The sequence below is a fragment of the Theobroma cacao genome, chromosome 6 (assembly GCF_000208745.1).
Source record: "Theobroma cacao cultivar B97-61/B2 chromosome 6, Criollo_cocoa_genome_V2, whole genome shotgun sequence".
Classification (NCBI taxonomy): Eukaryota; Viridiplantae; Streptophyta; class Magnoliopsida; order Malvales; family Malvaceae; genus Theobroma; species Theobroma cacao.
Genome location: NC_030855.1, coordinates 20,846,605 through 20,915,596, shown reverse-complemented (window position 1 = coordinate 20,915,596; position 68,992 = coordinate 20,846,605). Strand labels below are relative to the sequence as shown.

The 68,992-nt window shown below is 33.7% G+C and overlaps 10 protein-coding genes across 24 annotated transcripts; 5 read left to right on the top strand and 5 right to left on the bottom strand.

The window, feature by feature from the left end:
• Nucleotides 398–12,156, bottom strand: LOC18596353 (probable LRR receptor-like serine/threonine-protein kinase At1g56130). Of its 2 annotated transcripts, XM_018123074.1 has the most exons (25): nucleotides 11,789–12,156; nucleotides 11,495–11,708; nucleotides 8,970–9,159; nucleotides 8,543–8,614; nucleotides 8,290–8,361; nucleotides 7,691–7,762; nucleotides 6,909–6,980; nucleotides 6,744–6,815; nucleotides 6,555–6,629; nucleotides 6,364–6,435; nucleotides 6,168–6,239; nucleotides 5,958–6,029; nucleotides 5,795–5,866; nucleotides 5,598–5,663; nucleotides 4,818–4,880; nucleotides 4,517–4,561; nucleotides 4,270–4,331; nucleotides 3,770–4,152; nucleotides 3,418–3,613; nucleotides 3,160–3,321; nucleotides 2,284–2,402; nucleotides 1,956–2,166; nucleotides 1,454–1,685; nucleotides 1,202–1,352; nucleotides 398–1,095 (listed from the first exon to the last, which is right to left on the bottom strand). In XM_018123074.1, exons 2-25 carry the CDS (start codon nucleotides 11,604–11,606, stop codon nucleotides 706–708), a joined length of 3,105 nt encoding a protein of 1,034 aa, XP_017978563.1. In that variant the 5' UTR covers nucleotides 11,607–11,708; nucleotides 11,789–12,156; the 3' UTR covers nucleotides 398–705. The 2 variants fall into 2 exon arrangements, with proteins under 2 accessions (XP_017978563.1, XP_017978562.1); XM_018123073.1 differs by having other exon boundaries at nucleotides 11,495–12,156.
• LOC18596352 lies at nucleotides 15,261–19,259 on the bottom strand. 3 transcript variants are annotated; one of them, XR_001928460.1, is made up of 7 exons: nucleotides 19,059–19,244; nucleotides 18,849–18,962; nucleotides 18,692–18,772; nucleotides 18,369–18,466; nucleotides 17,156–17,260; nucleotides 16,807–16,860; nucleotides 15,554–15,750 (listed from the first exon to the last, which is right to left on the bottom strand). XR_001928460.1 is itself a non-coding variant. In XM_007024768.2 (6 exons), the coding sequence occupies exons 1-6, from the start codon at nucleotides 19,059–19,061 to the stop codon at nucleotides 15,517–15,519; spliced, it is 591 nt and encodes a 196-aa protein (XP_007024830.2). In that variant the 5' UTR covers nucleotides 19,062–19,259; the 3' UTR covers nucleotides 15,261–15,516. The 3 variants fall into 3 exon arrangements, 2 of the variants coding, with proteins under 2 accessions (XP_007024830.2, XP_007024831.2); XM_007024768.2 differs by lacking the exon at nucleotides 18,369–18,466 and having other exon boundaries at nucleotides 15,261–15,750; nucleotides 19,059–19,259; XM_007024769.2 differs by lacking the exon at nucleotides 18,369–18,466 and having other exon boundaries at nucleotides 15,261–15,750; nucleotides 18,902–18,962.
• LOC18596350 (auxin-responsive protein SAUR71) lies at nucleotides 25,747–26,410 on the top strand. The gene has a single exon (XM_007024766.2). The coding sequence runs from the start codon at nucleotides 25,878–25,880 to the stop codon at nucleotides 26,226–26,228; it is 351 nt and encodes a 116-aa protein (XP_007024828.2). The 5' UTR covers nucleotides 25,747–25,877; the 3' UTR covers nucleotides 26,229–26,410.
• LOC18596348 lies at nucleotides 33,819–35,293 on the top strand. The gene is made up of 2 exons (XM_007024764.2): nucleotides 33,819–34,173; nucleotides 34,539–35,293. Exons 1-2 carry the CDS (start codon nucleotides 34,015–34,017, stop codon nucleotides 35,013–35,015), a joined length of 636 nt encoding a protein of 211 aa, XP_007024826.2. The 5' UTR covers nucleotides 33,819–34,014; the 3' UTR covers nucleotides 35,016–35,293.
• On the bottom strand, nucleotides 42,203–42,728 carry LOC18596347 (histone H4). The gene has a single exon (XM_007024763.2). The coding sequence runs from the start codon at nucleotides 42,653–42,655 to the stop codon at nucleotides 42,344–42,346; it is 312 nt and encodes a 103-aa protein (XP_007024825.1). The 5' UTR covers nucleotides 42,656–42,728; the 3' UTR covers nucleotides 42,203–42,343.
• Nucleotides 43,076–44,593, top strand: LOC18596346 (60S ribosomal protein L44). The gene is made up of 4 exons (XM_007024762.2): nucleotides 43,076–43,180; nucleotides 43,910–44,089; nucleotides 44,235–44,309; nucleotides 44,406–44,593. The coding sequence occupies exons 1-4, from the start codon at nucleotides 43,178–43,180 to the stop codon at nucleotides 44,463–44,465; spliced, it is 318 nt and encodes a 105-aa protein (XP_007024824.1). The 5' UTR covers nucleotides 43,076–43,177; the 3' UTR covers nucleotides 44,466–44,593.
• On the bottom strand, nucleotides 45,362–45,960 carry LOC18596345. The gene has a single exon (XM_018123132.1). The coding sequence runs from the start codon at nucleotides 45,924–45,926 to the stop codon at nucleotides 45,639–45,641; it is 288 nt and encodes a 95-aa protein (XP_017978621.1). The 5' UTR covers nucleotides 45,927–45,960; the 3' UTR covers nucleotides 45,362–45,638.
• LOC18596344 (probable serine incorporator) lies at nucleotides 48,808–52,526 on the top strand. 2 transcript variants are annotated; one of them, XM_007024758.2, is made up of 7 exons: nucleotides 48,808–48,943; nucleotides 49,140–49,379; nucleotides 50,039–50,278; nucleotides 50,441–50,552; nucleotides 50,628–50,802; nucleotides 51,460–51,700; nucleotides 52,010–52,526. In XM_007024758.2, exons 2-7 carry the CDS (start codon nucleotides 49,196–49,198, stop codon nucleotides 52,297–52,299), a joined length of 1,242 nt encoding a protein of 413 aa, XP_007024820.2. In that variant the 5' UTR covers nucleotides 48,808–48,943; nucleotides 49,140–49,195; the 3' UTR covers nucleotides 52,300–52,526. The 2 variants fall into 2 exon arrangements, with proteins under 2 accessions (XP_007024820.2, XP_017978619.1); XM_018123130.1 differs by having other exon boundaries at nucleotides 48,822–48,943; nucleotides 49,143–49,379.
• On the bottom strand, nucleotides 52,577–56,327 carry LOC18596343 (ubiquitin receptor RAD23b). Its single transcript, XM_018123131.1, has 12 exons — nucleotides 56,024–56,327; nucleotides 55,749–55,910; nucleotides 55,185–55,223; nucleotides 55,014–55,090; nucleotides 54,883–54,927; nucleotides 54,126–54,303; nucleotides 53,896–54,030; nucleotides 53,728–53,793; nucleotides 53,574–53,621; nucleotides 53,385–53,494; nucleotides 53,022–53,100; nucleotides 52,577–52,933 (listed from the first exon to the last, which is right to left on the bottom strand). The coding sequence occupies exons 1-12, from the start codon at nucleotides 56,087–56,089 to the stop codon at nucleotides 52,817–52,819; spliced, it is 1,122 nt and encodes a 373-aa protein (XP_017978620.1). The 5' UTR covers nucleotides 56,090–56,327; the 3' UTR covers nucleotides 52,577–52,816.
• Nucleotides 58,157–67,859, top strand: LOC18596342 (serine/threonine-protein kinase BLUS1). Of its 11 annotated transcripts, none has more exons than XM_007024752.2 (24): nucleotides 58,157–58,249; nucleotides 58,477–58,549; nucleotides 58,718–58,757; nucleotides 58,993–59,173; nucleotides 60,079–60,333; nucleotides 60,656–60,780; nucleotides 61,044–61,088; nucleotides 61,177–61,258; nucleotides 61,352–61,420; nucleotides 61,509–61,679; nucleotides 61,787–61,852; nucleotides 62,383–62,451; nucleotides 62,546–62,665; nucleotides 62,816–62,886; nucleotides 63,152–63,388; nucleotides 64,968–65,077; nucleotides 65,218–65,315; nucleotides 65,392–65,448; nucleotides 66,057–66,182; nucleotides 66,267–66,315; nucleotides 66,409–66,470; nucleotides 67,281–67,342; nucleotides 67,423–67,474; nucleotides 67,557–67,859. In XM_007024752.2, the coding sequence occupies exons 4-24, from the start codon at nucleotides 59,015–59,017 to the stop codon at nucleotides 67,560–67,562; spliced, it is 2,091 nt and encodes a 696-aa protein (XP_007024814.2). In that variant the 5' UTR covers nucleotides 58,157–58,249; nucleotides 58,477–58,549; nucleotides 58,718–58,757; nucleotides 58,993–59,014; the 3' UTR covers nucleotides 67,563–67,859. The 11 variants fall into 11 exon arrangements, 9 of the variants coding, with proteins under 9 accessions (XP_007024814.2, XP_017978617.1, XP_017978613.1 ...); XM_018123124.1 differs by lacking the exon at nucleotides 58,157–58,249 and adding an exon at nucleotides 58,275–58,365; XM_018123128.1 differs by lacking the exon at nucleotides 58,718–58,757.

Below are 68,992 nucleotides of genomic sequence, written 5' to 3'. Positions count from 1 at the left end.
TTTGAATATAAACATATTTACTTTCTATTTTGTGTTAACAATACAAAATTATAACTTATAAAACTATTAATTATGTTTGAGATATTTTTTTATTATTTAAATTTTAATTTTAATATTTGTGTGCTTTTGTTAATTTAACTATTAGTAAATTATATAAAATATGTTAAAAAAATATTATTATATATGGATACAGTTACGGATTCAGATAATTTGGTACTCATGAATAGCATTTTAATATTTTTTTACATAATCAGGTTTTTAAACGAGTTAGGATAATTATAAAGTAATAGGGATGCATTAGGGTTAAGATTAGAATAGTAATTTTCAAAAATATTCAAATAAAGTTAGGGTTTGAATATCTCAAAATAGTAGGTACCTTATTCGTTAACAACCCTAGTGAAGACGAATAAAACCTTAAAGACAGTGCCATTTATACACACCTTGAAACCAAGTTTTACATTTTTCAATTCAATGTCCTAACAATTTATGGTTATACATCAATAATCCAACAACCGCAAGTCTTTGTGGTCTGAAAATCAAAATATTGCCAACGCATAGCATGCGACAATTCACCTTATATATGTGTAGAGAGTACAGTTTCAAGGACTACAAAGTAAGCAGAAGGAAAAACAGCATAGAAGAAAGGTACCAAGTTCTGCTTGTAACATAATGACATGGTGTATTAGCAGCATGGAACAAACAATTCTACCTTCCATCTCCAATAATGTCAGCGAATTCAGTAACATTTGCTGGAGAGAGCACTGGTTCTGTCCCTGACATAGTCTTGCTCTTACCGCTCTTGATGTCACTGTTATCGGATGCAATGGATGTTTGTGTTTCTTCACTCATGAAGGTGCCTGTTATATCCTTAAAATGCCAATCAGTTAAATAACTTGGTTTTGACGTGACACTGCTCACTTCAATATCTCCAGCAAGCATAGCCACAACACGAGACATGGGCGGCCGCATCGCTGGTGATGCCTGAGTGCATAAAAGTGCCACTCCTATCATTCGGAGAGCTTCATTTTCATCAAACTCCACTAAAGATGGATCCACCAGACCCAAGCTTTGGTTATTTTCATGCAGGGTCCATGCCTAGAGACATCGTAGAAACAATATATAATCATGAGTAAGTCCTTTTAATTTTAAAAGGTACTTGAACAAATAGCACTACAAAGGGGGAAATTTTCCTTTTCATTACCCATTCAAGAAGATAAATCCTATCATTTTCTAGGCTATTGTCAGAGTTTGGTCTACCACTGACAATCTCCAAAGCAACAACACCAAAGCCAAAAACATCAGCCTTCTCAGTGAGATGCCCACGCATTGCATACTCCGGCGCCAGGTAACCACTTCAAGATAATTAAATTAAATGGTGAATGTTTATAGAAAATTCCTAAATCTAACCACGCATTATGGAGGGAGTCATGAACAAAAGGTTGAAGGGGCTTACATGGTTCCAGCAACCCGAGTGCTGATGTGCGTTTTCTTGTCATCATAAAGCTTTGCCAATCCAAAATCAGATATTTTTGGGCAGAGCTCTGCATCAAGCAAAATATTACTTGCCTTGACATCTCTATGGACAATCCTTGGCCTAGACTCCTCGTGAAGATAAGCTAGCCCTCTTGCAGTTGACAAGCAGACATTGAAGCGAGTTGGCCAATCAAGATGCAAGTAATTGTCTCCTGCATAATCCAAGAAGTCAGATAAACTTGTTCATTAATCAACTAAGGAATCAATTGGACTGCACATATACTGCATTTTCCTATCCAAAGACTGAACAAGAGAGAATAAATCTTGCACATGATTATCTTGCGATTCCAATCCCATTCTTTTATGTTTTTGTTTGTAAAACAAAAAGTTGTATTATTATAGGTTAGAAATTTTAGAAACTGCAGAGGACATGGGTTCCAAAGGATATGGAGCATTAAATAATTACAGAATGTTCTTCATACCAAAGAGTGCCTGATCAAGACTTTTGTTTTCAAGATACTCGTAAACAAGAAGGCGCCTATTTCCTTCGATGCAGCACCCATATAGTTTGACAAGATTACGATGTTGCACTGCTGATATGGTAGCTATCTCAGTAGCAAATTGATCCTTCCCTTGGTGTGATGCTACTGAAAGTTGCTTCACAGCTACAACTCTCCCATCAGAAAGTGTTCCCTAAAACGTACTAAGATTTAGTAACAATGTAATAAATCATCCTCTATTAATCATTTTCATCATTATACATCAAGCTTTTACCATGGCTACATGCTAAAAATGTAAGACAGAGTTTACCTTGTATACAGGTCCAAATCCCCCTTCTCCTAACTTCCTTGAAGGACTGAAGTCTTCTGTGGCAGCTTTCAACTCAGAATAACTAAATGTGTTTGGTCTTGGGCCAATACCAAGAAATACTGCAGAGTAAGGTAAGGCAATTAGTAGGCTGTAAGTTGTAAGGATGAAATGCAATAAAACTTCTCTACTATTACCAATAACCATTATTAGATATATCTTTGAAAGACTAATGAAATTGGCTAGTGTATGGGAAGCATCCCAATTTTAAAGGCAGAAGGCTTTTCTCTTTCTCTTTTTTTAAAAAAAAAAAGATTTTGGGGTGTTTTCAAATAAATTAATCCCAAAGAATGATATTGAATATAGGAGATCTAAAGGTGAGAACAGCTGCCTTGAACCTTAACCGCACTACAGGGCACAAGACACGTAATGTTTATAAAATTCCAAAACCAAGAAGGCTAAAATTCAAATTATTCAAGCTAATTTTCCAAGATATGCAGAATGCTTTATGTCTCCCCTATTTTCTTATCAGCACATGACAGGGTACTACTTTCTGTCAGTGAGCTTTTGATATCTTCTATCCATGGCAAGTATGTGCCTGTGCTCTCAAGGCCTTTGAAAACTAAGTTTTTTATTTGCAATAAACTAATCACTCCCCATTACTGTCAAGAGAGTGTAGAGGCTTTACTATACACATAGCATCCACTACCTCCCGCCTAGCTGAAAGGTGAAAAGTAACTCCTTCACTTATTCCCTCAAAATCTTGAATGAGATGATTCAATGTTCTAAATCAAGAAATTCAATGAGATGCATCTTTTTTCTGACATAGAATGACTACTATTGCTATATATATGTTTAATGATACACTGATGCTCTTACCTTCCTCATCATCATCTTCTTTTCTTCTCTTAACATAAATAATTGCAAATATAAGTATCAAAGCCACGACTGCAACAGGAACTGCAATACCAACAATCAATGCTGTCTGGTTTTTCTTTTTAGGAGTGCCTGGAGGTATCCCACTGACATTTGGTTTGAAATCTGAGCAACAAAACAACCTTATTAGAAATAGCTAACAGAAGATATGCACATGAAGCACATAATACATGAAGATTCATAAGTTTTAAAGTGTCTTACTTGGAACAACACTAATAGCTGAAATGGATGGACCATAATAACCTTGTTCTGGTTCACAGCAGGTTCCCTTACCAGCCCAAAACAGGTGAATTTCAAGATGGTTCTCCGTTACATTAGCAGTGAAATTCTTAGTTATTGCTCTCTGAACCCCACCTGCCTCCTTTGATATATCAAAATCCCTTAATTGCCGGGTTCCCTGATGAAGCATTGATGAGATATTATAGCAGTAAGATTTCTAAATGTAAAATTAAGTGAAAATAATTGTGATCATAGAAACATCAGAAATAGAGGGCATGAATCATATGATCTACCACTGAGAATGGCATGAATTTCTACTTAAATGAAAAATTACCTGAACATAAACATCGAAAACACGCCTTGCTAGACTCTTCCAAGTCTGCGTGCTTCGGTCTGGGAAACCTGTTTCTGCAAAGAACAAGTTTACAGTATAAAGCCCATTCTGAAGGCCTAGGCCATAGTATCTGAGTGATCCAGGGGATAGCCTTGAAGTCTGATACAGCTCCGGAGTGCCTGTATTTCTCACTTGTGCAAAGGTGTTTTCCACATACTTTTGATTTTGCCTGTCTGCAAACAAGCCAGCATTGCTAACTGCCCATTTCTGTGTACTGGTTACATTAAAAGATGCTGCACCAAAAGTAGTACTGTTCTCAGCCTCAAACACTATCCCATTAGATATCATCTGTGGGCCACCGCACTTGATCGAGAAGTTTGCATCTGCCAATGCCAACATTGAAATATGTTAGCGAAGTACTAAGCATTTGTCATGATTAATCTATATATAATTGAAACCTCAAAAACAAATGCCGGTTCCAAAGTTGCAGCTAAGCTTACATCGTGGAGTGTTTCTATTGCATGGAAAGCTTCTTTGAAGGCATTCTAATCCTTGTAAAAGCCTGTGGAATTTCAAAGCAATTACTGGATTAGGCATTCTAAAATCAATGCATCACATAACAGAGATAGTAGAAAGCATTTGGTTTCATAGATGTACAACAATTCTTTCCAGATAGTTTCACAATTTTACTCATTGGGAAAATATGGAAAGAAGGGAAAAACAGGGTGCCACAGGATGATAACTCACCTTATGTTTGAGCTGTTGGATGTGAAGTTATTGGCCACCAAATTCCTACATAAAATGTCATGAAACAACCTCTTAACAATTTCTTTTAAGTATATGTCCTAAATCTTTTTGACAATGTGTGAACAAAGTACACCATTAAATATTGGCATTGATTTGCAATTGGTTCCTTTTAACATTAAGATATCAATTATAAGAAAGTAAGCTCCATTTGAGCACCAAAAAAGCCTTAAGCTTCAAAGCAAAGTGTTAAAATAAGAAAAGAAAGGTAACTAAAGGAAGTATCATGGTTTAAGGTACATACAGTTGTAAGCTTGAGTTTATCCATGATGGCAAGTTTCCTGATAGAAAATTGTGTGATAAATCTCTGCATAGAGAAGTACATTAGCAAAAAGTGAGTAGGAGTATGAACATACTACCACCAACAGGATTTAACTGCTTTTACTGTTTGATGGTTCTCTAGGTGGAAGATACTGACTGATGGCTTCAATTATGGTTAATACCAGATGGTGGATGTTTAAGAATAACATTCAATGAAAAAGAAACTTCTAAGTGTACTTGCATAGAGGATTTACCCAGCATCTACTTCCCCAATCCTCTTCCATCAGGGAAGAAAAGGGAGATTAAAACATGCAACGTAATGATTACGGAAAATGGTGAGGAACATAAGAAGCTGCTATGGAAAATTCTTTTTGAGAATTTTATTTGTAGCCACTCAAAACCATAAACCAATTTAGCAAATCAAGCAATGCAACCTACAAGAGATTTGTTTTTTGACTAATCTATTTCCTTTTTCTCTCATCCAAGAATTTAGCAAAAATGCATCTTCAGGATGATGCCATTGCAAAATTATAAGTGGTTGCAGTAACAGATGGTTGTCCTTAGTCAACTCATGCCATCCAATGTATGCTACAAGAGATACCAGGCCCTACAACTTCCCAAACCCGCCTTTTCCTCCAAAGGGGAGATGACATTGTTTTATTGGGAGACTAGTTTATGCATCGTGTGAGAATTAACAACATCAGTCAGCAGAATAATGCCAAACTGATGCAATAAAATAAGTTCGTTTGATAGGATGACTTACATAGTCTGAAGAGTATCGCTCTTTTGGGTGGGAAGGGTACCTGACAGACTATTATTTCCAAGAAACCTGGCCAGTTGAATAGAAGAAACAACAGAGGAGAATGATGTTATCTATATAAAACTTACAGCTCACAAAATGTCCAAGATACATAAAATGAGATTTTTAGCAATTGAAGGGATGGTTTTTTTAAAGCTTACAAGTTTTCAAGAGAATTAATATTGAACAAAGCACTTGGAATTTGGCCTGTTAAGTTGTTGAAACTCAAATCCCTGGAAGAAGACAGAAATTAAAAAATAAATAAATAAAGCAGAAGCAAATATGATAAATTACGGAAGCAGTTAATTTGTAAATAAAACTTACAGCTTTTGTAAAGATTGTAATTCCGTGATAAAAGATGGCAAATTACCAGTGAGTAAGACATTTCTTAGAACTCTACAGGAAATAAAAAGAAACAAAAAAAAAAAGCTTAATAAGTCTTTTAGTCGACAAATTTAGATGAAAACATTCATTTTCCTTTCCCAAAATGAAGTAACAGATGAGTACAAGAAGTAAAGAGTATGCTTAACTCACAAGTCAGTCAAGCTCCTTAGATTTCTTACAAAACCAAGAGAAGAGCTTCCATTGTATATACCACCAATTCGCCTACATGATTATATACAAGCATCAAAGACACATTCCTATATACATGCATGCACAACTATGCAGAAAAAGCGAAAGAGCCCCACAGTGTAGGAAAGTGTCAGAAAAAAACAAGATATCTACTCACAAAGACGTCAATGAGGTCAAGTTCGCAAAACTGGATGGTATTGGTCCTGCAAAAGAGTTCCCTTCCAATCTCCTGTATAAACATGTGACAGATCACTAGTCAAACTGATGAAAAATCTAGGCAGAGCTATCCTTAATGCTGATTCAGGGAGAACTAATTTGAAAGATTAACTAAAAAGTTTCATAACATACAATGTTGTAAGCTTTGTCCAGTTATTGCCAATAAAGTTGGGTATGTTGCCTGTGAAAGCAACGTCAGATGCCCACCTGAAATTCAGCAAAGCTCCCTGTTAATAAGGTAACGTAAGGCAATTTGCAGGTCCTGGAGACACAAAAGGCAATAAACATATGGAAGGGTTACAATCGCTAGGTCTTTCTTACACAGTTTCCAGTTTTTCAAGGTTAGCAAATGTTGAGGGAATCTCGCCACCCAATCCACAACTGTTAATGTAACTGTCACATTTATACACCAATGTTGTTATAATTTCACATGGTAAACCTGTTAACAAAATCACCTACAAAGAACTAAAGAAAGTTAGACCTTACATTTGTTGAAGGTTGACTAAATTACCAAGTTCCGGAGGGAGTGTTCCTGAGAAATTATTATGACCAAAAGACCTGCATGACATAGATTCACATAAATACTTTTTGCAGAAATCATATATAAGAACCGATTTGTATTCATACCATACAATGTATATACCTGAATGGATACAAATCATGCAATTTTAACAAAAGAGAGAACAAATCAGAAAACTTTTCAAGAGATTTCACAACTAACCCTTTTGAGGAGTCTCATCGGAAATTGTAATTTAAATAAGGTGTATTAAGAAAGATGTCTGAGTGGCATACCAAATTTTCTGTTGTGAGGTGGTTCTTCTCTATGTTCTGATGTTTTGGTTATACAACAATGATTGTGAATGATTATGATTGCAATCAGTGAAATCTTATGTTTGACTGTAAATAAAGTTGGATAATCTCATAAAGATGAAGTGATTGAATTAAACAGGAAGTGTAAATTACTTATATCCTTAAATTTAATAGAGAAGAACTGATTATATCTAGTTTAGACTTGTGGTATTAAAGCAACAGCACTTTGGCAGAACATGTACAAGGCAACTACATCTACAAGCAGCAGTATCCTTCAAATCAAAAGCTAGAACAATTGTATTCCTTGGCAAGTATGAAAGACAATATCAATTAATTTATTCTTTAAGGCATATGGTAGCATAAAAGAGTAAACATTTGCCTAAAAACCAGAACTAATTGATTCTTTAAGGTGACAAAAGGACCCCGTTTCATTTTTAGAGAGTTTTTTCAAGTCTTACAGCATATTTAGCGCCTTAAGACTTCCAAGCTCCTTTGGAATGGGTCCCGAGAAATCATTGTGGGCAATTGACCTGTACAAATTAAAACAAATAAATAATCTCCAGAATAGTGTCTCCCTGAACATAAGAAGTTTGCAATAAAAATATTTTAAATGAGTAGCATCTTATATTTCAAGTGTGAACAATTACCATCTCAAAAATAAATGAAACATATTGTACCATAAAAAAAAAAGGAAAAATATACACGAAAATCAGGAAAAAGAATGATTTTCTATGCTAGTATAAAAGAGAGAGGAGTTTAACACTTTAGTGGTTCATCTTCGTTACAAAAGCCACGCTTCTATGTATGACAGGGAATGAGAGTAAATTTATGAGTTCCACTAGTTATTAGTTGAAGGTAATCCCATAGTTGAAACCTACAACTGAATTAGGCTTGGAAGTGGCCTTTTTTTCCTCCTTTCTTTATTATGTTGATAATCCTTAACTACTGTTATTGGAAACTTGTTGTTAAGGCCTGAAAACCATCACAGAGCTAGATAGATTTTGCAAATTTCAGAGATAATGTTGTACCAAAAAGGAGACCAGCCTTCAGCACTTACAATAACTCTAGTCTAGACATGTTTCCAATAAAGGCTGGCAAGGGACCACTAAAGAAGTTTTGATCAATCTTCCTGCATCATCAAACAAGGAATAATTGTTAGTTACTCTCCCATTATGATGAATACAATTAGCTATTTACCATGATTAAAAGACATCCTTACAGTTACTGATATGGTAAATACTATAAAATCTGTATTCATTTGGAAATCTTAAAAATCGAGGAGAAACAGAGAGGGAAAAGAACATTCTTACAAGAATGTCAGAAAAGGAAAATCCAAAAGCTCCTCTGGTATCACTCCTCGTCTATCCAGAGCGTATACCCTCCTGACAAAAGTGTATAAACATGTAAACCATTCCACAAGGCTATTGATTCAAGTCACCATAAGGTGAATTCATTTGGTATGCGGCAGGATTACTTGCAACACAATGTGATTCAAAAAGATTTCTAATTAAACTAGAATACATGAAAACCTTATGCTTAAATCTTTCCGGAAGATCCATTTCAATATTACTAGTCAATATGGACTAGTTGGAGCTGGACCTTGGCCTTATTTTAACTGGTACTACAATTTTTATTTTTATTTTTTAAATTAACTGGTACTTCAATATTAATGACTTAATATTTATGTAGTATATGGCAAAAGAGGAAATGGAGAAGAGAGTGAGAGTGCAAGCATACAGTCTAGTGATGTGGCAGACAGTGTTGCTGTTGAAAGAACAATCACATCTGATAGCTGGGTTATTATCACGATCTTCAAGCACAGAATCACTTAGACTAAGTGCAAGCCCACTGCATGGCTCTCCACTGATGTTCCATGATGCCACAGCTTGTGTATCCCATTTTTGAAAGATTGTGTTCAATGCCCTCACTGTTTCCCATTAATAATAATCCAAGAAAAATTAAAACATGTTAGGACATTACCAACATAATTAATTATGGCTAAGAATACAGAATTCTATCAGAAATAATAATTACTATTAACATTTCTACCTGATATTTTAAAACTTAGCTTGAAGATTCTAATACTAAAATGATTGTCAGAAAAGGGGAAACTTTTCCATTTTATATTAATATATCATACTAATTATCATTCTATACTATAATATATTTAGTCAAATCCGTAATTGAGTTGATCAAACATAATTTTAATTACTATAGTTTTTTTTTTTTGCCTATAATTAATTACTTTGTTCATATTCTCTTAAACTAAAGTCAAATATAGTATTAATATTTAGTCGTGGAAGAACACTTGGTCAAAAGTGCATATTTTTCTCTATCTAAAGGCAATAAAGCATACAGTGAAATATGAGACCATTTAGAAGCAAAACTGAACTTTGATCAAACTTCTTCTTTGTTTTTTTTCAAAGGTCAATGACACATGTAAACATGCTAAACCCATATTTCCCCCTTTTTCCATTTTACAAATTGTTCAAGAGCTTCTTAATTAACTGGAAATAGTTAAGGAAAAAGATAATTGGCTTGCAGCCTCAAAACAGAAGGTTTTAATTAACCTACTAATATATATATTTATTTCACTTGTATTAAAATTTAAGTCCAAAATTCAATTCTCAGGGAACTTATTAGTAGAAACTAGCGATGAATTTCTTCATGTGCAGCTAAATTGTGAATCATGACAGAAATAAAAGAGCTATTAATTACGTTTGTGTACGTAGCTGATACCAAGAATTTAGCCTATGTGTAACCCTTAAGCAGAATTATCAAGGCTAAAGATTGTTCAAAGATGGAAAAATATTTCTGTTGACAATAACAACCAATTATAATCAACGTTCATAAAGCAAAAGCGAAAGGTCAAAGGATTCACATTTGGTCAATGAAAACGACAGTTCTAAATTGTACAACCTGGCTGGGTGCATGCGGCAAGGACAAGATACAAATTAGAATCTTTTCTCAGCATAATCAAATCAAACACAATACGAAAATGACAATACTGTTAAAAAAGTTTTATATATTGTGGTTATTAACTTTAGGAGAATTAACAGTAAGCAGTAACGGTCAACAATTTCTAATTAAATGTTTGACAAAGAGATGAAGGAGATAACTTGTATGTTGGCAATGGGACCAAATTCTTTGATGATAAATTTTTTTTTTTTTTATGGGCTTTGATCAAAGAAGACAGCGAATGGACGGCGGCAGCTTTCAAAAGTTCCAGCATGCTTACGCACTCTGATAGAAACGACAAGTTAAACGCATACATACAATCGCCTGATGAAGACTTTAGTGGAAGAGAGAGACTCCTTTTGAACTGCACAGCATAAATATAATCATATTTGCACCACTTGACATGGGGGTCCATTCTTAAACAACGTGAGTTAATATAATAATATTTTTGAAGCGAAATAATAGCATGATTGCTTTTGAAAATATCTATGACTATTGGTTTTGATTTGCCCAATAAGAGGTTAATTATTAGTGTTACATTTTGTACCTTAGGTAAAGAAAATTTCAAAGCAAGCAATAAAAACTTCTGAACCAGTTTGAACTTCTGCGCACAAGCATAGCTTAATATTCCAAGAATTTCCATTAAATAGATGAACTTCAATATTGTAAAAGCACCCAGATATGAATTTATTGAGAAAAAAAATGGATGACTGAATTCAATTAAAATTTCGATGATCTGGACAAACTCGTTTGGATTTTAAGAAACGAAAGGTATATATGAATGTTGCTTCACCATTATCATGCCAAAATAACAAACATACAATGATTCAGATAATATTTTCAAAGATCATTAGTTAGAAGTTTATAGTGGCATCTGTCTGTACTTGTTAGGCAAACGAATATTCGGATGGCAACTAACTGGTATAAAAAATTCTGACACAACCTACCACTTCCAAAAGAAAACCAAAATTTATCTGTAATTAACTTTTGTCTGAGAGCTAGGCAGAGAGAGAGAGAGAGAGAGTGTTACGGAGTGGATTCATAACTGAAGATTAATTAGCAAAAGACAGCTGATATCTAAGGAGTTCGGATAGTTTCGGTATATTCCTAGTTTGAGAATTGAACATAGATGATCTTGATATGATACGATGGTATTTCATTTGTTTCTTATATGATTACCTGTTCCGCTGTTTTCTACTAATTCTACTAACATGCTTGAAGATTGCATAGCTTGGATTCTGCAGAGACATATATATCTAGATATAAAGAGAGAGAAACAGAGAAAGAGACTGAGAAATCAGTACCTTCAGAGGGGTCAGTGGTAGCATTCTGGGCATTGGATTTGCTGCACGAAAAGAAGACAATGAAGAGCAGAAGGCATATGGAAGAAGACGGTGGCTTCAGCCTCAAAATCATCTTTTCTCTCTTCACAGACAGGATGTTGGACGTTTGCTCCTGCTTCTCAGTCACCTCCTATTAACCTCTCGTTGTGCGGAGGTAGAAAGCATCGACTCGGAGCTAGCTTGGTCAATACGAAGCAATTAACAAAAATATTTAAACTCTGGAGCTATTTGTTGATTTTGGCACGAGTTACCAACCGTTTGTCAGCGTGTTCTCAATTATAATTGGAAGTTGGCAACGTGAGGAAAACACTATAAGCCTACCACTGACTTCCATAGGCCGCAGAAAGCTGTGTGCTGTACGTGCTATGCCAGCTAGGAAGTGGTCTCTGCCTCCTCGGGGTTGGGACTTGGGAGCTTTATCCAAGTTCAGTTTATCATATTTTACTGTTCAAGTCAAGTCAAACGCAGTGCTTGTCGCTGGATTCTAGGTGAAAGGATTGATCTTCCTTGCATGAAAGTTTCTGCAAGTGGACTCAATGCATGGTTGATATGAAAAGTCGCCTTGACGCCTAGTGTTTATTTTGTAAGACACTAGATCAGTTAAATTGCATACTGCTTTTTCATTTTAAACTGTAAACTGAAATTCTTATAGTTATATAAAAAATAAGTTAAAATGGCATAAATAACAAAATTGGTAAAGATTAATAATAAATTATGCACTACGCATGGGAGGGCAGTAGGAGCCATCTTGTCCCAATCCTAATCAGGGCGATCTTTGGGTAAAGTTACTCAAGTAAGACTTTTAGATCCCAAAATTAGAAGGTTTTATAATTTTATAATAATTATATTAAAAATATATAAAATTAAAATAATTAATAAAATATTTTCATATTCTCTCATATTTAATATATATATATATATATTCTCTCATTTTCGGATCTTATTAATTTTTAATTATTTATCTCATTTTTCATTAAAAATAGATAATTAATAAAATGATATATTTTTTAACTTCTTTAATTATATATCTAATAAATTTTAATTTTTTATTTTTCAATTTCTACAATAATAATAATTCTCAACAATTAAAAGGTGAATTTGCATCTACTATGATTTTTTATAAAGAAATTGCATCTAAAATGAATATAAAACTTAAATTTCGTAATACACGTATCATTCATACAAAAAATCAATTTGATGAAAATGTTTTTAATGAAATAACAAGATCTCTTGAAAAATCATTTAGAATTGATTACTTTTTATATATATTAGAGCAAATAATTTTTTCACTTTAAAGTAGATTTGAACAACTTAAGATATATGAAAGTATTTTTAATTTTCTATTTAATAGTAAAAAGTTTTTATTTTTGTACATATCATGTAGGTTAAAAAGATCACATTTTTATACAAGATAATCCTAGCTTATCATTTTCTAGAAGAGGAAGAAGGTCCAAAGGCGGATTGGTTAACACCATAGTCCTAAATTTACAATTTTAGGCTAAATTTGCAAGGAAATCAACACATTTATTCCCTTCTCTAAGTATATGTCAAACTTTTATGATTCATCCTCCCTGTGTTATAGCAATCACATCTTGAATCAATGTATAGTATGGGTGAGCAGCTTCAACCCCTTTCTTCAGAAAGTGAACTACCAACGCTGCATCAAGTTTAATTACAACTTGGGTTAGGTCCATTGATTTTGTCAAAAATAAGCCTTCTCTAATACCCCAGAGTTTCGCCATCAAACTATCAGTCATGCCAATGTTTGACACAGATCCACCAATCCATTCTTCGCCACTATTAAATATGAGCTCACCAGCGAAAGCACATTCTGAACTGGACTTAACAACCCATTTGTATTCAGAATAAATTGACTCAATTGTGGTGGGTGCCACTTCAAAAAAAAAAATAGACGTATTGACTATATTATTCATTAAAAAAAATTAAAAAACTTGATTATAAAATTTTAATTAGAAATTTAACATTTTAAAAAAATTAAAAGAATAAAATTTTAATAAATCTTTTTTAAGTTTAGTAAAAAATTTAATTTAAATGTTTTACTTTAAATCTTTGATTTTAATGAACCGTCTCTGATTCGATCCGAGCCGAGTACTTATATTTGGAGCTCCAACATGAAATCCTATTATCCACCGATATACATTTTTCCATGAACCAGAACGGGCGGTCAGAGGAGAAGGGAATCAAGATGTACCATCAACAAAGTGAGTGCTGTCCAAGGAAAGAATCTCAGTTTTATGACAAATCCAGTCCGATGGCTGCTCTCCGCGAACCACGAGGATGTAGGGACTAAAACCTTAAGGAACTAGTTGACGTACTAAAAACGTTTTTATTACATCAACACATGAAAGCTGCAAAATATCAAAGTCAAGGGGTCAGGAAATACGACTGGCCACCTAAACAGATGAGAACACAGGAGAAGAGAACCACTGTTCCCACGGCCTCCATTTTGGCTGCTATTTCCCACCAATAGAATATTTCTACTCCACATTCACAAACTGCCTCCACGCGGCACAGTCTAGAAACACGCGGCACGAATTTGCTTGCTTCTTCTCCATAATCAATAAAAGTCTGCATCCAAGAGACTTTTTCCAATTTTCCAACTACGCATGAACATGCAATATTTTCACTTATTTTGAATAATATCAATAAAAATAAAATAAATGAATTAACTAATTTGAATCAATCTTTGTTGGTAATTTACGCTTGAAGATACCCTGCTCCTAGGCAAGGGGAATATCCTGGCATTCCTTCATACTTTTTTACCTAACCACTTGAAAAATGTTAAAAGTTAAAACCAAACGCCATTTAGCACTTTATTTATTTTTGTAATTCAAACATGGTAACCCAAGCAGTACTACATTTTCTTCTCTGTGGGACCTAAGAGACGAAAGAAATGTGTCTTACTTTCTGATCTCATTTATGAAGAGAACTGATTCGTGCAAGCCTTTGAGATGAAGCCAGTAAACCAAAGATAGAAACATCGGCAGAAAAAGATAGATCTGTGAGGGCCACAGCCAAAAGGCCATCTTTCAGTATGAGCGGACAAGGAAATGTCACTTCTGGAGGGTGTGATCATGGTCGAAAAGTTAAGCCGCTGCACGTGGATGGCTTGGTTTGACTAAGGCCCAGGATATGATTCTATGATCCGATTCCATCCACCCAATAGGGACCAACCTACGTACATCATCTTGCGCATTCAAAATCCTTTGGACCGCCACTTCCTGTGGATCCAAAACCACAATCAAAATATCCATTTTTCATCCTTTCATTTGTTATATTAGGCACGTCATGCTAACGCACCTTGAGCACTCACAAGTTACAAGTGCGACTATTCGCCTTTACAGGAGTCACAAACTTGCCCCAATGACTCATGCTTATATCCCAAATGATTCATGCTTTTATTATAAATTTCATATTAATATTAGATGGAATAGATTTTAAATTTATAAATAATCTTCCTTCACTAAATGTTTTTACATTAAAATGTAACTCGTAAGAAAATCTACTCAACTCTTCACTTATATAAGATTTATGAGAGATACTAATATCGAAATAAACTCAAATCAAAATCAATATTTCTTTTTTATAAGTGAAAGAATCAATGTAATAAGAATATTGCATGATTGAGTGAGATAAAATATCAAGAATTTCATATCAGTAAAAGATAAGATAAATCTTAAACTTATAAATAAAAGTTCTTCTTCACTTAACAAACATATCTTTTGAGTTATAAATGTGGATTATAAGACACAAATATGAATATCATACCGATGTTTAATAAAAAGTTGTCTTACAAAATAACTCCATTATTTGGAGCAATAAGTTGCATCATGTATTTTCACAAGTTGCAAAACTGTTGCAGCAATAGCAGCTAACTATGCAAAATTTCATCACATAATTGTGACCTAAAAGCATGCCTAGAAACTTAACAACAATAGAATATCGACAAAAGAACTTTACCATCAAAATTCTTCATAGTCATAATCTTCCCTATAGCCATATCCATCCTCTTCCCCATCTCCATAGGAGTATAGATTAGAATTTTCAGGCTCAACCTCATCACTGAAAATGTCTTCCTCAAAACCACATATTTCCAAACCCGATGTTCCTGATGTTCCTCTGGACTGCTGTGTGTCAATTTGATTGCTCCAGTGCGAGTCTATACTATTCTTCTTAGTCTTTTCAGCAACTTCTTCCTATAAGAAAATCAATTAAGTACATCCACAAAATCCAGGTGTAAAACTTTCTAATTAAATTTTGGATTATCTCAAAGAGATGGTTGGTCTATAGTTTGATTTTTACACTTCTACTATTTTTGTCTTTTAGGTATCAACATAATATCTGCTCTTAGGTAAACTGTCATGGTCTTATGTCTGTCATTTCCCAATCAAAAGCAAAATGTAGCACATTTAAGATGAAAAGAAGATGAAAGTCCAAGTCTTTCTCTAACTAGTTAGACAAATGCAAGGAGATCAAAAGCCAATGGTTACTGACAGTAGAAATATGAAACTGATATGTTAATACAAACTATAAAGATACTTGTAAGTAAATTTGTCTTAGAGTAGTATGTTGTTCAACAGCAAGTCATCCCTACAAATACTTAAGCAGACCAAGTACAAATACAAATGTAAGATCCAACTAGAAACCCATCTTAACCTCTTCATTACATTGGCAATGTCAATATCAATATACGATTTGTAAAGTTTCTCACACTAAATATAGCTGATGCGTTTGTAGTATTTGTGATGAAATCAAGAAGAATACCATCAGATATCACACAATCAGACATTTTCTTTGCACTAATTTTTGAAAGTTCCTCATGCTTTAGTATCGAATGAAACCTACCACCCACTTTTTTGACAAGCTTCATACAACCTAATATTTGTGTTAACAAACCATGGATTCACAAGATATTTGAATTCTAAAACGATTATTGACAACTGCATGATCTGGTGAAAGCATATGAGCATAAGATCATGTATGTGAACATTTCTACTACTATTTTTTTCCTGCTTGATTAGAGGTTCTCTTCAAAGAAGAAATACAAAACAATCTATCGGATATTAATCAAGAGAGTACAGATGTGCAAATATTCAGAGAAAATTTGCGTAAATATGTTGAATAACAGCAACAATTTGTGTTCAATTTGTGTTCAATTAAAGCATTATATGCAAGCTATTTCTATCATAAATTACTATAATATAATATACCATATATATATATATATATATAGAGAGAGAGAGAGAGAGTACAGGTTCATCACTTAGCTTCTCCAATGCATCATAGTTGATTTTTGAACTCAGCCTCTACAAAGGAGGAAAAAATCCACATCAATATGCCAAAAAAAAAAAAAAGGACCACAAATAATTACTCTGGAAGAAAACTTAAAGAGAACTTTAACAATATAAAGAAGCATCTCAGCAAGGCAAGGATATGAAATGTAAAAAATTCATAAGATTACTAGCGAAATTTTCTACGGTGTTGCAAGAAAGCATGCCATGACATTAGTTAGCACTCATCTGTAAATAAATGGAACTTCAACAAGGGATATGTTACATGCGAGGGACACTTGGTATAGCTAACAACTTGCTCTATACTTACCTTTTTGTTCTCCTTTCCCTCTTCCTTTCTTTTTTCCATCCTGCTAGCAACAGCTTTCTTAGCAGAAGTAGATTTCTTTCCCGTAGTAGGCTTTTTTTGTTTTTGCTGACAAAAAAATATATATAAGATATTGGAGAATTTGAATAAGTTGAGGCCAAAATAGAATCAGTAGCTAATCCAGTTTTTAAATTTCTTGGCACCAGTATACAGATGCCCTCATAATCCTTAACCAAAGACATGATGATGATCAGGATTAACTAAAGATATTAGCCATGAACTTTAAGAGAGCATCAGAGATAATAAAGTAACAAGCAAAACTTGTGACACAAGTTTCCAGTGTTTGATGAAGTGATTGTACAGTTCAAGCTAAAACCACTGCCTAGATTCATTACCGTACATCACAAATTTGAATGAAAGACAAACCAAATGCATGGTCTAGGACTCCAAGAAAGTGATAGATAATAAAAGTATAGGTAAATGCAAGTTCTAACATCAATTCAGACAAACAAAATGTATGAACAAATAGAACTACGAAATGTTGATAGACACGTAATAAATAAAGGCATGTGCAAGTTGTTATATGCATGCAAAAAAAAATATGACACCAAGTGGAAAGCAGTTCTAGCATGGGACTCCAATGGTAGACTTGAAGCATTAGCGGTTAGCATGACCACTTGGACTTTGTGCAGTTTAGCACATACAGCAACATTCTATTTTCCAAAACAACAATGTGCAACTGCAAAGACAGAGAGAACAGAGAACTACCTCTTCTCATTCATCCCTCATTATATCTCTTCCACTCCTTAATTAAGGTTTATCATCATTCGCATATCTTACTTATATTAACCAGGAAATATCTTTTAAAGGTAAGAAAGGGCATACAAGAACTCACATTCTAGTTCCAACGGATCCTCTTCTAGCGATCTACTAACCAATTTAGAATTTTCTGATAAAAATTGCAGTAACTCTCTAACCAATTTGTATAACTCCAGCTTATCAAAAAAAAAAATTGTATAACTCCACTAGCTCATAACTTCACTCAGAAAATAAAGATTACTTATTAAATTAATATGCTTCTAACTCAGGCAATATGCAAGAACTACGATATGCAAAGAAATATTTTACAACCAAAGTCACCTAAAGTTAAACTGGCTAAGAATTCTCTTTTTTTTTTTTTTTTTGAACTAAACTATTAAGGAAAAACAATAAATACCTTCAGCACCTCTGCTGACAAGCTTCATTGATAATTCTCAGCTGAAAGACCTGCATCTACCTTCAAGGCTCACTCTGCTAACTTATTTGCTAAAACATCTAGAACACGAAGCGACATTGAAACTAGTTATTAGGATATCTCATCCCCTAATCTCCAATTATTCAAACAAGCAGGAAACAATCAGTTTCATTTTTCCTCTATAACTTGTTCCTCTCTTTCTTCGAGTTCTTAAAAACTGTAGTATAAACTTAAAGACATTCACATAATAGTTTAGAAAAATCAAACACAAACAAAGAGAAAGAGGAGAGAAGAAAATAAAATACCTTTCGATAATCTTTATTCATAGCTTCCCAAACCATCTTCTTGAAAAGCATCTCTGTGTTGTTGTTAAGATATCCGGTAATCTACAATGCAGTTAGGATTAATTAAATTCAAAAAAAAAAAACCAAAAAGAAAACAAGAATTTCGTGAGGTACGCACCTCAGCGTCATCGATATCAGATAGATCACCATCAGATTCAGAACGCGACTTACGTTTACGCAAGACTCCATTTGTGCCCACGTTAAAAGACAGAGCTCCCGCGTTCTTCTCCACCTAAGAATTAATCAAACAACGATCAAAACTTTATAGTTTTCAACAAAAGAAATTACTAAAACTAAAATAAGAGGAAGCAAGAAAAGATTATCATACCATGTTTTGAGAGTGGAGCTTGACGACAAGAACAGCAGTGCCGCCTCCGGGGTTTTGGAGAACTGGGCAAGAGAGTTTTACTTTTTTTTTTCTTTTCTAGATGAAAGAGCGAGGGTAAAACACTGGACAGAACACACTTCAAAGGCGGAAAACCTTTCGCTGTCTTCTTCTCTTTTTTGTTTTGAAACGTCGGATTCACGCGATCAGTTCAGTTTATACTTCGGCTACTTAAATTAAGAAAATGACCTACGATCATAACACCGCCTTCTTGACAGATCGTGGGCCATGGCAGCCCAACTTCGGCATAAAATTACGGGCTTGTAATTGGTGGCCCGGTAAGTGAAGCCCGTCCATTAACATATATGTTTGGAATTAATTGGTTTACTTACATAAATCATTTTTGAAAAGAAAAAATATAAACAAAAATCATGACAAGTGACTTAAAGATAAATATTTTATTATTTATCTAAAGTCCTTAAATTATTTAAGAAAATTTAAATAAGTTCTATATACTGGTAGATTCAATTAAAATTTTATATTTTTATTTTGTATCAAATAAATTATAATAACTGATAGTTGATTAAATTTATGTGGCACTAGCATGAAATGTGAAATGCCACATCAGTTGCCATTATAACGTTTTAGTATATCACATCAATGCCATGTGACATACAAATAACTAGTCCTCTCAAAATGGGCTTGACTCATTGAGTCGACTCATTTTTTTATTAAAAGTGGGGTAAATTGAGGTATGAAAATTTAGACTCATATTAAAACTGGGTCTAAATGAGCCAGCCTATCTGATCAATGGGTTATCTTGAGTTGATGAGCACCAACCCTGTGGGCCAAAAGGAAAAAAAATTAATAATTTTAGTTAATGTAATAATTTTATGTATTTAGTTATATAAAATTAATAATTTAGCTCTTAATTGTATTATTTATTTTATATATTTCAATTTCTTTAATTTTTACTTGTCAAATTAATAATTTTAGTTAAGATTGAAACTCACTATCTCTTTTTCTTTTATGGTAATGAATATTAGATGATAATGATTTAGATCTTGAGACATCATTACCATCTAAACAAGATTCAAATATTTTACTTAAGGATGAGGATTAAGGAGGATGTAAATGAATCTTGAAGTTTTTATTTATTTGGTTATATACTTATATTGATGGGATTATAGTTTGTGTTAAAGATTGAAACATTATTTATTTTTTATGTAATTTATTTACTTATTAATATTTGGTGATTTATTTATTTTTAATATATTTTTATTTTTCAATATATGGATTAAATCATGAAATAATTTTATTGATAGAGAGTTTGTTAGATAGAATTATAAAAATAAATTTACTTTTTTGAAAAAAAATAAGAAGTGGTCTGGCCCAACTCAATCCATGGGTTGACAAGGAGTGCGTTAAGCTAGGGTTTTAGTCGCTCATGTAAAAAATGAGTTGACCCAACCCAATCTATATTTTTCCCGTCCATAATATTTTGGGCCGAGTAAGCCTATATTGACACTTATACAAATAACAAGTGTTATTTTAATTAATGACAACTAGTTAATCGTTAATTATAAAAATTTATTTGATTCAAAATAAAAGTATACATTTTTAAAAAAATATATAAAAATTTAATTGAACATAATAAAAAAATTACTTATTTAAATTTTTCATAATATTATAAGAATTTTTTTAATATTATGTTTTTTCATTTTTGATGACACATAATTAGAGAAATATTCTTTTTTTACATATTTGGTGTAAATCAACTACTGACACATTTTTAAATGTAGCTATTTGTTAGAATTATTTACTTTCTAAATTCTTAAAATTAATGTTTCATAACTGTAGATTTTTTTTTTTTTTTTTGCATTGAGTAAGGTAGTTTTGAATGTTATTTTTAACTCCCCAATATCATATCAAGAATTATAGAGTATAAACATTATTTTTATTGAAAGGTCTAACAATTTTACACCAAAAAACTTTAAAACAAGTCATGTACCTATAATTAAAGCTATGCTCACGTTGCTTGACCTTTCCAATCTCTTTATTATTAGCTTTATTAATGTGAATTTATTTCTTTACTTATTAATAAAGGAAATGATAACTTCAAACTTTATGACTAATAATGTGATGAGCAGTGAACTCTAACAACTCATCATGTTCTCCCTTTAAGAAGGCATTTTTTTGTCTTTTAAGGAGAGAGTTGATCCTCTTGGGCTCATACTAAAACAAATAAATCATTCCTTATTTCCAAACTTTAATTAAATAAGTCCCTTTTATTTTCAAGTTATATTGATTCATTTCTGACACATGAGGAGGGGACTTAGGCAAGGTTGTCTATTGTTGTCGATGCCTTTTAACCTGGTTGTTGAAACCTTTAGTGCACTCATGTTCAAGGCTGTCAATAAGTAGCTTATTAGAGGGGTTGCAACTGGTTCTACTGGAGTCTGTGTTTCCCATCTCCAATATGCTAATGATACGATAATTTTCTGTAAGCCTAGCCTTGCTTTTCTATTAAATGTTAAATGGTTGCTGAGATATTTTCAGGTGGTTTCTGGTTTGAAAATTAACTTCTAGAAGAGTCATCTCTACAGTGTTGAGATTGACTTGAATCTTGTGAACTCTTGGGCTGGTATGATTAATTGTAGAGTTTGTACTCAGTTGGGAACTTATCTCGGACTACCGTTGGGAGCTGTCTTGGGTTCTACTAGTGTTTGTCAGCCAATTGTTAGAAAAATGGAAGGTAAGCTCTCCTCTTGGAAGGCTAAAACTCTTTTGATGGGCGGGCGTATCACACTTCTCAAATCTGTATTGAGTAATCTGCCTCTCTTCCATATGTCATTGTTTCAGATGCCGGTAAAAATCAAGACAGCGATTGAAAAAATTTTCGAAAGGTACCTATGAGGTGGTCCAATTCTTGTTTGCAAACTTCACCATATTAGCTGGGATGATATATGTAATTTTTGCGACCTTTGGGGACTGGGGCTTGCGGATCTCGGATTGAAAAACAAAACCCTTCTTAACAAGTGGCTATGGCGCTATGATAGCAAACCAGAAAAACTTATGGAGGAGAGTTGTTGCTGCAAAATCTAGTCTGGATCAAAATAAAATTATTCTTGAGCAAGGTAACCGGAGTAAAGCCTCAAGCCTGTGGAAAAATTTCACCAACCCTCTTTATGGTTCTTGTGAGTTCAGCTCTTATGTTGTGGGAGGCATGAGGTTGTCCTTGAGTAACGGTTGTCATATTAGTTTCTAGAATGACGAATGGGTTGATAGTTTTATTCTCAAGTGCGACTTTCCTAGAATCTAAGCGTTAGCAGCCAATAAAGATGGAAATATTGATGAATTTCGCAACTGGATTGATAATAAATGGAGATGGAACATTGCGCTTCGCTAGAATTATCTTTGGATGGGCAAATGATCAATGGGTTAGCTCCCGCAACTTGATCAATGAGCAGGCCCTACATAGAGATTTTCAAAATAGCTTATTTGGAAGCATAGCCCTAATGGCACCTATTCCCCTAATTCCTTTTGCCGGAAAGTGCTCATACATATTTCTACCTCGGCTAAGCATTGGAACCACGTCTAGATTGGTCTTGCCCCTTTTAAAATTAAGGTTTTCTGCTAGCAGATTCTTTAAGGAAGATTGGCTGTTAAGGACAACCTAGTTCGTAGGGGCATTATTGTTGTTGAAGCAGCAACCTATCTTCTATGTAGACACCAAACAGAAACGGGGAACCATGTTTTCTTCTTCTGTGGTAAACCTTGGCACCTGTGGCAGTAGTGGGAAGCCTTCTGAAATGTGCTCTTAAGTTGCCCATAAAGACCCTCTGATTTGCTTCATTTCCTTGCTGGAAGTGGCCAACTCTCTTGGCAATAGGCAAATATGGAGAATGGCTTGGTATGCCATCACATGGGCCATCTGGACTACAAGAAATGACATTATCTTCATCTACAAAATTTGGGATGAGAAACAAATCTTTGAACTTCTGAAGCTTAGAGTTGGATATTGGGTGAATGCAAAATGGCCAAATCATAATGGCTCTATTGGTGATCTTGCTGGGCTCTCAAGCGAGGGAACTACTCCTGCGAAGAATAAGAACGCCAAGGAAAAGATGGGATGGACCAAACCACTTACGGAAGACTAAAATTTAACACAGACAGTGCCTCAAGAGGTTGCCCTGGTGACTCAAGGATTGAGGGTATCCTACGAAATGAGCACGAGGATGTAGTAGTTCTCTTCTCCAAATCTGTTGGCATCTGTAATTTTAACAAGACTGATTTGATGACAGTAAGGGAAGCCGCCCTCATTTATGCTACCTCTAGGTGGTGCATCTCTCACCCTCTGCTTATTGAATTTGATAACAGAAATGTCGTCAAATGGATCACTTCTCCTAGTGATGTGCCATGGAGGTTGAGACTGTTGGTAATCCAAACTCTTATTTTTTTTAGTAAAATTAGTGAATGAGAGATTAAACACATATTGCACACGGCAAATGACGAGGCTGATTCCCTGACCAAAGAAGGCATTCTCAAACCAGGGAACTTTCTTTGAATTTGTGATAACAGGTCATCCCTAGTTGTTGAACAGGAACTGGAGGCTGCACTCACTATCTGAGTTCCTCTTTCTCGGCCGCTTTCCTGCCTGGAGGTATTTCCTATCATGAAAGCTTTATCCTTGTCCTTTTGCTTTTCTTTCATGGGTCCTTGTCTGAGCTAATATCTTACCCTGTCATGTTGGTGGACCCGTTCGAGGGTTAATATTTTGGCAACTGCTCTTAACTTGTAATGAGCTTGTGTAAATCTCATATAGGTTAGTGGTTCTCTTGACAATGATGTACAGCATTTTGCTCCCCGCAAGGTTTTTGTTGTTGCTGCGGGTCCTTTGCAAAGATGGAAGGGGATATACTTATCCCTCTTTTTTTTTTTTTGGGAAATAAAATTTTCATCCTTACTTTTAAAAAAAAAATTGATTAATTTCTGGCAAAACAGGTTTGAGGAGTAGGTTCTTAACTGGCTGCTTAGTGATTACATCTAATGACATCAACAAAATTAGGTGGTACCTTGGATTTATTAAGAAAGCGTTGGTACTTGGTAGGTTGATTGAATTCAAAGCAAAGCAAAAATAAATGACACATACTGCAACACTTTTGAGTAGAAAACGACACTGCCACACAAGCATAAAAGAAGACAAGCTCTGTTCACGGAATTTGTACTGAAACGGACTACGGAAGAAAGAGACCCATAATCACGCAATCAACGTTCCCCTTTTCTCCTTACCTTTTCATTTATTTATTTATTATTATTTCTCAATTTCTCATCCATCAATCATCACAATTGCTATTTTTTCTTGAGTAAAAGCCGTTTAAACCTGCCGAGATAGTGCGGTGGGGAGCAGCTTCCATGGCATTGCTCTACACGTCTAAATGCCCTAAGTATGACGTACGTGCTTTTTTTTTTTTGGTCAAATTACGTGAATGTATTCATTCGGTATAGTAAACTCAAGTTAGGGACAAAACCACAAAGCACACATCATATAAGATCAACTGTATAATTAGTCTAATTTGTCAACTGATCAATGTTGCTTGTAAATCTTCTTTTTACCATAGTTGGATAATTAAGCTTTATTTTCTTTGTAGAAGGTCATAAATGTTGTGTATGCATCATTGTATTTACAATGCATTTATTTAAAAGTGAATTTTAAGAATTTTACAAATAGTTCAAAAATTAATGTATACTTAATTTAGTAGACATGTGTAAAATTTCGTATTCTGTTTTTAATGTATAAAATTATAATTGAATATATAATTAATATTTAGCATATATCGTGTCAAGTGGAGAAAATATTAAAAATATGTAGAAACCGAAAATTGATTCTCTCGTCAAGCTAGATGCATGTATAGGTAGAAAATGTGTTAATTAGTTCCATAAAGATTATATTATGATATAGCATGCAAAATTAGGATGGGCACTCACTTTTCCCATTAAAGAATAGATTTCTAGTTTGAATCACTCAGAACAATTACAAGAAAAGATTCCAAACTTATCACATTAAAAAGGCAAAGCTCATTAGCTATCCGCTTAGAGATGGCACTCAAGCATAGGTTTACATTACATTCAAAAAGGAAGAAAAATACATTAGTTTTCAAAATATCGGATAGAGACAAACACTTTGAGCATAGTATTTTTGAATTTTAAAAATCAACATGATGATGATGATGAAGTGAATGAAACTAAAAAAGGGGTGGTTGATCCTATAACTTATAAGAAATGGACATGATCTTTTGCACGTAACAACGAAATCCACATGCTATGATTAACAAACTCAAATTTCACGAAACCAATTGGGGTTGTCCTTTAAAATTACATTTTGGCATGCAATGTGGACCCAATGAGATATATTAATTAATGCTTACGCTCTTACGACATTCATATTCGTGGCTAAATGCCTAAAACTTTCCCATTCCCTTCCCTAATTAATTTACGCACTTGGAGTAAGAACCCCACATGTAATTTTCCCATTTTTAAGAAGCACCGTATTGTCTATTTAGTTTCATGACATGAGATCATGCATGTGGGATATGTGGCCATCGATCACTTTCTCTTAAAAAAAACGCATAGACCAAACCTAAATATTATTGATTCGTTTCTCTCTCGTTCTATCTCTTTTATGTACTTTTCAAGTACTCTTGTTTGTACCATAAGACTCTTTTATTCTAATCTCTCTATAAAACACTCTCGTTTTGCTTCTCAACTTTCTTCTTCTTCTCCTTCTTCTTCTTCGTTTTTCCTTTTTTCTTGTCTAAGGTTATGAAGAAACTGATGCGGAGACTATCACGAGTTAAGGTGAATCACTCGACCCAATACTCAGTACTCCGATCTGAGCCGCCTGATCCGGTGGAACCCACCAAGCAAAGATCGGACGTACCGCAAGGGCATTTCCCGGTATACGTGGGGATTGATCAGGGGCGGAGGTTCATCATCAGTGCCGAGATGCTGCGGCACCCAATCTTCGTGGAGTTGCTGAACAGATCAGCCCAAGAGTACGGGTACGAGCAAAGGGGAGTGTTGAGGATCCCCATTAACGATGTTGTCTTCGAACGTGTTCTTGAATCTCTCAGGCAAGGCCAAGAACCTTCCAGTCTTGATGAACTGGTTTAGTTAGATAAGAAAAATATGTAGGGGAAAAAAATGAAAAAACAAAAAGAAAGAATGTTTTTTTCCCTTTCTTCTTACGATATTTCTTGTTAGGTGAGATATCTCGTTGTCGTTTGTATATAATGTGATGATGGAAAAAGCAGGCTTTGGTGCTGTAAAATAGCAGTTACTTGTTTCAAAAGCAGCAAAACGAAAGTAGGACCTTGGCTTTTTTTTTTTAAGTACTTAATTAAACTGCTTCTTTTTTTTTTTTTTTGTGAAATTGGGTTATTATAAATAAAAAGAAGCTATTAATTATTCCATGCTAATTTTAATTTATTTGCTTCCACAATTTGGATGAATTTGTTCTTAAATATTGGGACCAAACATAGTGTTTACACAGAAAAGCATTTCTTTTTTTTTTTAATTTGAGAGGATTGTGCTGGTATCCATGCGAGAAAATACCGTTTTTCTACTCTTATTGTTTTTAATATTCCATTTCTTTTCCCAATTACAGCTCATTACTAGATAATTTACTCACGCTAAACATGCTAGTAGTATTTACAAAACAACTCTTAATTTCGTCAAAACTTCAATTAATGATTATAAGTCTCGGTTCACTCTACTCCATTCGCAATAGCAAGCCCCAGTTCTGTTTTTTTTTTTTTTAAAGGCAGCCCCAGTTCTGTTTAATTACTCATTTCCTTCTTTTCGGCTGAATTGGGAAAGCCCCCAGTTTCATTTGTTGCCAGATGCTTGGTTTTGATTTCAGAAAGGCACAATGCGACTGTACGGTCTCCATACTCAATTACAACTGCCAGCGTACGGAATTTCTTAATCGGCATCGTACGGCATTCCATGGTTTTTTTTTTTTTATTCCACACATATTGCGTTCCTCCTTGCCTTTGCAGCCCAAAGTTGTACAATACTACTTTAAATAAATGAACGGAAGATCTATATGTGCAAAGGTGATTAAATTTAAACAATTCTCAATGTCATATAGTTTTGGTAATTTCTTAAAATATTTTTGTAGCTTTAATTATAGTATTTTGCTTCTCCTTTGTTACCCGTGATTGATGATGACAAAAGGAAAACACATACACAAAAAATTGCCCACTAATCCCTTTCTTTCTGGCTTTACATTACAATTGCAGTTAAAAACAATTGTAATCACAATTGTAACTATCGTTTTATAGTTTTATATCTACTTTTGTGATTGAAAATAGATTTATGGTTTTAATTTTATATCTTGTTTGATATTTTATTTACTGTTGGATATTTAACACAGATTTTAATTGAATTTATTGATTTAAAATTATTTTGCGATTAAGTTTATTTAAAAAATAACTATACTTAATAGTTAAGAATTATTTGTAAATAAAGATTCCTGGTGATTAAGTGGTAGATCTTTACAAATATGTGAGAGTTTCAAAGAGTTACAAGAAAGCAAATAGAAATGAAAAAACATTAAATTACCCAAATACACATATATTTTGACGTTTGAATTTACTTTTTTGTATAACTTTTACATGTATAATGGAATTTTTATTCTCGTCTATAAATATAAATAATGAATATCGAATTACATTAAATATTATTTTTTATATAATTTAATTTTGTTTTAATCATGATATTAAATTACATTTTCACTTAAAATGTGGACACTTAACAATCAAATTTAACTAGTTTATTCACAAAACCAAATACGAATGATAATTTGAGTGCAAGTTGTTATCTAGCCTTATCAGTGCGACTTCTTCCCATTTTTATTTTGGTGGTTCACCTACAAAAATGGCCAGATGTCAAGTAAGTAAAACAATGTCCGACATTTTTATATTTGAAGCAGTACTCTGTTTCTTCGTAGATGTTGACGTTAATGCTCCGTACGTTACGTGCTTTCCTCCGTACGACGGTGAAGCTGTACGATTTAAATAAAAAAAACTATGGTTTATTAAATTGGACAAACATTGGCGTCCTTCCCGAAAGCATGTGAAATGGAATACACAACAGCAGGGAATAGCTTTGGCACAGTAAATGCTGTGGTCGACACAGCACTCACCATTTTCATGAAAGCGTTTCCATTGTGGTTCAACTAATTTAATTCCTTTCGGGTTTTGGCACGTGCGACGGTTTTGAGTTGGCTGTCTCATCCTTGCCCTCCTTTACTTCTTTTCGGAAAGTGAAAGTGTTTTCATGTGGTTTTTTCGGGGTTTATTCATTGCGCCTTAACAATTCGTTACAACGTGCATTTTCCGTGGTACGAATGAGGAAAACAAATAAGTTTTCTAGCTTGACATTGCAGCTAAAATATCTATGCAAATTGAACATATAATTGAGTGATCAATCATCAATGATTTCATAATTTTAAGTTAATAAGAAATAGTCTAATTTTCATGTGTTGGTTAAAAAAAAAACCCTTGACGTTAGACCCTTTCTATTAACTTATTAACTATTTATTTATGTGTTATGAATATCGTACTGAAAAGAGATAAAATAAACATCAAACTTATAAATAAAAGTTTTTCTTTACTTATTAGACATATTTTTTGGATTGTGAGTATAGACCCATCACAAATAGTAACTAAATTTATCAAAAAAATTTCTGATGTGAGACTTCTCATAAGATACTAAAATTGAGGTAAGCAACCCTCTCTCCTCTATAGATCCTACATTAAAAAACTTTTGAACTTATAAATAAAGATTTTTCATGCACTTAATAAGTATATTTTTTAAATTAAAAATATAGACTCATAGTATATTTTGATTAATAATAATTAATGAATTTTACTCTTGAGTTTCGAATTAAAGAAAGATCAATAAAGTATTGTAAAATTCAACTGACACAAATAAAGGCAAAAGAAGGGAAACATTGGGTTAAGAAATCAACAAAAAGAAAACGTTTTTAAGATATTGGAATTTGAGACCTTTAATTCAATGCTATATTAAAGAAATAGCTTGATGATTAATTATCTTAAAAACTGAGCTGCTAGAAAGGATCATTGACTTTATATAAGAATCTTAATACTATATCAAATTTGACCATTGCTTCAAACTAAAAAAAATTAATCTAAATAGCAATATTCTTAAAAATTCAACTTCCGTTTCACACTGGAGAGCATACTTGTGTTTTGCTTGCATGTGGACAGTCGGTGGGAGATTCATGTGATCTAAAAAATAAAATAAAAAACTAATGAAAAACTTAAAACGTATTGCTGTCACTGAATCATTAAAAAAACACTTGAAAAAATCAAAATTCTTTGCCTAATTCTATGACATCGCAATTTTTTGATCAATTGATGCATATAGGAATATTTTCACAAATAGAATGTAATTTATGAACAAAGGAAAAACAAATAAAAGAACATGAAGGGCACTGGTCCATAAAACATCAGCCCAAATAGTTAAGAGGCCGCAACGCCTTAGTGGGTTCAGCCCAAATAAAATAAAGACCCAAAAGATAAAACATGCTCTCCTCTCCTCTGAGGAAGGGTCAGATTATTTGATGCTGTTAATGGGCAAGGAAATGTAACTAGGTTGCTGATTTTGCAATAATATCAACACTATCTGGATATATATTACTCTGCCCAACTGTCTGTCTATGTTTTTATGATGAAAATCGGATTGCATTATGCCCCCCCTTCTGGTAGTTTTTGAAACTTGCTTACATATTGTTGAACTGAAGATAAAACTAAGATGCTTGGATTTAAATGAGAGACCCTGTTGGCCAACGACAGAGACGATCAATTTGGCAGACGTGGAATACGTAACGCTTCCTCGGAGTTTCATAAAAATTCATTGCATTTCAAATATTTGTACCGTTAATTTGTTGTGCTGCAGCTTTTTTCTGCTACTTGGGCAGGAATTGTGAAGTTAATTTAATAAATAAAAGCATTTTGCAAAAAAAAAAATAATCTCAAGTATTTCATTTATTAATGCTTGAACTATAAAAGCACTGCAAAGTAATAGCAACAATGCGAACAATGATCAAGAGGAAAAGAATTTTTAAAAAAATAGTTGTATGCTTGTAACACTAGTTGACCCTGGAAATCTCGTTGAGTAAGTTTCTGAAACAATCTGCATCGCATGGGATTCTAAGGATGCCGGGGTTTTCATAGCCAACCTCTTCAGCAACAATCTCAAGCAATCCAGCAAAGTAATCATTTTTGAACATATCGATGTGGATCAAAAACTTTGCACTATCCTTCCCCGTCCCAACCATGACTGGGACATACCCTTTAGGGACAGATTCACCCTCCTTTTCTTTGTCTGCACCCTGCATATTTAGTCGTCTGTAAGAAGCTCTCCGTCGCGACAATTGCCTGAGCATATTTTTTTCTTTTTAATCATACATATATATATATGCTGCTATTCCTTATTATAAAACCCGATGCTGCATTGTCTTTGTTTATAATCCATAAGAAGCTATAAGCAGATCGGCTGATTGGTTGAGTAATTTATAGAGTCAGCTCCATTGCATGACCCTTGAGTTGGTCAGATGCTTCCTACATTGATTAATTTCTTGCAGGAAATATATTCCAGTCATATTCAGCTATATGCTTTTTCTTTACAGTAATAATTAACTTGAAGAACCGACTCGAAGGAAGTTTCGTTTGTTCTATCAGTATAGCTTAATCTGATTAATTAAGCTATATTATTTCTTTGATGGAATGATTAATATGCCTACTTATCCCAATATTTGGTGTGCAGTTGAGGTGCACGTGTAACTCCAGTTTGACTAGCTCCTCCAACAAGTTACCGTAGATTACAGGCGATTCACGCTTGTGTTTTTTTTTTTTTTTTTTTTGGTCTTTGGGCAAACCAACGCTTTAACAGCTTCAATTTCATGGTTCCACGAAATTGTCCTGGTGTGAACGGTGCACCTTAACGTACTTATTTTAGCTGTCAAATTGTAGATCACTAACAATGATATGATGAATTTTGTATAAAGTTCTAACCGACGCAAACGATTACAATCATATATGCTTTGTATATTTTCTATCATCACACCGGTGATCATCGATCCACGATTCTCTCAATAAATCAAATTTGTATTAAAAAATAAAATATAAATAAAAAAAGTCAAATTTATCTATTTGGTATTGTTATTACATATAATTAGAAGGTAGCTAAAAGTTAATTCAAATCTCTTTCAAATTTTAAAAACTATATCAACGACAGATTAGATACAATTAGATTCAAATTTGATTTTGTATTATTTTTTTAATTAATTTATGTCTTTTAATATTCACAATTCAAATGAAACTGAATTTGTTAATTTTTAAAATAAATAAGTGTTATTATATAAAAATACAATCGAATAAGATCTAAAACTGATATTTTTAATGTTCAAAAGGAAAGTGATATTAGAATTCCAATGGATTTACGTGGAGTACTTTGCTAAACCACCCAACCAACAGCTCTTTTGAACTTCCCGATTCTAAGCGTGACCCACAGGCAGGAGGAAAAGAAAAAGGAAGGAAAGAGAGATCACCTGGTACGAAAGCCCATGATACTGACATTCAAAAGGTGGCCCACTTTTTCTGACTTTCTGAGAGCCCACTGACAATGCCCTGCTCCTGGTGACTGGCATGAATACTGGGTTCGTATTTTGTCTACTTTATCCGCCCAAGTCCCGATGGAGCAGAAAAATTGATGCCCACTTACTCGGCCTGAGGCTCTCCATTCTTCAGAGCCCACTAGAGTAAAACTTAGATCAAAGTATTCCCTTGTTTGACTTATGGCTGTACGTGCTGTCGGTCCATAAGAGCCACACAGAAAATTCCTCGGCTTACTTAAAATTCTTTGGAGAAAGTTCAATATTAGTAACACTAAGCTGACAATGGTCAATGAAATCCAGAAACTGATGAGATTGTTAACATGTTGAATTCTCATTATTAAAGTTTAAACCATTTTGGTATTTTAGTGCTTGATCTAAACTAATAAGGTGGTGTTTGGTAGGCTGCAAGTGAGGGACATTCGCAATAATTAAATAATAAGAAAATACATTGTAGTGTTTGGTTAATGTTTTGGGGATGAAAAAGTAATTTCTCAACAATGTGATTGCAATCCTTCTCTCTTAAAGGAAAGTTAGTTTTTCTCTACAAATGGAATATAAAAAAATTTTTATTTCCCAACCTGACGAATTTTCTTTTCTCTTTCCTACCTTCTTCACTTTCTTCCTTCCTTCCTTCCTTCCTTCCTTCCATCCTTCTTCTCCTTCTTCCTTCCTATCTTTTTCTCCTTCTATTCACTGTCCATAGGAAAGGTAACTCGTCACCAACACATTTGGATCAAATTTCATCATCAAATTCAAAAATTGAAACGATTTGGACCTTGAGTTTTATGAAACTCTAATTCAAATTTTCAAAAAAATTAAAAGTGTTTTGAGAAAAATATGTTTTTGGTGTCCAAAATTGATAAACAAACATTTAAACTGTTTAGATTCTAAAAAATTTACTAAAGAATTAAGAGGATTTGAGAGGAAAAGGTGTTTGGGTGTCACAATTATGAGAGAAATAAAGCTTCAAGCAGGGTTAAAATAATATATCATCTATTGATAGAATATTCTATATGTGGATAGATTTTTCTTTTGCATAATTTTTTTATTTTTAATTTTTATAAATTTAAGGTGAAAATAAATATTTAGTAATTTTATATTTTTTAATATTTAAATAATTAATATAAAAAATATTATGTTATTTGTTATGTTATTATTTATTTTTTTAATTACTTAAAGTTGAAAAGTCAAATTTTAAAAATTATAAATTTATTCAACTTATATATTTTTTATTAAGAAAAATAATTTTATCAATTTACATTACATTATCAGTAAAATACTTACAAATTAAACACTACAATGTAATATTTTCAACAATTACATTCCCTATAATTATTACTTTCTTTTATTATACTAAATGTTACAAAATTATATTCCCAATAATCATATTTTTAATAATTATATACTCAATAATTATATTTTTAGTAGTTACATTCTCAGCATTATACCAAACATAACCTAAAACTTGAACAAATTACTTACTAAGTATCAACCGAGGCATAAAATCCTTCTACTTATCTGATTTGAACCTATGTAGTCAAACAGAAAATTTAATGTTTGCAGACGAGGAATTCATACCAACAAAGCTACAAAACATAAACTATTAGTATCAGTATTTGAATTAAATGAGCATCCAATCTTTGAATTTGACAAAAGGATCTTGGGCATCATGAATCTCTCCTTATTCAATGGCCTAGATTGAAGGCGTTTAATGGTAGAGTACTTTATGCGCCTACACGTGACAGTCTTAAAACTATAAAATCTGCATATGACTTTAAAGGGCAAAGCCTGAACCTTCCCCCACGCATAGGGCAGGTCTTAAACGAAAGAGTACAAACTCATTAAATGCCGCCATTAATGCTAGCTCCCCAATTTTCTTCATTCTTTGATGCCTATCTGCACGAATTAATTGAAGATTGTTGAAAAGTCTATGTCATCCTTATCAACTGCAATAAAAACTTCAGAGTAATTAACTCAGTCTCACGAGGCTGATATTGTCATATCATAAGGATTGGCCATTGCCATCATCATTCACATTCATAGGATAGTCCAAAGGATTTTTAATGTTCATCACTTGGACCATAACTTTCTTGAAGTAGACATTTATATCTACTCTATTTTCTTTTAGTTGAATTTAACACTTTCATTTGCCCTCAATTTCCTTTACCTCTGCTTTTCTTATTTCTCTTTCTTTGAAGCCCTCCTCTTTTTTGCTGTGTTTTGCTGTTGGGCACTCTGGTTGAAGGCTTAGAAATGGCAGCAGATGTGAGTAGTTCATTGGTGAGGGTATTGAGTGGACATATTGAAGAACAGCCTCAGATTCATGCTGGCAATTCAGATATTTTGATTACAAAAGATTTGTTGGGAAGTTTGTCCAAGGCTGCAACCAAAGAAATAGATCTCGAATTTAAGGTGAAAATTTCAGATTGATCTTCTCTTTCTTCTGCAACAAATTCCAAGAACTCATCTATGTCATTTTAACTCTCTTGTAGTTTCAGTTCACAATTAATTTGTTTTACAGCCCATATAAACTTTTCAGGTCATTATGAATATTGAATGAATAACAGAGTATTTAATACAGAGAGGGTTCTTGACTCAAAATTTAATGTTTACTTTATGAAACATCTGACATCTTCTGATTTTTATTTCGCTTAACTACGGTTTTAATTGTTTGTTTGACATTTTAGAATCTTCCTTCCTGCTTATTTATCGAAGTTTTCTTCTCTGAAGTTCATGATCTAAGCACTTTTTGTTCCACACTGTTCCTTACCATGCAGCCTGGAAAAGCACAGACACAAAGATGCAGCTCACCAAAGTCACCACTATCAGCACCAGTATCTTCTTCTTCTTCAGACGGAAAGAGCAAGAATCAATTGCCAAATTCATTTCAAGATTCCAAGTTTCAAGACTTGAACTTCCCTCCAGTTAACTTCTTTGAAGACACCTCCCTGGACTTAAAGCTTCAGTCTTCAACCCCAAGCCGTTACCAGAGTGTCTGCACTCTTGACAAGGTCAAATACGCCCTGGAAAGAGCAGAAAAAGAAACCATGAAGAAGCGTTCATCATCACCACCACCTTCTTCATTGCCTGCAACATCTTCATCGACACCAGGAATGTTTGCAGCTGCATGCCCTGGTTGCTTGCTATATGTCATAGCTTCCAACACGAATCCCAGGTGCCCTCGTTGCAATTCTATTGTTCCATCTGCCTTGGCTGTGAAGAAGCCTCGGATTGATCTCAATGCGTCATTTTAATCTTTTTTTTTTCTCTCCTTTTGAGCATTGATCAGAGATAATTGTAACTCTATAATCTATATTACAGATATAGAGTTACTTCACTTTTCAGTCCTGCAAATATATTGATTCTTGTAAATCGAAAAATATAGGTTTAGATTTCTGGTTACTTTTAGTACAGGGACCATGATGATATCACAGATGTTTTTGTTAGATTAATTTGATGTGTTTTTGGGAGAATATATATAAACTTTAGATCTCCTCATCTTATGATATTACATACCTCAAATTTTTGTTTCTTCCTTGATGCTTGGGATACATCTTGGAAATCATTTTTTATTGCAAGAACAAAATGCACATACCCAAACGCAGTTGTAGTAGCTTTTCACACAGCTAAAATGGGGCTGTTATACATAACAATCTGCTGTTTTTTATTTTTTTCCCTGTTTTGGTAGGGTAGTGTTGAATGGAGATCCAGATCGGTAACAGTTCATATCTATAACACAGGCATTTCTGCTTTTAACCAAAATAAGTATGACAAAAAGCAAGTGTTTTTGTTTATTTCATGTGGATTTTGCTTAATTTAGCTTTGTATACGTGAGAGACTTGAGTTATCCTGTGCATGAATTAAGAACACACAAAGTCATGTTTATCCCGAACTTGATAGTTGTAGCTATCGTTTTTAATTGAATGGAGAATAAGGACATGGGTTTAATTAGTTGTACTACTAATTATAAAGATTTGGCTAATAATAATAATTAAGTTTCGTAACACATATTATAGCCACGTAAAGGTAAAAGTAAAAGTAAAAGTAAAAGAATGGAGTAATTGAAGGAATTTCAAAAGAAAAAAAAAATCGTTGCATGCATAAAGGCAAGGGCAAGAGCCAGGTCTACATCCAACATTAAAGGTCTCACCACCCTAAAATAAATGTTGTTGAAACTCCATGTCACCTTCGCTGCGACTTTGGACAGTTATTCAAGCTCCCCTTTGCATTTAATTCTTTTCCTTGAAATGATTCGCCACGCGTCGCCCTCTTCTGCTACCCCTCATTTAATGCGAATGTCGTCTGGGCACGAAAAATTGAAAAGAGTTTGGTTTTTTTGTAACTTACGACGAAACTCATTAATGGAAGACTTTGATTGATGGAAACATAAATTGATTGCAAAGGCAATCATGGCAAGCAACTTATTTATTTTCTTGGTTCGTGAAATTTATTGCGTGGATTGGGGTCAAGAAATTGATTGGATAAAGGAAAGGTTGTCTTCAGAGCAATTAGGGTGCTTGTCTTCACTTGAAGGCAGCTCTTGGATTCTGCTCCTGGGGCTTCTGCCTGCCTCATTTTCACCTCTTTGCTCACGATACATTGCATCAAGAAGGTTGTAAAGTCCGATATTATTTTACCTTGCTTCTAAAGAAATTCAATTTAGAAACCAAAGTTTGTCCCAACTGGATAGGACAATCTCAGCGGCCAGTTGGGTGCGTGTCATTTCCATTTTAAAGTTTTATTCAATTCCACGTAATTATTATTTTTTAAAATTTCAAGTTAATTAATGAAGATTCTAATATGTAATAATTGATCAACGGTATGTCATATTTATGAAATATGGTGAAATGGCCACATAATATTATCATTATTTATGTAATTATAAAAATAATAAGTATTGTTTTGATGAATCTTAATTAATTAATTATTAATTATAAAAATGTATTTGATTTAAAATTTAAATTAATAAATTCAAGTTTAAATAAATCCTCATTCAAATAGATAAAATTTCATCACTTTTAAATTTAATGTATTTGATTCACGTGGTTATAAAAATTACGGAGCTCTTCTTGTGTATTTTGACAAAAAAACCAATATATTAGTTGCTATTGAAGTAGATTCTTCTTGGACGACAGACAGGATTTGAAATTTCATACAATAAGGATTATTAAGTAACCCGCCACTTCGAATGCAAACGCGTGCTCCATATACTGACGCTGATATTAATATGTTCAACATATGATTAAAAATTGTTTATGTGCATGAAGAAGTCAATGATGAAGAAAATGTCATGTCTTAAAGCAAGCACAAAGCCTAGCCAATTGGATACGCAAAAATAAAAAGGAGGGAGTTGGGATTTTTGCGATTCTCCCAGCAGGGGCACGGAAGACTTTCTTTCCATTGAAAAAGTCAGAGATTGTTTTCTGCTATCGTTTTCGGTTGGTTGTGGATAATGCCGCCATGAATCTCAAAAACCAATTTGGATACTCGAGCAATTAGTTGCTCTAACGTCAGGCAGATTGGCGCATTCAAGTGCGCGTGATTTTGCTTTTTCCAGGTTTTGGCCGCCTCCATGCAACGAACCGCGTGCGTTGTTCACCATTCAAAACCTTATGTGCGTACCAACTACGGTCCTTGGTCAAGGTCGTCCAAACAATATAATCCTCATTTTCAAAGGATTAGTTTTTCCATCCACCCAATCCCACCACTGGTGGGATTCTGAGCTTTGTTACATTTATTTATGATTCACGTTTTATGTAGATTTATAATTGATGTCCACAAATTGGCCAAGTGTTAAACGTTTATTGAAGCTCTTTTTATTTATATTTTTGTATTCTTTTTTTTTTTAAATAAAAGGTAATTGATAAAAATATCAACCAAATATAACTTCTTTTTGATACAAACCTTTACAGTTTATTATTAGTTGAAGGTCTATTTTAATTTGCACCATTATAATTTAAGGTGGAGCAGATGCAAAAATTACAATAGTAGGAAATTGACAACGAAAAAATTTTAATTGAAATATTTTTGTTTTGTTAGTATTATTTTCAGCACTTTTTCAGCAAAAAAAATATTTTAAAAAGACTCGAATATGTTGATACATTCATGACAAAAAAGAGGAGACATATACGGTGTGAAAATATTTTAATAGTATCAATGGCGAAAATATCAAACTATGATCTAATTCAAGTGTGTTTGCTAGGATGACGGATGTGTTCACACTCAGAAAAAGAAACTCTACCAGTGGTCCGTAATCCTGGTCACTGCTCTGCCCGCCAAGTGCCAACCCACTCCTGGGCCTACATATGTAGTCCAAAACAGGGCTTAGGAAAAGGATCTGCTTTGGACTTGGGCCCCAACGCTAACTTGTTGGTTACGAAAGGCCGTAGGTTGGTCATAAAATATGATATTGATCGGTTAGTTTTATTTATTTTTATTATTGATGATTTTAAGTTATAAAACATGAGTTAGTTATATTTCATTTTTTTTTAATTTGAAATTTGGGTCAAATTCCTTGAAAGCCATATTCAACTAAGTTTTGGATGTCATGAAGGCAAACGGTGAGTCAAAAGAACTTGAACCCAACGCTCACCAATTGTAACATCAATTAAATTGATAAATAACAAGTGGGTGTGGTGTATACTTTTCTTTTCCCTCAAAAGAAACGATAAATGTGTTAAAACTTTGTGAAAGTGATATTTTCCGACATTATCTCATCATTGAATAAGATACTGCTTTATTAGATTTGTCTTAGCTACTAGTTCATTCCTCAATGCTCCTAATCAGTGATTTGGCGTTGGACAGCCCCCCACGAGTTGATAGAGACCAACATCAGTAGGAATATTAATTAGCATTGGGCATAACCAACATGTGCATGAGTTTAGAGCTGCGAGTTATTCCACTGATTAATTAAATTAGCACATTATCTAGGACATAAGAGTCCATTGGTCATAATCAATCTTCTCATTCTTTCAATCCAGGGGACCAGGCGCTGGACATTTAGACCAACAACATGGGCCTCCAGCTTTATCAAATATCTAATTTTAAAACTAATAATGATAAAGAATGATCACTCTTTAAAAGAATTATGAAAAGGATTAACATAGTATTATGTTATAAACACACGTAGACGTAGTGGATCCATCCCCCTAGACTAGATCATTTTATTTAATCCGGCAACTCAATACCAATATACGATGTAATATTTCATGCTTTAACAATCTTATGCTGCAACTCCCACCTAAAACCTGTTGCTTCTTGTTTCCCATCACTAGCAATAGAGATGTCAACCGCTAAAATACCCATTAATTTTAAAAGTACCTGAATTATAATTTTATAAAAAATAAAATACTCGAACTTTATTAACTATCTGAATATTTTTAAAAATTACTACCATAATTTTAACCTTAATACATTTTCAGTACCCTATAATTATTCTAACTCGTTTAAAAATCTGATTATGTAAAAAAATTATTAAAATTCTATTTATGGTACCCAATTATTCGAATCCAAATTCGTACTTGTATCCATATGCAATAATATTTTTTTTACATATTTCATATAATTTACTAATAATTAAATTAATGAAAACACACAAATAATAAAATTTTAATTTAAATAATTAAAAATAAATATTTCAAGTATAATTAATAATTTTATAAGTTATAATTTTTATAATGTTAACATAAAGTAGAAAGTAAATATGTTTATATTTAAAGTATATACACTAAAAGTATTTTAATATATATATATAATCTAATTATATTCCTTTATAAATGAACTTAACATATATAAAGTTTATATATTAAAAAACATTATAAGTTAATTAATAACTATACTTTCATGAATTAATTTAATTAACTATATGAGTATATTCTTAGTTACATGAAATTTTTAAAAAATAACTAGATTTCAAAACTATTCTAATATCACAATTTCGTTTTAGGTTTATACATTATAAGCTAATACAAATAAAGGTATATATATTATAATTAATAATTTTATACGTTATGATTTTTATAATATTAACATAAAATAGAAAGTAAATATGTTTATATTTAAAATATATATATTAAAATATTTTAGTATATATATAATAGTAATTATATTTCTTACAAATTAACACAATTTATAAACTATATATATTAAAAAACATTGCAAGTTAATTAATAATCATAGTTTCATGAATTAATTTAATTAACTATATGGATTTACCTTTAATTTCATGAAATTAAAAAAAATAGTTTGGTTCCGAAACTATTCTAATCTCAAATACTTTTTAAGTATATATATTATAAGTTTATATAAACAATTATATATATATTATAATTAATAATTTTATAAGTTATAATTTTTTAATCTCAAAACTATTCTAATCTCAAATACTCTTTAAGAATATAAATATATTTATATTAAAAGTATGTATATAATAGTAATTATATTTCCTTATAATATGATATGATATTCATATTATTTAAACATAATTAATAATTTAATTTTTTTAATTTAAATATATTAATGTCATCACGTTAATAATTAGAATAACTATACTTTTTATATGTTTGTTAGTTTTTAACAAAAAGAATTGCTTATAAAGTTGGTAAACTTATATATTTTTAATTTAATTATTAAAATAATAAAAAATTTTAAGCAGTGGTACTTGAATCATACTCAAACCTGATATGAATTGTGAAACCACTACTCAAACCTGATACGATTATAAATGATAATCGGATTCAGATAACGAATAGTTAAGCAATGGTACTTGAATCCTACTCAAACTTGATACGAATTGTGAAATCACTACTCAAATTCGTTCCAAACCCATCCTAACCTTATATAATCGAGTTGAATATCCACATATATCTTATAACAAGATACCCATTAACATCCTTAACTAGCAACTTGGAAGTTCACCAATGGCACCATCAAGACACTTCTTAAAACCACCATTGGAAATAGAGATGTCAATATGAGCTGGTCTAACCCAAGCCTTTATGGGCTGAGAAAATATGGGTTGGGTCTAGCCAACCCATTTTTACCTAGGCTATCAAAACCCCAACTTAACTCACCCATTGTTAGTCCATGAGTCGGGTTGAGCCAAACCCATTTTTTTTTTTCAAAAAAATTATTTTTATAATTATATCTAACAAACTTCCTATCAATAAAATTGTTCTATGATTTAATACATAAATTGAATAATAAAAAACATGTCACAAACAAATAAATTATACAAAATATAAATAAGTAAATAAATTACATAAATAAAGTTTAAATCTTTAACATAAATTACCATCTTATAAACATAAGTATATAAACAAATAATAGAAACTTCAAGACTCATTTATATCCTTCTCAATCTTCTTCCTCAAGCAAAATATTTAAATTTTGTTTAGATAGCAATGATGTCTTAAAGTTTGAATTATTATCAATTTATTATCTAATATTCATTACCATAAAAAAAAAGTATTAATTTAAACTAAAATTATTAATTTGATAAGTAAAGATTAAAGACATTAAAATATTTAAAGTAAGTAATACCATTGGTAACTAAATTATTAATTTTATATAGTTCAATATATAAAATTATTAAATTAATTAAAATTATGATTTTTTTTTTCTACCTCACAAAATTGGTCCATTCCAATCCACCCCAACCTACTTATCAAATGAACTGACTCATTTAGGCCCAATTTTAATATAACCCTAAATTTTTAAACCCCACTCACTTCATTTTCAATAAAAAATAAGTTGACCCAATAAATCAGGTTCATTTTGACAGATCTGGCTGGAAAGATCCCTTGTGCATTGAGCCAAGCTGTAAAGTTTCTTTGATCTATCCCCACGCTCCAACTGCATAAATTCTCAATGTTGTTGGAGCTTCCTTGGCTAGACAGCTTAAAAGATAAAGCCTTCTGACTGACAGTAGATTGCTCACATATAATGCCAAATCTGGTTGCCAATTGGGCCGAACAAGCCTTTCTCAATAGCCATTTTGGGCAGCTCTGGCTGGTTTCACTGCTTGGCTATTGGGCAACACAAATTAAGTTATCAGCCGAAGGCTCAAGTCCCGTCCCAACCCAACTTAAACCAAAGACCAAAGTTCAATGCAAATTTACCTTTTTTTCTTCTTTTTATTTTTTCTAAATCAATTTTCTGTCATAAAAATATGTTCTGATCCTTCTAAACTTGAGATTTTCATTTCCCCTATGTGTTAAGGGATATAGATTTCAACCCTTAGCTCCATCATAAAAAAAAATTCAGCCCGTAGCAGTATTTTCGTTACGCTTAAAAAACAAGTACAATTTGGGTTCCAAACGGTTAGTCCTACCAATTCACATTTACCAGTAAGCAGGAAAACTGTAGCTAATGGAAAAGACCAACCGTTTCATTTTCACTTTCTTACGCATATTTTCTAGGAAACCAAACAGAAACCAAAAAGTAACATCGAAATCCAAACACAATTTTCCCATAAAAATTCAACTTCTATTACATCATCGAAAAGCACAAAAACTGACGAGATCTAAAAAGCCTCTCTGCAAAAGACCACCTAATTCCTTAAAAAAAAAAAAAAACCACCCAATTAACCGCCAAAACCATAAAGGGTTCGGCCCTGTCTTTTCAAGGCATAAACCACATCCATAGCAGTTACCGTCTTCCTCCTGGCGTGCTCAGTATACGTAACCGCGTCGCGGATCACGTTTTCAAGGAAAATCTTGAGAACGCCTCGCGTTTCTTCATAAATAAGACCGCTAATCCTCTTCACTCCACCTCGTCGAGCCAACCTTCGAATTGCAGGCTTCGTGATCCCTTGAATGTTGTCTCTCAGTACTTTCCTGTGCCTCTTCGCTCCTCCCTTTCCCAATCCTTTGCCTCCCTTTCCACGGCCTGACATTTTCTACCTCTCAAAGCAAAATTTTGCTGGCTTTGTTTTCTTTAAGTTGGATTGGATTTGGTGATGGCATGAGAGATATCCTGTTTATTTATAGAGTGAGAGCCTTTGGTTTTTAGCCGTTGGATGTTAATTTTAATCAACGGCTAAGAGAAACGATCCGTGTGATCTGGTTTCCTTTTGGCGCGGGTTCAACGGGAAGAGGAAGGTTTTTTCATTTTCGATTTCGGATTTCGAATTTTTATCAAAGGCGCGGGGGGCACGTGAGATAAGCGTGATGTGAACGGAAAAAGAAATTGAAGGCCGGCCCGTGGCCCATTGGGGAACAATAAATTGGGCCTGTTGCAATTTAGATTTGGATCCTTTCACCGATTCGATTCATAAACTGGGGCCAGCTGTTAAAACCCGGCTCTTAGTCTGTTATAAAAACCCTAACCCTAACTTCGCTTATGGGGTTTTGCTATTCATTTCTTTTCTGTAACAGAGCAGTTTAGAGCTTCGGTTTCTCTCCCAGCATTTTCCACGATGGTATCCTCTCTTTTTCTCTCGCCCTTAAATAAATGATATATTTATTATTGAATTGATTATGTGCACAGGAATTTTGCTCATTGTTGTTTTTATCTCTTAAATAATTGGCACGGTAAGAATGTTAATATTTTATTTGATGAATGATTAAATTTGAAACATTTGGTGGCAAAATTTTTTTGTTTCTAGTGAGTTGTGGCTTGAGTTTTTTAGGTGATGGGATGCACCAGTCAATTTAATTAAGAGTTCAGAAGTCAATTCTTACAAGTATTTAGCTGAATGTTATTCTTGCTTGAGTATAGTCTGATAAAGTGTCAATTTTTCTGCTTCTATTTAGCAATGCTTGAGGTGATTTAGGATAAATGGCTTACACTACAGCCAACTTTTTATTCTATTTTTGTACAGTTTTCTTCTGTGCTTTCTTGGTTTTAATTTGCTTAGGATTAGGATGAGTAAAGCTCATATTCCTGGGAGCTTGATAGGACCAGTGAAAAGTACAACAATGACCTTAAGTCATCAGTTTTTATGGATTTGGGTGGAAATGCTGTATTATGTGATTGCATTAGCCATCAAATGTTGCAACCATTAATCATTTGTGTCATATTTTCGAAATTTGGGAACTATGTGTTGATATGATTTGAAAATTGTTCCAAGAACATTGTTTTGGGGGCTGCAAAATTGTCATTTCGTTGATAGATTTGTGCGAGAAAAATTAAAACCTCTGTATTGTAGGTGAACGTTCCTAAGACAAAGAAGACCTACTGTAAGAATAAGGAGTGCAAGAAGCACACCTTGCACAAAGTCACCCAATACAAAAAGGGGAAGGACAGTCTTGCTGCTCAAGGAAAGCGTCGTTATGATCGCAAACAATCAGGTTATGGTGGACAGACAAAGCCAGTTTTCCACAAGAAGGTAAAAGACTTCTCTTTGATGACTTGTTCACCCTTGTGTGAATATGGCTGTTACTGTGGGAAGAACATGAACCATTTGTGTACTACCATTATTTTAATCCCTTTCTATTCCATTTATGAATGAGTTTCAAAATATTTTCTAACAGGCAAAGACTACTAAGAAGATTGTGCTGAGGCTACAGTGCCAGGCTTGCAAGCATGTGTCACAACACCCAATCAAGGTAATGAACTGCAAAACTTGTCCATTAGCTAGCCATTCTTAGATAGCCTTACCGCATTTTACAAATGCTAACTCTTTGTTGATACTGTTTCTGCAGAGATGCAAGCACTTTGAGATTGGAGGGGACAAGAAAGGCAAGGGGACATCTTTATTCTAAATGAATCATTTTTGTCACTATATTATTGTTTCGCACTTGTTGGAACTGAAGCAAGCATTGATTTTTGCTGTTTTCATTGCATTGTTGCTAATTTGGTAATCTCATTCCTAATGGTGTCTCCTAATCAATTTGATTTGATAGTATCAGTTTTTATTAGGATTAAAATTTAAATGTCATTTATATTTTCTCCAAGAGTTCTAGAGACACCTGCAAGTTGATTTTGCTCATATTTTCCACATCATCGATTTGAGATAGGGAAAGGTTTCTATAAACATCTGGTAAAAATATGGCAGGCATACTTGCTTTTTGTCAAATATTAAAAGAACTCCATAACATCTTGTCGCTGACACCTTCGAGAATCCATTGCTTTAACAAATCGCATTGCTTAACATACATCACACGACCAAAAGAGAAAGTTATGGAAGATCTCGAGGGTTGTGATTGGCTAATCTCATTCCTTGGAGATCAACAAAAGTTTGAACATCAAGAAGTCTGGAAGGAATTTTGCTTGTTTTATGCGGTAAACTTGAAGATTGTGATCGAGAATGGCAAACATTTTTCACTTGTTGGCATTTAAAGCCAAAGTGTTACTTTGTGCCTCAGTTATGTAGGTATCACTTGGCTCCAGTTGGCTGATGTTAGCCACCTATCATGAAGAACAGGACGCTCGTCTTGTTCTGGTTCTTGTAGATAAATAAAGATTTCCTGTTCATGCCAATTGAAATAAGATCCTTTTTTCATCACTATCAATTTCTATGTTCAGGGAAACCAAGAAGCAGGAATTCTCATAGCGTGTAATTAATAAGTGATAAGTGACCATGCAGACTTAATAAAGCATTATATAGTTTCAGTATTCTAATGGTCGGATCAAAATTGTTTGCCATCACAATTTGAAATGCATGAAAGATATAAGCCGTTGCACTAGGACATTGTTTGACCAACTTCATAACCTCCAAACAACATTATATGCATCTTCAACATTAAGAAAATTAGCTTCTTGAGAAGATTAATCATTAAAATAGAGTTTGCAGTACAAATTTCTGCTGCACAGATTTAAACCTGCATATGAACAAGCAGCATAAGAGGACACAAAATAATCCACTGTAAATGAATTGTGTTTTTCAAATTTGAATACTATAATAATAAACCAACCGGTAATTGGCCATAGACAAGCTAAAGGAATTTCAGCTTTCCATGGGACAGAGTTGACCTTGCATGCTGCAGTTTACATGTTGCTTTCTGTGTTCCTGTCAACCCAGAGCATGTATCAGCGGTGGCCCCTAAAGTAACTGCAAAGTAAAGGTAGATGGTACAGAGGAATGCTAAGAGTCCCAAAGCTGTTAAGAGAAATCTATGCCTATGAACAAGTGTTGACCAGCTGCCCAACTCATCTTTTTGGAATTGCTTCCTGATTGATCCTGACCTCCGATGGGGAGAAGATACAATGCCGTCCAGAACCATAGCTTAGAGACTAAAATTCCCTTGCCACCGTGACCTGAAATCATGCAGCCAATTCAGTTCATCACCACATGCAAGAACATGCTCAAGGCCAAAGAAAATAGCGTGTAACAACTACAATTGAAAAGACCGGAAAAACATGTCATGCTAAACCATTAACCTACCGACAAAACAAATTAAATAAAAGACAGCAATCAGAAATATCTAATTTCTCAAAGGAAAAGATCTGAACAACAAGCTGTGCAAAACCATTCTTCTTAAATACAGTGGTCAGTGGTCCAAACATCATAGTAACCAAGAAACCAATATCTTTACACTAATTAAACTCAAGTGCCTTCAGAATGAGAAATAAACAAACCAGCTACTATTGAAATTCCACATCTAGATACACAAAGTAATAATAGATTGACAAGTGCACAAGCGGGAATAAAAAAATTCCAATTGAACTGATTGCTGGAGCTAATACACAGAAGCAATTTTATCAGTCTAACTAAAAAATCCTTTTTAAGACAGCCAATCACACATACAATTAACTATTTGAACACATTATACAACTAAGACTAAATCTCCCATATCTATTGAGGCATATTTCCAAAATCCAAAAGGGTGACAGATTGACAACCCACAACAGCAAAATCATAAAGAGAATAATAATACCAGCAAGAACTAGGTGCAAAATCTTTTGTGGTGTCAACAGCACTAAAAATTTTGAACCTAAGATGCAAAATCTTTTGCGGTGTCAACAGCACTATGAATTTTGTTTAATTAGCTAACCAAGTGATTTCCCAAACCATTTTTCTACTCCAATCCAAGCTTGAAGATTGAAAACATTTGATGTCCAAATGACTCAACAGGCAGGAAAACATAATTGTCTAACAAAACACGTAACATCTCATAAATTAGCTTCGTCAATTGTCATATTCACAAAGAATAAATTTCTAATTTCCTTTTCACCTGAACACTATATTATGCTTTAATCATTCCTAATAAGGCAGACACTTGACCAAAAATGTTCCCATTTCTGTCAGATCATAAGAGATCCTTCCTATTCCTTAATCCCGCTAATGAAAACACGTTATCAACACAGATCCTTAAAAACCCAAAAAGAGAAAAGCCTGAGGATCATGTCAAATCTACATGAAAAACACATTCTCACCACAAACATTCAACTACCTTTGATAATCAATCCATATATCTATTTAAAAAAATCAAATTCAAAACCCTTCTCTATCCTATAAAAAAGTAAAAACACCCAGATCTGTAAATGAATCAAAAAGTTAAAAAAGAAAACACTTACGGTTGACAAACCCAAGGTTGGATCAAAGGGAAGAAGGGAAAATGAGTATATCTCTTGATGTTTTCTCTTTATAATCACTCTTCTTCCCTCCCCTTTGTCTTCTCCTTATGTCACGGTGTCAGGGACGTTACAATAGAAAACAAAAGCAGGAGGTGCTTTAGCTTTATTGAGCACCCGTCACGAACAATGAAACGGAATAAAGGGTGTAATTCGTGGGTTAGGGAAGCGTCGAGAGAGTTGTGAAGCGAAAAGCATTTTATTGGTCCAAATTTAGGGGGAAGGTTTAGACAAGTTTCAACGTTTGGAAACGTCCAAAGGTCGTTTAATTATAAACTGACCAAACCCGCGTAGCGTGAGAAAGAGAAAGTGCGCTCCACCCTCCTCCACCTGGCATTCTACTATTTCTGATTATTTACTATTTTCCTAAGCCAAGTTCTAATCTTAACTATTTTTTTCATTTTTAGTTTGAAATGAAAGTTGTAATCTTAATTATATTAACTAATTAACCATTTTTATTCTTTTTTTTTCCTAAAAAAAATCTCTGGGTTTTGTCGACTCCATCATGAGCCACTATCATCTTTAATCATATGATTGAACGATGAGAATGATATTTGATATTTACAAATGAAGTTTCCTTCTGTGATGCGTCGATGAACGATGAAAATAATATTTGATATTGATTTTAAAAGTCAATTAATACTTTACATATTTTTAAGATCAATTTAAAATGATTGGTTAGGTTTGAATTTTGCAAAATTGTCACTTGTAAGCGTACCAAGATTAAATACTCAATACAATTTTTGAAAGAAAAATATTCAAAATTGATCTAAACTTTTTTGAAAGGTAAATTAAAACTTTTATTACATAAGATATTTACAAAAAGTAAAACAGTAGTGGAACTAGACAAAATAAAAATAAATATAAAAATTTCTTTCTTCATTTGACCTACGTAATAAAAGCAGAAGTAAATCAGTCTGAGCGTAATGGGATCGGACAAACAACTCACAACTGAAATTGATCCAAGGTTATAGAAATAATTAAGTGAGATTGATCCTCCCCAATCTCTCCCCCATTTCTATAGAGTTATTTTCTTTGTCATAAGCATAAATCAATTAATATTTTTATGAATTATTAGAGGGAGGCATTCAACAGATTCAAAGTCCAAAACTCCCAGTACTAAAAGTTGAAATTTATTAGTTGAATTGACCAAAATTTAGGTCCTTTTACTTCTACATGGACGTTCAATCAATATCTTTAATTTGTCCAAGCTAACTTGCAAATCTTTTCCAAATTGAAGAATAATGTACATTTTTTTAGGTATACTACTACATTTTAACTAGTTGTAAATTAAAATAAAAAAATTAACACTACCTAATTATTTATAAAATAAATTAATATACATTTAACTCATTAATTAGTGTATAATTTTTATTACAAGAAAAAGTGTAAATCTTTTTATTTCAATTCAATAAAAAAATAAAAAAATTCTCAACAAAAGACAAATCCAAGCCGTTCATATTAGCTCGGCCAACACGTCCAACGGTTGAGATTAGTGAATTACAGGATTTGTCAATACGAACAACTGCATATGGTTTTGAGCTCTGGACTCCGACTGAGAAAGCAATTCCAATTCTCTTTGGGTTCTTTGAGTCGTTCCTATATTTCTTCGTGCGCGCCCCACCGATCATCGTCTTCGTGTAACTCTATCTTCCTTAATTCTCTGGTAAGAGAAAATTAATCATAATCAATTATATTTTTTATTATTATCGAAAAGGGTTGTGAGTTTTTTTTTTTTGGGATTGAATCTTCAACAGTTAGGGTTTTCTGCGGAATTTATTTAGTTTTCCTCGTATTATTAGAGATAAACGTTTTTGCTTTTCTTTTTCTATATTGATTTTTGTTTGTTGTTGTTGTTGCAGCAGTTTGGGTTTTTGGATTTGGCGGGTTGTTTGTTTGTTGTTGTGGTTGGAAGAAGATGTGGGCTGCTTCATGCCTTGCATCGTGTTGTGCGGCATGCGCATGCGATGCGTGCCGCACTGTGGTTTCGGGGATTAGCAGGAGGTCTGCAAGGATCGCCTACTGTGGTCTCTTTGCCCTTTCTTTGATTGTTTCCTGGATCCTTCGTGAGGTTGCCGCCCCTCTCATGGAGAAGCTCCCTTGTAAGCTTCCTTGAAATTTGCTTTTTATTTATTCATTTAATTTTGATTATTGCTAAATTTATTCGATTTCTTAGTGTTGTTTGTTGTTCGGAGCATAATTTGTTAGTTTTGAGATTCCAACACAAATCGTGGTTAATGTTGAAATGCCCAAATGATGGTGCAAAAGATTCAATACTATCCTAGTATTGACATATTCGATGGCCAGGGAAGTCAAATGGCTTTGGTTTTTTAGCACAGTCATTTGTCTGATGAGCATTGAGTTACTCTGAGCTAAATGTATCTTAGACATGCTCTGTTAATGTATTGGGTATTTTAGGGAATCTGAAGAATGCTCAGATTTCCATGTGAATCCTGACATCTATAACCATGTTTACTGTTATGGTTCTGTTATATTGAATCAGACCTGTTTCCTGGATGAATTGTGAGCTTGTCCTTCTACACTTTTTTCCTTTGAGTGGCTTGGTAACCGTTATTTGTGCCTTGTCTCTCCTGGATCAGGCTGTCACTATTAGGTTGTCTTCAGCTATTGATATCTGGCCCCATATTTCATGTATTTAATGTTTTACACCTTTCTTGGTGGGGAAAGGTGATAGTGTTGGTTATGTCTTGCGTATGCTTAGTTTGCTGATTTCATGAATATGATATTTTTAATTATGCAGGGATCAATCATTTTCACAAAACACCTAACAGGGAATGGTTTGAAACAGACGCGGTGCTAAGGGTTAGCTTGGGAAATTTTCTGTTTTTCACTATCCTGTCATTTTTAATGATTGGCGTGAAAAACCAGAGGGATCCTCGTGATGGTTTGCACCATGGTGGATGGATGATGAAAGTCATCTGCTGGTTCATTTTAGTGATCTTAATGTTTTTTGTTCCAAATGAGATTATCAGCTTCTATGGTAAGAAACATCATGTATGGTTCATTAATTAAGAGTGCCATCCTTTTCGAAACTCTTACATGCTATTGGAGATAATATTCTTACAGAGCATTTGTAAATGATTGGAGGAAATAACAATTTGGCTAAAATCACATCTAGTTTGACTTAATGTTGCATTTGCAGAGACAATATCAAAGTTTGGCTCAGGACTGTTTCTTTTGGTTCAAGTTGTACTGTTACTTGACTTTGTTCATGGATGGAATGACAAATGGGTTGGATATGATGAGCAGTTCTGGTGAGTTTTGCTTTTGTGAGCTTTTTGGGTATTTCTCTTTTTTATAGATGACATATACTTCTTTTTCCTTTATAGGTACGTTGCGCTGTTTGTTGTTTCACTTGTTTGTTATTTGGGTACATTGGGCTTCTCTGGACTTCTCTTCCACTGGTTCACACCATCTGGACAGGATTGTGGGCTCAATACATTCTTTATTGTGATGACCTTGATTGTTGTTCTTTTGTTTGCCATAGTTGCACTGCATCCTGCAGTAAGTCTTTACTTTTGATTTACACTTTACATAATCTTAGTAGCTCATGGATTATCAGTTCTATTGGTTTTCTTTTATTTTGTTTTTATGGATTATAAATGCATAAGAGTTCCTAATTAATTGGAGTAAAACTGATGCCACACTGTGCAAAATTTCTCATCTCTTTCCTGCGGGACAGCTAGATCTCTTGTGGATTATATACCATGGAAATTCGCTGGCCTTAGCTTGAGTTGATGGCCCCAGTTAGATAAATGAGACTGTTTCCATGATTGATAAGCTAGATCTTCCTTTCCAAACATAGGATGATTGATAAGCATGTAGACATTGCAAACATGTTTTCTGTCTTGTTGCAAATAAAGGATATAGAACCAACATGTGGATGGATATATCGAAAAGATGGCTTAGATTGGAAAACCATTTTAATGTTAAACTTTGTGAGAATGCTCCTTCTTGTGTTCCATAAAGTTGAAATGTTGAGGTCTCCTATCTCTCTTTCTTATCATACCACTAACGTTTTTTTTAAAAAAAGGAAAGATAATGAATAGGATTTTACCACTGTTTCTAGTGCCATATTTCGTAGCATTTACATGAATTCTTGTAATCTATAGAGATGCTTTTTGCTCATTCCTAATATATATATATCTCGATGATTTCTAGGTTGGTGGTAGCATTTTGCCAGCTTCAGTTATATCACTGTACTGCATGTACCTTTGCTACAGTGGGCTTGCAAGTGAACCAAGAGATTATGAATGCAATGGTCTTCACAAGCATTCTAAAGCAATTTCTACTGGCACCCTGACGTTTGGTCTGCTTACCACTGTCCTATCAGTTGTCTATTCTGCTGTTCGTGCTGGGTCCTCTACGACTCTGCTCTCCCCACCAAGTTCACCTCGTGCAGGTATTGTTAACAAAAATATTCAATCTTTATACCATACACCATTAAAATACAAGAGTTGTCTGTAAGTTTCATGATTTTGGGATGAGGATTGAGGGTAGGTAAAAGAAACTATGTTCCTTACACTTTATGAATATTTTTAAGAATTTGGGGCTAGCTTCTCTCTCCTCCAACTCTCGCCCACCCCTCCCCTCCCCTTCCCCTTCTTTCTTGCTGCAGTTAACTTGTTAGGATCTCTTTTGAGGGTAAAATTAGAAAAATAAATAGCATGAGTTAAGAGTACAATTTAACATTCTGATTTAATGGGTGAAGGTGCTGGAAAGTCTTTGCTTCCATTGGACAAAGCAGATGAGCAGGAAGAAAAGGATAAGAATAAGCCAGTGACATATTCATACGCCTTCTTCCACATCATCTTTTCTCTGGCAAGTATGTATTCAGCAATGCTTTTGACTGGATGGTCAACCTCAGTTGGGGAGAGCGGGAAGTTGGTGGATGTGGGGTGGCCATCTGTTTGGGTCCGGATTATAACTGGGTGGGCAACTGCAGGTCTTTATATCTGGTCTCTGATTGCTCCTATTCTGTTCCCAGAGAGGGAATTCTAAATCTCCATAGAGAACTTGCAATAAATTTACTGTGTATATGGGTGTGATCGCTGATGGATTTACATTCTAAAGTTTCTAAGTTGAACTGAGATGGTATTGCGGTACATTTAATCTCTGTATGTGTGTGATTGGTGCAGGATTGCTACCACTGAAAACTTAAAAAACTTGTTGATAGTATTTTCATAACGTAGTTATCACAAGTTTGAAATAAGTTTTCCTTTTGCTCCCCATTTAAAGAAGTTTTACATAAACAGAAGCAAAAAGTGAGAATGCAGAATATCCGAAACAGATGTTGATCTGAATATCAATACCAAGAACGCCAATCAGGTTATATGTTCAGTGAAAACTAAAATAAAATGAATTTTGTTAAAGCCTATATCGGAAACAATTTTGATAAAACACTCAATTAGTTTCCACGCTTAATCCCAAACGGTACCCAAAGTAAACATGTCAACACATAACTTAGATCCATCTAAGTCGACCAAAACTATGAATCAAATAAGGTAAGATTCCCCCCTCAATCCTCAAAATCTCCAGCATTTTCCAGTAAATAATTTGCTGCCAATTCCTCGTTGCGATCACAAGCCAAAAAGGCTTCAATGACGAGTGCTCTATCAAATCCCATCGCTTCAAGCTACAGACATTAAGGAAAATAGTAAAAAAAAAAAAAAATTACAGAGGAAAACCCAAATAAAATAGAAAAAGGCAACTGATTTGCTTACTCGTTCAATAGCTTCCTGTTCCGCTGGGGTGACATTGATAGCATGAGGCATGTCTTGTTCAGCCTGATCAAATATATCCCTGAAGCACCAATTCGATTTTAATGTTATTAATGATGCTAAGTCAACGAATAGATAGCCTATACCCTTAATGATACAGAAATACTTCCGTTAAATTCAATAATTTCTACTACCAAGCTTTTAGATAGAGTTTTAAAAGGTCAAAATTAAACAGAATTAATTAATGGTGAATAAAATGACAGTTATTACAAAGCAAAATAAGATAAATTAACTAACCTTCACATCTATCTTATATACAACAATAGACGCTTCATCAAATTTAGGTGATATCCAGTAAGTACTCACCCTTCAGAACCTTCAAGAGGTTCATTTATTAGCTGAAGAAACTCTGCATGATGCTCTTGAATTAGTCTTAAAAGCTGGGGGTTTTGCTTTCCAAGCTCCTGTAGCATGGGCTGTAACAGAGGAAGCAGATCAAATCCAGAACAATTAAAACCATTGATGTTTAACTAGTGAAAACATAGAAATGCAAACCTGTAGAATTTGTGGGTTTGATTGCACCATCGAACGCAATGCTTGGAACTAAAATGCAAACAAAGATGCACTTAGTATTCCATATGTCAAAGAACTAAAAATCTTCAGAGTTATAAGAAAGCAAAAGAACAATAATGATATCACAAGAGTACACCTGTTGGTTGTTTCTGAGGAAATCCAGGGATCCAAGGCCACCAGCACCAGCACCAGAAAGTGTTTCCTAGTATCACAGCATGTCAGGAGAAAAAATAAAAACCAGCACATACAAAAATTAACAACAATTTGCTCAAGAGTTTGAAGTACTTCAAGAAATTAAATTTACCTGAGGAAACATATTCAAAGGCGACGAATTAGGAGCCCCTGAAACAGGAGCAGCAGGGGCTGCACCAGTTTCAGTAGTCTGACTTGTAGGAAAACGACCCACTGGCACAGCCACTTCTGCTGATTCAGGAATCCCCTGAAGATAAAATAGCATCATAACAATATGCAGACAAATGTAGTAGTTTACATTAAAATCTAGCCTTAGATACAATCATAAAGTTTTTGACATACGGAATATAGATAATCCACTGCTCGCTCTGGGTTATTATAAGCAGCTCGAAGTGCGCGAGTTACTGTTTCTTTATCCCAATTGCCACCGCCCATATCCATCAATTGCTGAATAGTCTGTTCTAGATTATTTCCAGCAACTAAATTCGAAGCAGCTTGACTATAGGTATCAGTATTTGGACTGCAACAAGTTAAGATAAAATATTTGCCATTACTTTCACAATGTTCACAAAATTTCAAAAAGGAGGCGTGGGAGAGAGAACAACTTTTCTGGCTTCAATTAAGGGAGTGGCAACTCGTCAACTCTCAGTAATTAGACATGGAAGAAAATAAAATGCCAACTTTCCAGCAGCAACATACCTATTCTTGTAGGGAAGTAATGAAATGACTGAATCTTCATAGATAATGTTAGGCATCTTCAATTGCAACAAAGAAACAAAAAAGATAAGAAGGGGCACTGGGGAATGTAACTACTAACTGCTATTCCGCTTGTTTATCAGCCATGTTTAATCTTTTTTCCATTTTCGAATTGGGACAGTGATAAAGTTCTTTCTAGAAGTTGGAAATACCAACCAAAAGGAAATCAAAGTTATACCTACCAACTCCTATTTTCTTACATCCTTTCCTTGATAAGCAAAAACTAATCATAGTTGGTTCTAAATACTTGTCTATCACAACATTTAATAACATGAGGTCCATGCACATAATTTCAAGCCTCTATTGACCTGATAGACAGATACTTTGAAGATTGACCACATACTTAGCTGTTGCAGTATCTGAAGCAGATGTGGTGCCCTTTGAGGTGCTACAATGAAAGAAATTATGATGTGCATAAGAATTTAAAAGGGGCAAGTTCTTGAAAGAGGAAGAGAAGTTGCTGAATGAGCTTACGGTGCTTGTGCAGGAGCTTCAGGAGCAGGGGCAGGATTAGAAGCAGGTGGAGTTACGGATGGAGTTGATGAAGCAGGCTGTCACAGAAGACAATAAAGAATTTGCTTATATACTGACATGAAACCGGAACATAACACTCAACCTATCGAAAGGAATAAATATGTAGGAAACCTGAGCAGATGAGGTGCCAGCTGAACCCAACGATTTGCTCTGTAAGTACAACCAAAGAATTGAAAATATATAAGGCACACTACAAACACAAGTGCATATAAAGAGCTCATGCTAAATCGGGATTCTCTAAATTTATTTGGAGAAATCAAATTCTGGAGCTAATAAAAAGCAATCATTAAAGACTCCTTACTGCTTGTCTTTTTTTTTTTTGCTATAATATTCAAACAACCGAGGCAGCTTGCTAATAGACAGTGCAAGCAAACTTACAAAACCTATAATCCAATCAAATCCCACATTCATTTAGGTAAATTCATATTCAAATTACCAAAATTAACCATCCATAGTTTAGCTACTAACGACAATATATATTTTAACTAACCAAAATATATATTACTCAAAACTCTTTTTCATCAAATTCTCATAGTACAGATCATACCATATATGAAATTAACTACCAAAGTCGAAAAGACTATAAAAGCATAAAAATTAATAAAAAAAATACATTAATTAAAAGATTTCCCAACATGTTAAGAAAAATAAAAAATTTTCTTTAAAAAAATATACCTTGCTGAGCATGACAACAAGAAAACCATCCTCGGAGACTTTGTTATCAGCTAAGGTAGTTTCATCTTTCAAAACCTTCCCATTATGAATCAAAAGCTGCTGCCCACATGGGTAATTGTCCTTTCCTTGTGCATCTTCTATGTTTTTCTTCACAGCCATAACCTAATAAAAAAACAATCAAACTTTAACACAACTTTTTAACCCAAATAATAAAATAATTGAATAGCAATGAAAGGGAAAGTGAGAATAGAAGAATAGAAGAGAGAGGGGATTACGGTGTCATTAGGCTGAACCCTAATTTCAAAGTGACTGCCTTTGAGGGTTTTGACGGTGAGCTTCATTTCGGCGAATTGAGGAAGGGAGAACAGTAAAACGGCAGCGTTTTTTGGATTTGCGATTTGAATAACAGAGAAGGAAAGAGAGAGAGGGAACCCTAGAAAGTGGTTTTTATAGGGATCCAGAGAGAATCAGAATAAAGAGAGAAAGAAAGAGAGAGAGAGAGAGGGGCCTTTGTTGCAGAGAATGAGGCAGCAGCTCCTAGATTTTGCCTTCGCTGTTTGAGTCCCCCTGCATCGTGCACTGCACGTGACCAATATTTTTATAACTAGTACTAGTTTTTTTTTTTCAATAACTGATACTGGTATTTATTTATTTACGATTTAACGTATTCCCAAATTAATATTATACTTATGCAGATGTAGAAATTAATATCATACTATGAAAATGTGGAAAGTGATATTATTTTTGTGCATATATAGAAATTAATATCATACCTATGTATGTATGTATGTATGTATAAAAATTAATATCATATATGTGTATGTGTAAATTAATATCAATTCTGTGTATGTCTGAGAATTAATACCAAATCGGTGTACTTTTGGAAATTAATACCACATCTGAGCATGTTTGGAAATTAATATCATACCTGTGTAGGGTGTAAATTAATATCATATCTTTGTATATGTGGAAATTAATATCATACCTGTGTACGTTTAAAAGTTAATACCAAATTTGTGTATGTTGAGAAATTAATATCAAATCTGTGTATGTGTAAATTAAAACCAAATCTGTGTATATGTGTAAATCAATATTATACCTGTGCATGTCTGGAAATTAATATCATACCTGTGTACGTTTGGACATGAACATAACCTGTGTATATCTGGAAAGTAATATCAAACCTGTGTATGTTTATAAATTAATATCATACCTGTGTATGTTTGAAATTAATATCAAATCTGTGTATGTGAGGAAATTAAGGAATATGCCATGCTTCTGAATAACTTCCCGACGTTTGGATTTTTCAGACAAAGTCGAGAATAAAGGAGGAATGCAGTGGAGAGAAAAAAGGGAGAGGAGAGGATAGGGACGGGGGAAAGGAGAGAATAGAGAGAAAGAGTCCAGTATTGACAGAGGAAAGAAGGGAGGAGGCAGAGAGCGCAACACCGATACCGGCGACGGCAGAGGAGAGGAGGAGCGACGGAGGGAAAAGGAAAGAGAGAGAGTGCACTCTAAATAAACACACAGATTAAGGTTGATTTAAGGCACTTCTTCCTTTTATAGTCTAACCCGTTTTTGATTTTCCAATGTTAACCATTTTGATATATTTCTAAATTTCCGCTTAATTAATATTTTTATTATTTATTTTTAATTTTTTATAGATATTTTTTTTTTTGAAAAAATCCAATTGGATAGAGAGTGGCGGAGAGCAAGAAAGATTTGCAGGGGTGACTTAGAGACATGTTTACTCTTTAACGTGAATAAAATTTTCTTATTTTTTTTTTAATCAAAGGGCTAGCAGCTTCCTTGGTTTAAAATGCCTTAACAAGGAAAGAAATTTAAACCATTTCGTCCCTCTTCCCAGCGTATACGGGCCTCGTATATAGGTGGTCCAAATTAATGGTACCAAAAAATTTGGTCAACATGGGGCACGGTGGCATCCTATCAAGTAAAAACGCTTAGCCAAAATGCACTGCACCAAATGCTAAGAACCATGCACTAACCATTTAAAACAAATCCATTGGATGAGACCTAATCACTTTTTTTTGTTATAATTAAGGTTGATTTAGCCTAAAAACTTTAATTCTAAATTGGACTTTGACTGCCCTTTTTTTTTGTTTTGATTTTTCGATTTTAACATTTTTCTAAATTTCTTGTTTTTACTATATATTTCTAATTTTTATTATTTTTATTTGTTATCTTTTTTAATTCTTTTGAAAAAAATGAAAGGTCAATTAAAAGAAATCTAAATAAATGAACAACAATTTTAATTAATTATTTGTTTTTGTTTTTTTTTTTAAAAAAAAATCACATCAGGAACCGAAAAAGGAAAAGAACCTAGGAAAGGAAAGGAAAGACAGAGAAAGCAAACACAAGTGGCGGGATTCCTGCATGCAAACGTTATTTCCCAGTTTGAGCGGCGATCCGATAGCCTCGCTGTCTTTCTTTATCTCTCTTTCTCTCACGTGAAAGCAAAGACAACAAACCCTCTCACCAATGTCTCTTCCTTTCTCTTTCTGATTTCTTTTCACTCTCTCTCATGTGAATACATTGCACATTAATCAATTCCCTTCAACTTTTTGGTTTCATGGATATTAATAAAAATTTTCTTCCTGTAAACTTCTACTCAAAGAACCCCTTTTTTTATTATTTTCTTTTCTATGCTTCAATTTTTAGATACAAAGTTTTACGCCTCATGTTTGTTTCTTATGGTTTCTTTATGCAGAGAAATTTTTATTTTCGAAAATGGGATGTGGGCTCTGAGCTGCTACATTTTTAAGGGTTTCAACAGACTTCAGGTTGGTATATGACTCTTCTTTTCGGGAAGCTTTTGGATGTTTTATATGGTATATAAATGAATGTGAAATCAAATACATATGCATTCTTGTATTTATATGGTATTTTATTATTACGTTTTGGTTTTATTTTTTATTAAAAGTTGGATTCGTGTTGGGATCTCTTTCTAGACACTTGAGCCGCCTTTGCTTGGTATTGAGGAGAATTGAGGTTAGCTTTGATATGATTCCATTAGTCCCCGTTTATTTTTCAACATTGGATGTTATCTTCTAATAAGGTGCAAACTTTTTTTTACTATTATTATTAGTATCTATAATGGTTTTGCTTTGAATTTATGCCCTTTCGAGATTCGCTGCCAGGTTTTGTTTTTTAATATTGGAAGAAGATTGAAAGCTGTGTTTTGATTTTCTGAAAAAATTAAGGATACATAGTGATTCTTTCATAGTGAAGGGGAGGTCTAAATCATAATGGAGAAGAAGAAGTACCCAATTGGGCCGGAGTATTATACATTGCATGAGGAGGTGGGACAGGGTGTTAGTGCTTCCGTGCACCGTGCTGTCTGTATACCCTTCAATGAGATTGTTGCAATCAAAATTCTTGATTTTGAACGTGATAACTGTGATCTGGTAATTCCTTCATTCTAATTCTGCTATTGGTTTTATCTTTTTGTTCAAATTTTGGTTCATCTTCACCGCTTCATATACTGCATTTTGTTTTTTCTCATTTGTTATCTGAATTGGGTTAAATGTTATGTCGAACTGGATCAATATAAAAAATTACTGTTAATTCTTTTTACCTTTGATTCTTTTCGGTTCCGCCTCTTTATCCTTGAAGAACTTAGAAAGGATGCCATTGCTGTGTTTTTGTATTTGTTAAGAGTTGATGTCAGAGTTCTGTAGATTGCAGCACATCTTCTATTGGAGATATATTGAGAATTTGATGTTTTATTTTCTGAAAAAGGAACATTGATATTTTAATTTGCCCTTTATAGAATTGATCACTTGAAAATTAATGAAGTTTGTGCGTTCTGTTATCTTCATGGTCAATGCAGCATACAGTTAGTTAACATTCTGCAATTGTATTCAGACAATCTTGGTTGCCTACTTGAGCTTGGCTCGGCATTTTCTTCTTGATTAAGTAGATACAGATTGTTAATATCTGCTTGAAGAGCATATATAGGTAGATTGTTAAAGTGTTACATGTTCTTGTCGTAATGGGACTTCTCCCTTAATAGATGCTGTAAATGCTGGTGCATTTGGTCATCCCAAATTCAATCAATATGTTGAAAGTTATATGGAACTTTAAGGCATAGATCCATCATATTCCTGGGCTCATTGCTGGTGCAAATATTTTTTAATGCATACAATAATTTGAGTTTGTCAGAGTTTGTTTGCTTCAAACTTGATTGTTCTGAAGTCTTCAATACTAGTTCTGCCTTTACTTTAAAGGGCTTTTCTTATTCCTGTTTGGTTTTTCAGCTAATGACAATTACTAGTTATTTTGACATTATTCTTGTAATGTGTTTTTGCAGAATAACATCTCTCGTGAGGCACAAACAATGATATTGGTTGACCATCCAAATGTTCTTAAATCACATTGCTCCTTTGTCAGTGATCATAATCTATGGGTTGTCATGCCATACATGGCTGGGGGATCTTGTCTTCATATACTGAAGGCTGCCTACCCGGATGGTTTTGAGGAGGTAGTTATAGCAACAGTACTCCGTGAAGTGTTGAAAGGTTTAGAGTATCTTCATCATCATGGGCACATACATCGGGATGTTAAAGTAAGTACTTGCTCTTCATCATGATTTATTGCATAATTATTTTATCTCTAATTCTCTAGAATTGAGCAGTTTAAGTTTGGAAGTTAAGATTTACATACATATTGAAACTTGGTATGTGAATATAATATTTTCACTAAGACAGGTTCTGATTTCTGTGATATATATTTGAGTTAGTTATTTAGTGTTGCTAACTGGAAAAAATGGATTATCTTGATTATTGGGTTGTGAACTCCATTAATTTGGATTAATGCTCATGTAGCTGTTTTTTATGTGAATATGAAATGTACTTTGGTTCTTACTTCCTCAATGTTCGTTTTAATAGGCTGGGAATATTCTCATTGATTCACGTGGTGCAATCAAGCTGGGAGACTTTGGTGTTTCGGCTTGCATTTTTGATTCAGGTGATAGGCAACGCATGAGGAATACATTTGTGGGGACACCTTGCTGGTATGTTTACATCATTATGTCTATATTCCTTTAAGTTTCTAGTTCTTACAATCCTAAGTGCCAAATAATTTTTTGATTAGTTTGGGCTTGGTATTTTCTTATTTAAACTGTAGAAATGTAGATTTCAGAAGAATCAGCCAAATCCAGTTGATAAAGCATCTTAATTTTGAAGATGTCACGCTGGATTTATTATGTTTCTGTGTGAGTAGCATGTTTAATGCTTCTTATCATCTATGGTCTAATTTCCTCTACATTGTTTGCAGGATGGCACCTGAGGTTATGGAGCAGCTGCATGGTTATGACTTCAAGTCAGTCTATTGTTTTCTAAAAGAATATCTCTGGTTCATGCTCCTTAGGTTGCATCATGTTGATGTTTATTTGGCAAAATCCCTGCAGGGCTGATATCTGGTCTTTTGGTATAACTGCACTGGAGCTTGCTCATGGGCATGCTCCATTTTCGAAATATCCTCCAATGAAGGTGGGTAACTTGTGTAACCGGCCTTGCTACAATTATGATATTCTATTGAACACCAAAAATTATACTGATTTAAAGCATATCTGTTGTTCTTAGGTATTGCTTATGACCTTGCAAAATGCACCTCCAGGCCTAGATTATGAAAGAGATAGGAAGTTTTCTAAGGTTGGCTTTAACCAATCCAACTTATTTAGTAGTTGATAGTAATTAGATAAAGTGATGTGTTAATTCTATGTTTCTCTTCTCTCTTCAGTCTTTCAAGCAAATGATTGCTAGCTGCTTGGTGAAAGATCCTTTAAAAAGACCTTCAGCAAAGAAGTTACTTAAACATTCTTTTTTTAAGCAAGCAAGGTCAAATGATTATATAGCACGGACACTTCTAGATGGATTGCCGGCTCTTGGTGACCGAATCCAGGCATTGAAGGTTAGCATGCAACTTTTAGCCATATGTCTCTTAATTTGTATCAGTAAGCTCTCGTAATGTTTCGGTTTCTATCTTATGCTGACAACTGCTATCATTTTGAAACATAGAGAAAGGAAGAAGATATGCTTGCACAAAAGAAAATGCCAGATGGTGAAAAGGAAGAACTATCACAGGTTAGAACTTTAAAAAATTTACTGAACAAAGCGGACTTTATAAGGCCCTTGTGCAATTGCTCACAGCAACATCTTCTAGATTCTTGTTGTTTGCTTGTTTGTTTTATTTGGGTTTTCTTTATGAGACTTGCTATATCATCTGGTGGTATAATGGATGCATTAATAGTCTTTCAAAGAGAAAATTTTTTTATTTTCCCCTTGAAAAACTAGCTGTGTTTTTGACAGTGGCAATCAGTCATGATTATTGAATTCAAATTTTTTGTTAGATTCATAATTACCTGAAGTCAGTCCTGGAGTGTGGATTTGGACTGCAATATTATACCCGTGAATCTGTGATTGGCAATGAGAAAATACACATTTAGTTTGTGAATTATTATTTCACATATATGTGTTTTACTCTATTTTATCCTAGATTCGATGTTCTAAATTCTTGCTCGCTGGTGTAATATCTTATACAAGAATATGCCTACTGGCTGGGATTTTCGAGATCCAAGTTCATGATTTATCTATGCATTTGTAATTATGTACAGAATGAATATAAACGTGGGATCAGTGGATGGAATTTCAATCTTGAAGATATGAAAGCTCAGGCTTCCCTGGTATAGTAATGGTTTTCCTTTCCCCTTTAAATTTTTTAGGGTTTTTAAAGTGCTTGTAGAACTCGTCATATGCCTTTTTTTTTCCCTTTATCAGATTCAGGATGAGGATCTCGTATCTGACACTAACCAAGGAGGGAGCTCAAGTTCTTTGTCTACCCTCGATGGACAAGATAAGCAATCAGAATGTCAAACCTCTTCCCAACCTTTAGACAAGGTATTTCAATGTATACCCTTGTTTTGGCAGGTTCGTTACTGGGAAAGAGGTCTTTATTTGTTTTGTTGTTTTATGGCTTGTGGTTGGTCTTTTCTACTTCTTTTCTCCAAGATCTTTTTTGGGTAGTTCATGATGGTCTAGCATCCACAGGAAGATAATGATCCGGTCCAGAATCAACCAACTCCTGTTGCTGCTGTTGAACCAACAATAAATATTGCCAAGTATGTTATTTAGATATTTGACAGTCATGCTATATTCAATTTTACCTCTACTTCATTTTTAATCACTTCTGTCCAATTATAGGTGGTTATGAGATGTTTGACAGCATTCTAAATAGATATTTGACAGTCATTCTATAGTCATGCTTGTGCTGAACTAAATTTTAAATAGTTATCTTTCCACATAAGTGTCACAGTAGGTCTCATACTTTGGAGAAGGCTTCATTTAGTGGAGGTAATGTAATTATGTCTGTGTTTGATCATCCAGGGTTAGATTTGAAAGATCTGATGATGACTCAAGTGTTGCTAGTCCCTCTCATGAACATCATGCGATTTCACCTCATCATGAAGATCATGTAGAAAGTAATCTGGGTGAAAAGTCTGTTTTGGAGATCAATGGAAAATCTTCTGATAATATGAGCAAGCCTTTTTATCAAAGGACAACATCATTTTCAGGAAGCACCAGTATTCCAGAAACTATTGTTCCTCCAATTAAAGGAGAAAGGTAATTCTTTCAATTTGTTTAATCACACTGCTTACTTTGATGTTGTACCACAAGTGCAACTTAATTTGCTTGTGTAATTTTGTAAACTTCCTCTACCAAGGATTTGTTCTATGAACTCCATTGATTGTCTGTTTCCTCTATGAGATAAACCATTTATTCTGCCATTTTTTTTTGTTAAGTATGCTATTCTGCTTATATGGTAGTGGTGAAATTGTTATTGTATATGAATAAATGGATCTCAGCTCTCAATTTATTGAACTCTAAAAACAGTGAGGAATCAATGCCTTAAAGGGGAAATTACCACTCAAAATGATACAACTTGTCACTCATGTGAGCTTTGCACTGATCTATACCTAACAATAAATAAGTTTATTTCCAATTTCAAACAGAGCAAAATGGGGTTTATTGAAATTTTGATGAAATAGAATAATTAATGTCGTTTTCCGAACTCAACCACCTCCCTGGCCACTCAGCACATAACAGAAAAAAAGCTTTAATGTTTTTCAGATGGTTTTGATACCAATTCTTATGCTGATAGATCTAAAATTATTTATAATGAAATCAAGTAGTAAAACTAATATTGGATTAGATAAAATAGTATTCTATTGTGTGAGCAGCTTAATATATGAGACATGTTCAGTACTTCAAGCACTAGTACTTGTCTGTATCAGATGTTATGTCAACTCATAATCTAGTAGTTCGATTATCTGCCACTATTGGTATTTGTTTAGATTGCAAATAAATCATTCTAAGAGCTTTCAGAAAAAGTTGAAATCAGCTAAACGGGAAAATTAAAGGGATTATATTATGTAAAAAATCTGATAAAATGTCATCTTATAGGACTACAATACGTCTTTTGTTTGACATTTTTTTTTCTTCTATTTTTCTTCTATATTAACTCTCTAGACAAATGCAGGTGCATCTGGGACCTCTGAGTTTCAACAATGATTCTGCTTTGTATACTTTGCCTACAAAAGAAAATTGAAACATCCTGTGGAAAACTAAAACTTTAATAAAAAGCAATTAGTAAGTGAAAGTTGGCAGAAAAAATTAAATGGATATGATCAACAAGTTAATGGCTTGGGAATTGTTTGCCATCAGGTTTTAAAATCAGAATAGGCATCATTTTATATGCTCTATCATGAGAAATAAAGGAATCATTTTAGCTCCTAAAAAGCAATATTGATTAATTTGGGTGTGATCCAGGCAGCTCCATTCATTGCATGATTAATACAATTCCTGATTGGTGGTTAGTGTGGCAGCTTGCTTTGGTTACAGTTTATCGCTGGGCTCACATAGTCTTCATTTCCAATTTGAAAGAATAATAGCCAAATCTTATGATCTATGTATGCCAATGTGATTTGAGTTGCTTGAATCAGAAAGCTAGAATGTTTGGACAAGATGCACTTTTTAGATATCAGGGAAACATAGATCTAAACTCGTATGATTAAACCATCATCCCCTCCCACTGCATTTTCACTTATTAAACTATAATTAAATTTTTTACGTTTTTGTTGTCATCTACATATAGAGTTTATCGTACTATATTTCTGTAGCACTCATTTTATGAAGTTTTCAGTGATAAGCAAAACCAGCCCCAGAACATTTTTGTTGGCAATGGAGCAGCAGTGCCTGCAGGAGGGGAGGATAGTATTTCAGACCTTCATTCTAAAGCATCTAAATCATCAGGCAAGTGTTAATTGTTCATTCTCTGACTTTTCTTGTGCATAAACAGTCTCCAGGCTTTCATGATTTGGTTGATATTTGATTATTTTGCTCTCCTGCTCTTTCAAGTTGATACTTTCCCCATAACAGAACTGTTATTGCAGCGGTGAATAGTGATGATCTTGATGAGAAAGCAAAGCCTCCTGTTGTTCAGCAAAGGGGACGTTTCAAAGTTACATCTGAGAATGTTGATTTGGAAAAGGTGACTTAAGATCTTTCTGGTCTGGTTGTTGCCTTCTTTTCCTCGTTATGGATATGAATTCAACTTCTCTTTTCAGGTTGCGCCAGCTCCTATACTACAAAAGAGTCACAGCATGCAGGTTGGTACTTTGGAGGTCAGCACATGTGTGCCAAATTGCCAATTAGACCCAATTGTAGCATTCCTTTCTATAGTTCTCTGGTAAATGCACACCTAGGTATTTGACTTGATTTGTTAGAGATCGGCTTGCATTGCCTACAAGCTTTTGTAGCACAATAAGTAGATCTGACAAGTATGGTAAAGAAGATATCCGGTCACATGCAGAAAGGCTCAGAGTCCATACTGAACCATTATTTGAGTGGCTTGTGCCTTATTCAAGCATCAACAAGGAGATTATAAACTTTTTCTCCAAAGTTGCCTAACTTACTATTAATTTCCTGATAGGATTTCTTAAACTTTTGGCATAGTTATCATGGTAGGCATTTTTTGCATCCTTATAATATAAATATTGTTGTATCTGTTTAATTGAAAACTACTTTGACTTCATATAAGTATTATCTAAGCAGAAACTAGTCATCTTAGAAATAGAAAACCAAGTTAGGATATTGATCTTGGAAGGGTATATACCTTTTCAATCATTGTAAGTAGACAACGAATGCCTCATATGCCTGGAGAAAGTAGCATATATGTACCCTTATTTTATTTCTTATATGTTATGTGATGTAAAAGTTATGGGTTATGTAGGTGCTCACCCCACATCCTGTAGTTTCACTAGCACCACCACCATCTGATGCTGCATCCTCAACTCTTGCTGCCCATCATCTTTTCCCGCTGTTGCAGTCCGTTTTGCAGACAAATATTCTCCAAAGGGTATAGGTTAGCCATATATTTTTGGCATTATTACTTTATAGCTGTCAACTAATGTCTCTCTACTTGCCACATTTTTGTCAACAGGAGAATATTCTCAATCTGATTAAGCACATCTCTGCCGTTGACTCTACAGGTGCTAAAATTAATGCTTCTGAAAAATACACCTACTCCTCTCTTTCATAAATTCAAATGAGATGATCTTACGTTTTTTTTCTGCATTACTTAGTTAACCGTGCATTTGAGGGAGTATGCACACCTGCTAATGTGGCTGTCACAGAGAAATCTTTGGTAAGTCATATAGGGCTCTCTCAGTAAAAGTCTACCAAGATAGTCTTCAAAAATATTGTAGTACCATCAAAATTTGTGATTATGCACTTCATTAATTAAAACATGTGCACTGGACATTCATGTGTGAGATCTTTAGTTGGGATAAGTGGCAGATGAGTTAGCCAAGTTCTTGACAACTTAAGCAATATAAAATAAAAATGGAACTGAATAATAGTTCAGTGATAGTGGAATTTGAAGGTCAATATCAATGTTGAGCCAAATTCTACCTGAAATGTGAGTGTGTGTGTTTTTCTATCTTCCTTTCTTTCCTATATTTTTTTCTTTTGGTGGGGACAAGCACCAGAAACTGACCTGTTCAACAGGTTGAACTTACTCTAAAAAGTTCTATAGTGAAGGATTCCCATTTCTGTTTAAGTTCCTTTGAAGAGTTTAATAGAAGGCGAGAATTTATTATTGGCCACAGCATTTTTACCTGTTAGCGTTGTCATCTGTTGAAGTGATATGATAGTAGTTTTTTTTTTTAGTTAAAGAAAATGCGATAAGTACCTATACACAACATTGATCATTTTGCAGTTTTTTTCTGACTCTGCCCTTTCTATTCTTTTCTGCCATTATTTTCTTTCCCATTTTTCCCTCAGCAGTGGTTGGTGGGGTTGGCTGTCATCATTATGCTATAATGCTTCAACCTTATCTTACATCATTTTCAACCCCCTCATGAAACTGCATGACTTAAAGCTTGAATGATCGATCCTGAATTTGGTACTTTATCTCACATAATTTTACTGAGGAAACATATTTCTTGAATTCCAGTTGGAAGCAGCTCATGATAGGGAGAGGGAGTTACTTCATGAAATTACTGAGTTACAGTGGAGGTATTTCCATGTCATGTGCATCGATTTTTTTTCTGCATCTTTTACCATATCAAATTGAAATCTTGGTTTGCAAAATGTAGGCTCATTTGTGCCCAAGAAGAACTGCAAAAGTATAAAACAGAGAATGCTCAGGTTAGTTTCTGAAATACTTTGCTTAGCTGTTTCCCTTCTCTTTTTTCAACCATAGCTGCCGATTCTAACCATCCAATTTCAGGTGTAAATTTATTTCCAGCTGGAGCTGTGATGGAAGAAAAGCCTATTTCTTAAGTCATATGATTGTAACAAAAGCTAAAAAGAGAAGAAAGAAACAAAATGACCAAAGAGATAACATTAAACTATTGGTAGCTCGATATTCTTTGCATCATATAAATAGGTCGTTTCACTTTGTATTAGCCGAAAAGAAATTTTACTACTAAGCCCCCAACTTTTTGTACATGTACTCTTACACTTTCCTTTCTTGTTCTGCATACAAGTAGTAAATACTAAATATAGCTTTATAACCTTAATTTTAGAGATATTTTCTAACTCGTAAATGATGTGGTACCATCGTGTTCCTTTCTGTGTGTGTGTTTTTTTAAATTATTGTTTTGCATAGAGCTTTTGAGCTGATGTTTTCTAAACAGAAGCCCAACACTAGGGCTCATCTAGTTACTGTTGTGATTGCCAGACTAAGAATAAAGGTGTCTGAATGGCCTTGCCTTTAGTTATCCAACAGTCCGTTGTGTTTTGGTAGAAAAGAAGGAAAAGAGAGTGAAATGAAAGGAAATTGATGAATTCAGCTCAGGAAGCACGATGTCTAAAAGGTGCCGATAAATCATAATATTTTCCTAGGTCGGGGTGTTGCAAATCTAGAGGGAAAATCTTTCTGTCCACAAATACAAAGGGTCCATCTATATACTTCAAATATTTCAATCAGTACTGTAGACCTTTAGAAAGCAAAAATAATGGGAGCAACTTTTTGAGTAATCTGATTGTCCAGGGACAAAGCTTTCATGAAATTCCAAAGAAAGTCTAATGATTGATATTATAAAATTGATAGAAAAAAGACATTTATAGTCGGTGGACGGTGTAAGTCAATTTTTGTGAGAATTAAAGATGAAAAAAATTAAAAATTAAAAATTTTTAAAATTAATACGTTCAACTTAATTAACAATCAAAATATTCATAATAGATAATAATTTTATATAACATGTTAATAAAAAAGAACAAAAAGAATTTATAATAGTTATTTAAGAAAGTTGTGCTCGACGATGTTTTTTGAACTCAAATTCAACGATTATTGACTCTGCATTGAAAATACTAGCAATATCTTTCTCAATATAAACAACTAAATTATTTACAAGAAACTTATCATCCATTTTATTCCGAAGTTTTATTTTCATAATTTTCATTGCTGAAAACGCTCTCTCTGTAGATGCTGTAAAAATTAAAAAAATCAAAACAAGGGTAATTAATCTATTAATCAATTGGTAATTTCTTGACTTTCTTGTTTCTGTTAATGTATGGCACAATTTAGAAAGTGTTTTAATAATTTCAAAACCTTAGTGATGAAGGTATATCAAGTTCGTAATGCCTCAATTGTAACCTCAAAATAAGTTTTTCTTATTTTATGAAATCCTAAGAATAAAAACTCTATGCTAACTTGCAGAT

Bases quoted from the DNA above. Each gene is read 5' to 3' on its own strand.
- LOC18596353 (XM_018123073.1), bottom strand. From the start codon at position 11,606: ATGATTTTGAGGCTGAAGCCACCGTCTTCTTCCATATGCCTTCTGCTC. The intron at 7,763-8,289 runs GTAAGTGCTGAA...TAATTTGTACAG, and splicing joins ATGTCTAGACTAGAGTTATT to GTCAATTGCCCACAATGATT. The intron at 4,562-4,817 runs GTATGTACCTTA...CATTTTATGTAG, and splicing joins ATAAACTCAAGCTTACAACT to GAATTTGGTGGCCAATAACT.
- LOC18596352 (XM_007024768.2), bottom strand. The intron at 17,261-18,691 runs GTATTTTATTTT...TTTTTTTGTCAG, and splicing joins TGAATAAAGATTATCGAAAG to CAAAAACAAAAAAAGCCTAC. The intron at 16,861-17,155 runs GTAAGTATAGAG...CCTCCTTTGTAG, and splicing joins AGGGAAAGGAGAACAAAAAG to AGGCTGAGTTCAAAAATCAA.
- LOC18596350 (XM_007024766.2), top strand. From the start codon at position 25,878: ATGAAGAAACTGATGCGGAGACTATCACGAGTTAAGGTGAATCACTCG.
- LOC18596348 (XM_007024764.2), top strand. From the start codon at position 34,015: ATGGCAGCAGATGTGAGTAGTTCATTGGTGAGGGTATTGAGTGGACAT. The intron at 34,174-34,538 runs GTGAAAATTTCA...CTTACCATGCAG, and splicing joins AAATAGATCTCGAATTTAAG to CCTGGAAAAGCACAGACACA.
- LOC18596347 (XM_007024763.2), bottom strand. From the start codon at position 42,655: ATGTCAGGCCGTGGAAAGGGAGGCAAAGGATTGGGAAAGGGAGGAGCG.
- LOC18596346 (XM_007024762.2), top strand. The intron at 44,090-44,234 runs GTAAAAGACTTC...ATTTTCTAACAG, and splicing joins AGCCAGTTTTCCACAAGAAG to GCAAAGACTACTAAGAAGAT. The intron at 44,310-44,405 runs GTAATGAACTGC...CTGTTTCTGCAG, and splicing joins TGTCACAACACCCAATCAAG to AGATGCAAGCACTTTGAGAT.
- LOC18596345 (XM_018123132.1), bottom strand. From the start codon at position 45,926: ATGGTTCTGGACGGCATTGTATCTTCTCCCCATCGGAGGTCAGGATCA.
- LOC18596344 (XM_007024758.2), top strand. From the start codon at position 49,196: ATGTGGGCTGCTTCATGCCTTGCATCGTGTTGTGCGGCATGCGCATGC. The intron at 50,279-50,440 runs GTAAGAAACATC...TTGCATTTGCAG, and splicing joins TGAGATTATCAGCTTCTATG to AGACAATATCAAAGTTTGGC. The intron at 51,701-52,009 runs GTATTGTTAACA...TAATGGGTGAAG, and splicing joins ACCAAGTTCACCTCGTGCAG to GTGCTGGAAAGTCTTTGCTT.
- LOC18596343 (XM_018123131.1), bottom strand. From the start codon at position 56,089: ATGAAGCTCACCGTCAAAACCCTCAAAGGCAGTCACTTTGAAATTAGG. The intron at 54,304-54,882 runs GTATGTGGTCAA...AACTTGTTGCAG, and splicing joins TCAGATACTGCAACAGCTAA to TCCAAATACTGATACCTATA. The intron at 53,622-53,727 runs GTGTACTCTTGT...TTTGCATTTTAG, and splicing joins TCCTCAGAAACAACCAACAG to TTCCAAGCATTGCGTTCGAT.
- LOC18596342 (XM_018123128.1), top strand. From the start codon at position 59,015: ATGGAGAAGAAGAAGTACCCAATTGGGCCGGAGTATTATACATTGCAT. The intron at 60,334-60,655 runs GTAAGTACTTGC...TCGTTTTAATAG, and splicing joins ACATACATCGGGATGTTAAA to GCTGGGAATATTCTCATTGA. The intron at 66,316-66,408 runs GTGCTAAAATTA...TGCATTACTTAG, and splicing joins CTCTGCCGTTGACTCTACAG to TTAACCGTGCATTTGAGGGA.